The 57,574-nt window shown below is 43.9% G+C and overlaps 2 protein-coding genes across 2 annotated transcripts; one reads left to right on the forward strand and one right to left on the reverse strand.

Annotated features, from left to right (window-relative positions):
• Positions 1-17,501: 17,501 nt before the first annotated feature.
• LOC119651027 (hamartin) lies at positions 17,502-33,211 on the reverse strand. Its single transcript, XM_038054339.1, has 7 exons — positions 32,800-33,211; positions 21,258-21,511; positions 20,756-21,190; positions 18,712-20,692; positions 18,493-18,650; positions 18,302-18,428; positions 17,502-18,233 (listed from the first exon to the last, which is right to left on the reverse strand). The coding sequence occupies exons 1-7, from the start codon at positions 32,891-32,893 to the stop codon at positions 17,833-17,835; spliced, it is 3,450 nt and encodes a 1,149-aa protein (XP_037910267.1). The 5' UTR covers positions 32,894-33,211; the 3' UTR covers positions 17,502-17,832.
• Positions 33,212-43,698: 10,487 nt separating this feature from the next.
• On the forward strand, positions 43,699-49,819 carry LOC119651760 (dynein assembly factor with WDR repeat domains 1). Its single transcript, XM_038055498.1, has 6 exons — positions 43,699-43,876; positions 43,930-44,005; positions 44,058-44,384; positions 48,416-48,733; positions 48,788-49,088; positions 49,199-49,819. The coding sequence occupies exons 1-6, from the start codon at positions 43,837-43,839 to the stop codon at positions 49,394-49,396; spliced, it is 1,260 nt and encodes a 419-aa protein (XP_037911426.1). The 5' UTR covers positions 43,699-43,836; the 3' UTR covers positions 49,397-49,819.
• The last annotated feature ends 7,755 nt before the right edge of the window (positions 49,820-57,574 follow it).

Below are 57,574 nucleotides of genomic sequence, written 5' to 3' on the forward strand. Positions count from 1 at the left end.
AGGAGGACCGCGGCATACTTGCAGGCTGCTCATAGCCAGGGTGGTGAGTTCTATCTTGTTCTATGCAGTCCCAGTTTGGAGAAAAGGGCTGCATGTTTTAGGCAATGCAGATTAACTGAGTTCGGTCTAAACAAGAATAACCTTAAGGATGTGTTCTGTCTTCAGGACCGTCTCAGATGATGCAACGTTCGTCATCTCGAGAATGATGCCGATTGTAACAAAATGCGAAAGGGAGAGATCCGTAAGCAGATGGCAGCAGCGATAGGACCAGTCAGAAAAAGATACCTAAGGGTGGTTCACGGGGTAGGGGGAGTCAGATGTGGTTGTAGTGGGTTAAAATCTCACACTCTGGCGTGCCCAAGCCAGGGTTTTCTGAAGAGACAGACAGTAAACCGATTTCAATAAGGTTTTGTTTTACATAAGACCTTAAAAAAAGACGAGGCAGACATCGAACAAATTCTAATAAGATTTTACACAAAACCTTAAAAATGGTGTAAGGACAAACTTGGACTCAAAGCTAAATAAAGCAATTGACCGCCTGCGTGAGGGTTCAAAGTAATCCCTTGGACCCAGAATTTTTCAAGGGCTCCCGGTATAGAGATATTTTTTTTAAATTAGCTTAATTGTGATATTTCGAGATTGCCAGCAAAATGTTCACCAGGGCCCGGATTTCCCCTTTACGACCTTGTGTAATGTAAAGTTTTTTTCGAATTTGGTTAATATTTTTTGTTAATAGGTGTGTGACAGACAAATGGATGAGCTAGTAAACAAATACACAGATAGTAAATCGAAAATTTTTTTAGGGTTGAGGGTGAATATTATATACACTTTCCTCCCATCTATTAAAGTGATAGCCCCCATACGGGCTATATTTTCAATGAATCAATGATAAATTTAGGACAGATTCATAAGTAGCAGAATCTACGCACAAATATGTATACTATACATATAAATACACATTGCGGATTCTTCATACATAGTCAGATACATATAACATACCTCGAGCTCCTACTGACATATCTTGTATTACAGAAATGATATCAGTGGAAGACGACATGGAAAAATTTCTCTTAAATGGATGCATGTTATCCAACGCCAACGTAAAAATCTAAAACGCAACATGCCAAATAAGATTTATGTAACTAAATCTGCATAAGATAAAATGCGATGATTTGAGTTTGGAGTCGATACATCAGACCCAATTAAATAACTGAAGTAATATCCAAGCCATTGTAGGCCGCTTAACAAAATGTTTCTATTGAACTCGTGTTTATTCTATAAAGTGAAGTATATACAACACAAACCCTTGTTACATATAGTGAATGTTGTCCTCGAATCAAGGATCTTTCTCTTTGGCAAGAGGTAATCTAACGCCAGGGAAAGATATTCCTTGATCTTAAAGAATGGACACTAACTAGAGTAGATCACAAAGCCTACATCTAGGGTATAAATTAAAATTAGTCAATCCATGTCTCCAAACCCATGATAAACTTAATGAAAAATGCAAAAATTCTCGAAATTCCATGTTTACAATCGCTCGGCCATCATCCACTCAATTCAATGGGTTGCTTCGAATATGGTCGTGTTGCTAATTGCATTCGAGAACTACAGGTTTCCCTTTAAAGGTTTGCCTCCTCTCCATTTTATTTTTAGATCCTTGTGTTCTATATCAAACAAGCTCTTCGCTCCTCATTGCATTCTTTTTCTATCGTTTCCATACAAGCCATTAAATAAAAGTGCGAAGCATATAGTTCATCGATTCCTCCAATGCACAGGATCAGATGTAACGCTTCGTTACAAAGTTGGGCCAGGTATCCAAGGGAGTATATTTCTTTTAGATAGATATACGGATCACTGAAATGTGTTAGCCATATCGGAGTACAGAATCGCACCTGCACATCTGTGCCTTATGAATGCATTTTTAAGGACCCGAAACGAATACACATGCAAATCTTGAAAGCAAGTGTTGCGGTCAATTAACTTTGAACGTATGGTCAATTTTATAGTTGAACGAGTAAGTTCTGTCTTTGTCTCCAAAATTGGTGCACCACTATCATGAACGGTTATCAGGTTTCAGAGTCATCAACCTCGATCAAGTTACAAGCATGTAGGAGGCTATTATGAAAGGACAACGATTATCAAATACTTTCAGCATTAAACTGACACCGTCTCATTGTCTATGAAGGCTTTGCCTGGTAATTGCCTCTGGAACTTCTGAATCAACACTCATGTCATGACGTATACACATAGGGTTATTCTTGTACGTATCGTTTGGCATGTCGTCATGTTATCATCGTTTGGCATATCGAACAAAAAATAAACGAGACCCCGCACCGAACACAAACTGACCTACCAGCGCAGATCAGTAAAATTGACAAACTGGTACTCTACCCCCTCAAACATCGCGCCGTCCAGGGGGTGCGTCTGAGTTCACCATATCAGACATCGAGAAGGATACTGGCCTCAGTGGCGCAAGTGTTAAATGGTATTTGCGCTATCTAAAGAACGACCTGAAACCAGAAGAGTCCCTTAAGAAGGCTTAGGACTGACCTAAGCGTTTAGTATTAGAGCCAAGAAAGTGGGAAGCAGCAGAAATCAACCCGGAAGATACCCCCAAGAAAACTGAGTTTCAGTCCAAGGAAATCGAAATCTCTGACCGTTCGTTGCCAGAATGGAAGGCAATGCAACTGTCAGCATGTATTGTGGATGATATATCAGGGAGGTACACATAATGACGGTCTACCTTGCCAAACCCTCAGCGATTGAGACGGGAAAGCTTCTACTGAAAGGGCAAGAGCCAGCAGAGGAGAAGCTGGATGACATAGATTTCTAGGGCTCAAGACGGATAGTAAAATGCAAACAAGTTATATGTCGGTGGAGGGAGTCAATGGCCAGCACTAAAATGGCCGAGATAGATATCTATCATGTAAAAGTTGCATCTGCAGTAAATGCAAGGGCAATTGCCAATTGGTTCTGCAAGAGGAAGGCTCTACAACTTATCCTCCAAGAATCCTTAGCAATATGCTAGAAATATGTAATGTAGCGAACACGTCGCTATTCATGACCAGCACCGAGCAAGAGGTGGTAGAATGGAACGTGGTAAAATAAATCGCGGACTGACAGAAGTACAAAAATACACTGATGACGTATAGTAACACGATCAGGGAAGAACAACAAAACAGCTTCAGGGAATTCTGTGATGAGATCGAACACAAATGCATCCAGACTATACATAGCTATAGCCAAAGATAAGGAAAATACCCTCTGTCTGTGTGATGAAGGAAAATGGGACTTTTACCGAAAATGACGAGGACAAGGTACATCTGTTTCTCAAAACTTACTTCTCGGGATCCTACCTAATGCTGGAAGACGATAGCACCCTGCACTCAACTCTAGTAGAATTGGAAACAAGTCAGGAAACCCGGAAGCTGGACGTTTCAGGTATAAAAGGTTTTGTGTATTCCTCCCTTTCCTCCCTTTCCTTTCCTTTCGGAATCTAGGCACTATATATTGACAGCCTCCTTATTTTTTCAGATTTTTAGGTTGGGTAGTTTCTAAGAATTGGTTCGTGAAAGAAATGATCAATTTCGGCCAGGCCCCACTTTTCCAACAAATGTCAAAACTAATACCGGCATCGGAAAGTACTAACCGAGACCTTTCATCTGATACCCTACATGACTATATTTGTATATGGAGACCCCCCCCCCTCCTTAAGTTCGACATAGGGAGTGATCCGCGTTCACAGTTCCCACCAAATTTAATGTCAATCGTTAGAACCGTTTCCGAGAAAAATGCGTGTGACAGACGGATAGACAGACGAGCAGGCAGTAAACCGATTTGAATAAGGTTTTGCTTTACACAAAACCTTAAAAAGGTAAATTGGAAACTAACAAAACAGGTATACTCGGACATACCATAGAAACCAAAGAAATAGCACTGCCTGCGTTTTTGGAAATCGAAAGAGAATTTTGAAAACATACCGCATACAGAGATACGATATGGTCTGATCTGCAAGGGAGTAGGAGACACCTTGGCTTAGAAGGTAGACAACTAGAAGTGCAGACAATTACAAACTCTATTGTCATGAACGCTACTCTGAGTGGTAGTTTTTTGTAGGCTGTAAATTTGCAGACGGATCGTCGCGTGCCATTAAAGCGGACTTCAGCGTCCAGTGCTTTCGTTCTAACATCACATTGGACTGTGGGTGGAATGCGACCATCCTGTAAACCTTTCGATAATTGTGAGACAATACTTGTAACCGTGCGAGTTTTGCAAAGGGCGAATGATATCGAGATAAATGGTGTGAAATCGTTTGGTCGAGCGAGGGAATACGCCTACTTCTTTCCTTATATGTTTGGTGACTTTACACTTCCGTCACGCGACCCACTGTCAGTTCAGTATCCCAATGAAATTGATAAGACTGACAAGGCTGACTCTGACCAATATGCGACGCCCGATAAAAGCAGCAAAATCACTTTCAACACCATTCAACATGAACAACGGTCTAAGACAAGGGGATTCCCCATCATGCGTCCTCTTCAACCTGGCCCTCTTTAAGTTTACCCATTAGTTAGGTAAACTTAAACTTGCTGGCGATATCGACATCATGGGAAGAACCACCCGAGACGTACAAACTGCCTTCATTCAGATCGAGCACGTGGCTGCACATCAATGAAGGCAAGACGAAATACATGGTGGCAACGTGAGTACCAAAAACCAACTAACCAACATCATCAAATCGCACTGGTCAAACGAAAATAATAAACCATAGGACAACGTTGAGACCGTTGATAACTTCTTCCATCTAGGGTCGAACATCACAACCGATAACAGTTACGACGATGAAATCCGCGCACGGTTAGCAACCAACAGAGCCTATTTCCGCTTCCAAAAAATGATCCGCTCGAAAAATCGGACATTTGGGTTCTTAGCAAGAAAAACCGCGAACTCTTTGCCGCGTTCCAGAGAAGAATCTTGATGATGATGCTGCACTATCTGGTCCAAGAACTGATGTCCTTGTTCATGGAAGGCCAGAAGTACTAACCGGTTTGTTGTCCAGATGCTTGGGTACGCGAGATCGTATATAGCGTGAAATACTTCCTTGCGAAGAGCGGTCGGAATGAATGGCCTTGGTCCTCTTTTCAGGGTCATGCAGAATAGATGAGAATTTGGGTCGAAAATAGGAATCAGTTTGAATCCATACTTGGAATCTCCTTAGCCCCTGAAGTTCTGCATCTTCTTTCTGTGCCCCGACGATTGCTATAAAATCCACCGTAGTGGAAACTGTAGCCACGTTGTTCTTGCCAGACACGTGCTAAATATCAGAAGTGAACTGACCGATGAAGTTCAGTTACCGCAATTAGCGCGGGGATGCTTTGTCGGGCTTTTGCTGGAGAGTGAACGTGAGGAGCTTGTGATCGGTGGACACTGTGAACGGCTTACCCTCGAGGGAGAAACCGAAGTATTTAATGGTGGGGTAAGCGGAGAGCAACTCACGATCGTACGCGCTGTAGTTCCATTGAGCTGGGTTTAAATGCTCGGAGATGAAGCTCAAAGATTGACAGGTTTGATTCACCCGCTGGTGAAGAGCAGCGGCTCTGAGCAAGAAACGACGATGGAAGTTGAACATACCCAAAAACGTTTGCAAATCCTTCACAATTTTGGGGAGCGGGAAACTTGAAATCGCTTGTACCTTGTCTGGGTCTGGGTGGATTCTATCAGGGGAAATAGAGTGGCCTGCTTCCTTAGAAACTTGGATATATCAACGTTAAGAACAAGTCCGTTTTCAAGGGGACATTGAAAAGTGCAGTCGAGATGGCCTAAGGACTCAAACTCTGAGGTAGAAGCGACCAAAACATCATCCATGTAGACGAAACAGAAGTTTAAGTTTCGTAGGACAGAGTCTTCTACTCTATAAAAGGTTTACGTGAACTCAAAGATTCAGAAAAGTGGGCAAATACCCCTTTCCGTCTTTTCGTCGGCAACATCTTTGAAGACAACAAACAGTGTCATTAGAGCAAGGTGAAATCTTCTAACAAGTCGGGAAACCGGAAGCTGGACGCTTCAGGTACGAAAGGTTTTGTGTATTTCTTAGTACGTAGAACATAATATATCCATATATGATATTATGTGAGAGTATCCACTTTCGGGTGATATTGACATTCATAGTCTTCAATTTTCAAAGAAGCAACAAATTTGAGGTATTATAACTTTGTTAGTAATAGTGCGATTTCCACCAAAATTGGTAAGATCATGCTCTATATTATAGCCTATATCACTGCAAAATTTCATGGTACTAGGATGAACTTAAGGGGGGTTTCTAACCAATTACAAAAAATTGTAGTAATATACTATTATTAACTTTATTTAAACAGATATCGGCATGGAAGGTATTTCGGAGCCCAAGCACCATATAGTGGCAGCCTCCTGATTTTTTTCAGATTTTTCGGTTTGGTAGTTTCTGAGAATGGCCCCCTTAAAGAAGTGATCACTTTCAACCCCCCGCGCTCCCCACCCTTCCAACGAATGTCAAAACTAAGATCGGCTTTAAAAAGTACCTTTAATTTGATACCCCACATGACTGTATTTGATGAAAAAAAATTTTACACCCCGCTTTTGCATGTATGGGGACCCCCCCTTAAATTTGATGTAAAAGGATGTAATTCACTCTATGCGTGAGCGTTCACAGTTCTCACCTTTCTACCAAATTTGGTGTCAATCGCTGTAAGCGTCTCCGAGAAAAATGCGTGTGACGGACAGACAGACAGACAGTAAACCGATTTTAATAAGGTTTTGTGTTTACACAAAACCTTAAAAACCAGGGTGCCGATATCCGTCAGAAGGAAATGCCATGAGGACGCTCGGCGCAAACACAGACTCATGACTATGTACCTATAGCCATAAGTGTCTACTGGGGAGGAATTCGCGGCAGCCAACTTGAGGTTCTGGGGAATCAAATTGTTTGGTCGGGTTATGGCGAGAATCAGCACCTTCGCCCCGTGTCGATCAAAAAGCAACTGCTTAAGGGGTCATGAATCATAAGGCGACAGGGTGCTGCACATCGGGTAACCGCCGTGGCGCCCAGCGAAACTAGTTTGTTTTTTGTTGAAAAAGTGCGTGGAATTGTCTATTCAGTTGCTTTATCCGCAAATGCACGATGGTACCAGCAAATAGTCGAATCCTTTGAGTACGCCTGTTTGATCGCCCTTTCTGGAAGGCAGATCGCGACTGTCACCGGGATCCGAACGCTAAGTACCGCTCGCTACCCCTGCTTTAATATTGCGGCCGCCATGGAGCTTCGGAGTCCCGCCAATTGTTCCGCGGTTGGGTCCAGTGACACCTCTGCAACCCTGTCCCCTTCTCTGAGCCGAGTGATGAAACCTCCACATATGTACCAGGACAGTGTGCGAAGTAGTTTGAGGCACCTGGGAGAATACTTAATACTAGATGTCAGATTGAAACACTTGGAAGTAGGGAACATAATAAAGTTTCTGCCGATTAAAGGCTTGAACGATATACTATAGTTAATAGGTATACAATAGCCAGCAAAGAAGCACAATAATTCTCCTTGTGTGCACCTCTCCCTCGTTGGTCTCCCATGCTCAGTATACCACAGCCGAAGAATTAATCGACAATTTGAAGTCAAATTTTTTCTGCGTTACAAACACTCATCATCGCAATTTTTATGTTGTGCCTTATTACTACGCGTACATATACATATAAATAAGTCGGGATACCGGATGCTGGACGCTTTCGGTATAAAGGCTTTATATTCAACTTGTGTGAGAAATTTTTTAACCATGTTTTTTCATTTGTACGTAGCTAAAACTTCAATATATTCCTTGATATATCCAACTCCGCCGTTCCTATGAATTCACTTTCGTAATAATTGTAGCATTTCCCTCAAACTTCAGAAATGGTGTATTATATTTCTGACCACAATGGTACCAAATTTTGTACTTCTAGGATGAACTTAGGGGGTTTTAGGTAAATTTCTAAAATATGGCAATAAGCTATTATTATCTTTATTTGAGCAGATATCGGAATGGGGAGGGAGGCTAGATTTTATATGGGTGCACGATTGTGAACTTTACCAGATTTTTCTGTTGGATAGGTTCTGAGAACGGGACCTGTTACAGTTTTTGGGAAACACATTTCGAGCCATCACTCCCCTATGTTTCGTCTAATATTAGAAATAAAATCAGTTTCAAAAAGTACTAATTGAGCCGTTTCATTTGATACCACACATGACCATTCCCCTTTCTTATGAATGGTTACAGAAAATAGCACCACTTTCTATGTAAAGGGATTCACCATCATGATCAACGGCGCAACAACTGATATCCGGTCTAGGCCTGACTTAGTAAGAAACTCTAGACACCCCGGTTTTGCGCCGTAGTCCACCAATTCGATATCCCTTAAAGCTGTCTGACTTCCTGACCTACGCCATCACTCCACCTCAGGCAGGGTCTGCCTCGTCTTCTTTTTCTATATATTGCCCTTATAGAATTTCCGAGCTAGATCATCCTCATCCATACGAATTAGGTGACCCACCCGCCGTAACCTATTGAACCGGATTTCATCCACAAGCAGATGGTCGTGGTATCGCTCATAGATTTCGTAAGCTACGCAATCCTCCATCCTCATGTAGGGGGCCAAAAATTCTTCGGAGGATTCTTATCTCGAACGCGGCCATGAATTCGGAATTTTTTTTGTTAAAAACCCATGCCTCCGAGGATTAGATAAGGACTGGCAAGATCATAGTCTTGTACATTAAGAGCTTTGACCCTATGGTGAGTCGTTTCGAACGAAACAGTTTTTGTAAGCTGAAATAGGTTCTGTTGGCAGCCAACGACCGTGCGCGGATTTCATCGTCATAGCTGTTATCGGTTGTTCAATCCTAGATAGGAGAAATTTTCAACGGTCTCAAAGTTGTAATCTCCTATCTTTATTGTTTTCGTTTGACCAGCGCGATTCGATGCTGTTGGTTGATTGGTTTTTGGCGCTGACGTTGCCACCATGTACTTCGTCTTGCCTTCATTAATGAGGGGCGCTAGATATCGCGCGATATCTCTCATAGTCGTGTACAGTTTTACCCTGGCTATGCTATCATAGACAGCTTTAAAGTCGATGAAAAGATGGTAAAACTGATGACCATATTCCAACAGTCTTTCCATCGCGTACCACAGAGAGAAAATCTGATCTGTTGCCCATTTGCCTGGAGTAAAGCCTCTTTGATATGGGCCAATGATGTTCTGGGCGTATGGGGCTATCCGGCCTAGCAAGATAGAGGAAAATATCTTATAGATTGTATTCACCAACATGATACCTCTATAATTGCTGCACTGTGTGATATCCCCCTTATTATAAATGGTACAGATAATGCCCCGTTGCGAGTCGTCAGGCATTGATTCGCGGTCTCACACCTGAGAATCCGTTGATGAACCGCTTGATGTAGTTGGTCGCCTCCATATTTAACCGATTCGGCTGTAATTCCATCAGCTCCTGGCGACTGATGATTTTTAACCCGATGAATTGCACGGACTGTTTCTTCAATACTTGGTGGTGGCAGTATTTGTCCGTCGTCTTCAATTGGCGGGACCTCCAGCTAGCCGATGTTCTGGTTGTTCAGTAGTTCATCAAAGTACTCAACCCATCGCTCTAATATGCCCATTCTGTCGGAAATCAGATTTCCCTCTTTGTCTCGGCAGGATGAGCAGTTGTGTAAGGTTTCATCTTACTGACTTGTTGGCAAAACTTGCGCGCCTGGTGCGGTTGCTCCCTGTACTTTTTGATTTCACAAACCTGTTGGTTCTCCCAAACTTCCTTTTTCCGTCTGTGAAGTTGTTCCTCCGCTCGACGGAGTTCGTGATAAGTCTCTGCGCGTGCCCCGTTCTTTGAAAATGCAACATTACTCGGTATGCAGCATTCTTCCGTTCCGTTGCCAACTTACATTCATCGTCAAACCAGCCGTTCCGACTCTTTTTGCGGCTGGGGCCACGTATGTTTGTGGCCGTATTTATGATAACGTTCGTCAGGTGATTATGAAGATCATTTGTTGATGCTTCATCTCCAAGATCTCTGGTGACTGCGGTTATTGCGGCATCCATTTCCCTATTATAGGTATTGCGGAGGGCTGTTTTGTTGACGGCTTCAGTGTTAGCTCTCACCTGATTGTCAGAGGGGATTCTGGGTGGTGTTGTTATTCGAGCCCGGAGCACCATGCCAACGAAATAGTGATCCGAGTCTATATTGTCCCCCTATATATTCGGACATTCATCAAAGCTGAGATATGACGGCATTCAATCACCACACCATTTCGTGCGATACTGCTAATTGAATAATCCGTAGTCTATTATCATTGGTATCCTTATGTAGGCTATGGGAGCCGATGTATCGCCTGAATACGGGCTCCGTCCCTACTTGGCTGTTCAAATCTGATTTTGATATCATACCTGGGACAGGCTTCAAGTGTCATCTCAACTGCCTCCTTCCTTCCTTCCTTCTCCGACTCTACGGTCTCCTCTGTAGGGGCCTGAACGTTTATGAGGCTTATATTTCTAAACTTGCCTCGTAAACGCAGAGTGCATAGCCTTTCGCTGACTAAGAAACCTATTAAGTGTCCGGATAGCTCAGTGGTTAGAGCACTGGGTTGTTATACGGAAGGCCGCGGTTCAAATCTCGCTGGTGGCAGTAGGATTTGCATCGTGACTTGACGTCGGATACCAGTCGACTCAGCTGTGAATGAGTACCTGAGTCAAATCAGGGTAATAATCTCGGGCGAGCGCAATGCTGACCACATTGCCTCCTACAGTGCTCTGTAGTGTACCGTTACGGTCTTGAATGAAGTGCTCTAACACACTTCAAGGCCCTGATCCAATATGGATTGTTGCGCCAACGATTATTATTATTATTATAAGAAACCTATTCCAAGCACATGGTTTACTCGATGGCCAGTAAAATATATGATGTAGTGGCTCTTCTCCAGGAAACCGGTCCCTGTCCACCGCATATCTTGCAACACTCTTACTTTAACCTTATATTGAGACAGGGTGTCAGCATAGCGCACGTTCGATGAGAAAATGCGCAAGTAGTTATTCCGTTGTCGTTGGCGGGTTCGTCATTGTAAAGTCCATTCTGTCCGAGGGTCCTTCTGTGGCTTCGTAACATCGGTTTTCCATGTAGGGTTGTCAGCCCTACCCAACCCCCAACCTGGAGGATCAGGGGATGCAATTTATCTTTCTCCGTCTGCAGTTTTTCATCAAGAAAGATTTTACGCTCCATCATGGGTACCAAACCACGTGTCGGCCTGGGCCCAATTCTACCCTTTGACCACCGTAAAAGGATTCACAGACCTATAAATCGGAATCGATTCAAATAAGGTTTTGTTACTCACAAAGCTTTAAAACTTTGTTAACCTCCAACCTTTTTTTGCGGCAGTGGTAACATAGGGATCACTTCATAATTGGCAAGGACTTTAATTTAAGACACTGAACCCACACAATCATTAACCGGAATGGCAATGCGCTTTATAATAAGCTCAATGATTCTTGTTCACCACCTAGCCTTGAGGCGGTACTACCTGGAGCAACTAGTAGAGCATGTAGCCAGTCAATGCTTGACTTCTTCATGATGTCCAACAGAATCAAGCAAATCTTTCAAATAAAATGCTGCAAAACTCTCCCAGGCATGTCGGACAATTTCGTGGTTCTAATTAAACTTTCTATCTCTGAGCAACTCAGAAGGCGGCAGTTTACTGCACAGAGATCTTGGTCGAGGAGGTCAACAAAAGATATAGCTTCAAAATAGTAACGTATCTTAATTTAAGCAGAATAAGCTAGTATAAGAGCTAGACTAGAGTTAGACACTTTTGGATTATACGAAATCAAATGTGCGGGAAATGTATGGAGCAACAAATTTGTACGCAATCATTCCTTGGTGGTTATTAGGGAAAGTATTCACACAGCTTCAAATTGGTTGGTTATCTGAACTGTTCTGCTATTGTAGATGCATTGGAACTTCCAAAGATGAGCAGCACGTGTTGTTCAAATGATCGAGATTTAGGAAAAGATAGGTTTTTGGTCAGCGGAAAGCCGCACACGAGCTGGAGTTGAATGATTTTTCCCAAATAAGTCTTTTCACTTGTGGAACGTTGAGTACTCGCATAACTTAAGAGTAAGTTATGAGTCATTAGATCATACCGGGAGGAAATTCAATTAATTAATTTTGAATTCGCTTCTGATGTCTCATCCACCACCGGAATATACCAAGAAGTAGCCAAACTAGTCCTCAGCCGTGGCGTTAAGTTCCATTTCATTCATATTAATGTGGTAGCGCGTACGTAATAGAAAATCCATGCTGGACTCATTTGAAAGATGCGAATTGTTAATTCCTCTCCTCACTCCATTCGATATATGCATGCATATATGTATAAACGTATTTCCATATGTAGTTTTTCTAGAAGTGTTAGCCGAGCGGAGGAAATCCATGGCGGTCATGCAAGGGACGCTGGAAGTAATATCGCGAAAGCGCTCGAATTCAGAATTCTCAGATTGCTGCGGTGGTTTCCGCGTCGTCACTCAGCGAACATGCTAAGCATATCAATTCACCCCAATCGAAATACAGAAGTAAGCTGAACTGACTTTAATTGTAAATTCGACATAATTTTCAAAATGAACGTGTTTATTTGTGGTTTATTTGAAAGACCGCAAAACGGACGGATTACAGCAATTATTGGAGGTGGATCATATGAATGAGGTTCGTTTTATGGTTGGAAATTCAACCCTCGTTCGCTTACAACCATTTAAAATGCGTCATAAGGTGTAATAATTGTTAAGTAATACTCATAAAAATAATAACACGTGCTTCAAGTGTACATAATTGTCTACATACGATATGTATGCAGAGGTGTTTCTTCCATGCATCTTTTTTGAACAGGTATTTTCGTGACGTTGGCTACTGCGAGATGAAGATTCATTTTGGATATAATACATAATACATATGTATATAGAACCACCAGAATCAGCAGAAGCTCATTTAAAATTTAAGCACTAGCAACGCAGTAATATAATAAATTTTGTAACATTGGGAATTCCAGGAGTATTGGGAGGTGAGAATGGCTCAAACTTAAACCAGATTGTGTCAGCACAGGAGCCACGCGTCTTTGCAGCTTCAGCCATCTGAGTAAGCTCACGTTGACTTGATATCGCTGTAGGTCAGTTACGAAACACGCTTAGTTAACGAATGAATGAACAATCAGAAACGCCTCGAGGCATTCAATCACTTAATCAATTGTTGGCTGACATAAATGTTTATTGTTATTTATAGTTAAGTTGATTTCTATTTATAAAAAAAATCAATTTAATCCTTGCCCAGAGATTCAGTCCATTTGAATTGGAAGAGAGAATCAGTTACATGATCACTAAATAAATACCTTTCATTTAAAATAGAAAAGAATCCCTTAAATCATTAAAAATATCCAAGATGCCACCTCATAATAGGCAAAATATTGGAGGAGGATCAGGAACCCTCATGGCTCATGGGGCTGCTTTATTCAAAGTGCTTTTGCAGCTGCAATCATCTCATATTCAAGCGACTCCTGAACAGTGCTATTTCCAGTAGTCCCAGTTGCAAATCCCCAAAGGATATACTATAGGCTTATAAGTCTCTATTCTCTTAACGCCCAAACAAAATACCCGTGCCAATCAAAAACAAATTCATAAATTCTTTTTGAATCATTTATGTTTACTTATATGGTTCTTGAGGTGCTGAATCCAGTTATTCGACCCATTTTGAAGGTTTTGTGTAAAACAAAGCCTTTTTAAAATCGGTTTACTGCCTGGGTATCTTTTTTTTGACTGGGGGAAATCCATTGTGGATACGCATCTGTTCTCTCTAAATGAGCTGCTACCGCTTTGTGCGGCGTTAATTGCAGTAACTTCTCTTCTATGTCTCCGATGCGCTTCTGTTGCTTTTAGCTGTTGGCGTATCCGTTTCACCATTGCAACTACCGCGTCCCATTCTGTATTTGATACCATGTACCCTGCCAGATTTTCCACCGTTAAACGGGTATTTAATTCTGTTTCAAGCTTTCTCCTTAAGCGGTTATAACTTGGGCAGGCGAAGAAAACGTGTTCTGCATTTTCGGCTGCACCTTCATATGTAGGACAATCGGGTAATTTATCGAGTGCGAACCTATGGAAGTACTTCTTGTACCCACCGTGTCCACCGTGTCAATTTAACAATAGTCTGAGGATTATACCCATTCTTAATAGCGGTGTCAATAGGCTGTTTTTCGAAAATTGGAGAGTGGAAACTTCTTCGAATTGAGGAACAACCTGCTGCCCGAATCTATCAAAAGGGTCGATCGAGTGTTGAAGGAAGCTAGTGTGGTATTCCCGAATATTAGGCGACTCCGAATGCCTAATTCCGCGCTTCCAAGAATTAGATATCGACCGAAGATCCACAAGGAAGGGGATGAGATGCGAGAAATCATTGCGGACTCGAACTCACCGACGTACAACATAGCCAAGTGGTTGATTAATGAGTTTCCACGAATGTGACGCTCCATCAGTCTCTCCAAACCTTTCAGCAAGAATGAAGGCAAGCTGATCTGCCTGAAGTACTTTGCATTAAAATAGTCATCTTTCCCAGGTTTCGGTATGAAGACTACCTTAACCTTTTACCTAGTGGAAGGCACGTAGCCCAGAGCAAGGCATCCTCGAAAAATATTTCTTAGAGGTTGCTATAAGCGTTCCATACCCTCCTTTAGATGCCATCCATGTCAGGTGCTTTGAAATGTTCAAAGGACAGTATGGCAGCTCACACCTTTTCATGGGTAACAACCGCTTTCGCAGTGTTCCAGTTTCCCTTGCAGCACTTGCGTGTTGAAGGGGTTGCAAGAACCGTCAACTCTCCCCCGGCAACTTCTCCCATTCGTTCTTCGAGGTGGTGTACTTCCAAGAGGCTCTGTACTGAATCCAGTCTGGAGCTTGTGAAAGTACCGTCGGGTTTTCTAAGAAAGTCCAACTTGGGCAACTCATCACTTTTAAGGATTCTGCACGGCCTTGAAGTCTCTCTTTCGCCTTCCAGTTCCTCATAGTACGCTCTAAAGGAGTCTTGTTTCGAACACCTAACGAGCCACTTATATTCACGCTGTGAGTTCCTGAAATTTAACCAGTCTTCGTTCTTGTTACTTTTGCAAGCACGGTTCAGAAGTCGCCTGGTTGATTTCCTGAGTTCTTGCAGTTCTCGGTTCCACCAAGGGACCCTTTTATTACTTTGACCTCGGGAAATAGGACAAACCTCTTCATAGCACTCTAAAAGTACGCAGTTCAGAGTTTCCAATGAGGCTTCCAGCGCTAAAGGAGTCCTTAGTCGCCTAGGAAACTCTACTTTATTGGCAAGAAGTTCATTGAACTTTGTCCAATCCGTTTTGCTAGAGTTCCCTCTTTGTACAGCACACTGTTCGCCCGCAATAGTCAAATTGAATTCTAGATATCGGTGATCTGACAGTGAGACCTCGTCTAGCACCCGCTAGTGTGTAATCAACTCTTAACACTTTACTTCGCGACCGTAACTAAGTCCTGGGAACAGAACTGTCTCAGCATGGTTACCTCTAACCGTCCTGACATCAGGACACAAGCTCGCGATCTTATGGATCTTTCATCGTAGAAGATCATAGCCCCCTTTACTGATCCAATGCCACAGATTCTGTTCAATTGAACCCATGACTTTTGCACCAGAAAAATGTAGGGGAAGTCCTGCAGCTTTGTCAACCTCACTGCCAACAGATAGGAGGAGGCTTTGGCATGCTGCACGTTGATTTGACCAATGTTTATGTTTTTCGACATAAATTTAGTCTAATATGTTATAGAAAACAATTAGAAGCGTATGCCGGGATTTCCCCAATACCGTACCGCCAGAGACTCGATCCCCTGTATTTGATTTCTCTGAGAAAAGTCGCACTTGGAGGTATAGCAGTTCCCATGTCCCCATCCATGAAAAATCTCATCTCATTCCGCAGAGCATTTGTCTCTTTTCCTAGACTGACTGGTTTGCGGTGCCCGGTTTGCACAGATTCGGTCACTCCAACTGGCATCAAGTCAACTCCGTCCACGTTTCTGACTCCCCTTTCTTCCGCCTGTTCTTGGAAGTTGTAGGAGAAGTTACTAGTAGATAGGATTCACTCTGTAGTCCCTCCACCAGTGCGAACCCCCATGCGGGGGGTCCGCTCTTGTATGCACTATCCTCCTCGCGCAGCTATATTGTGGGAGATCGCACCGAAGATACTGCGATTTGCTCTATTCTGTGTGAATCGAAGAACTTCATTGTTCTTCGCTCTCAAAATGGAGATGATGCTCTACAGTTTCCTGACATGACTGAATTTCAGTCTATCTAGGAAAAAGTGGAGCACCACATTCAGACTCTTTTGGTCCAGTGCGAATACTAAGTTGAAACCCTGTACGTTTGTAAATTTGTCCCGGCATTCATCAACTTTACCCTTCAGTGTCCAAAGTCAATGCTCGAATTGTGTTCACCCAGCATGCGGATGATGTCTGCCTTCCTTTGAGGGCCTGGTAACCAACATCCGACATGTTCTGTCCTGCGTAGCTCAGTGTTCACAGTAATGGACTTGCACCGACCGCCGGAACTCAAAGCCGGGATCGCCCGCAGGAGCCACTTTAAAGCAGCCTTGTCAGTGCACTCCAAATGGAGACGCCCATCGCGAAAACCTTGATTGTTAAATCGTGGCTTCGCTCCAGGCTCCAGCATTTTTTTCCACAGGCATTCCCGGAGCATGGTAAATCGTCCCTCTGACATTTTGTCATCCTTGGAGAAAATTCCCATGGCAGCAGTCAGAACAGAGAGTGCAGCTTGCGCATACAGCCTCTTCCTTCCCACCTTCGTGTCCGTATTCCTATGGGAGGGGCCAGCTTCATTGAGATCTCTTTCGTTGATTTGATGATCTCCCGGCACACCGGTCCTAATCCCCGCGGGACGCGTGGATGTAAACCCTGGTGCGGAGCACAATAAAGCTTTGGACACAACAGATGTGTTGGTCGTACGCTTCTTGCGCAATAGAAGAGTCTGGTGCGCCGGAAATTCGGCTTCCTTGCGTCTTATTTCCCTGGACGTTACCGCTCCTAGTGGTACAGCCACGTCCATGTCCTCATTCCCAAAGTGCTTCATCTTCCTTCGCAGTGCCCTCTTCTGCCGCCGGCTTGGGGCCTTTCCAGGTTCACGGTGTCCGGCAACCACCAGCCACAGTTGGGTGAAAAGTAAAATCAACAAATACTTTGATTATTTGTAATAATATTATGTAATAAAATACAATTTAATTGTTTATTATATATGTCGCTGTTCGAATGACGACGACGGCAACGGCGGCGACGACAAAAATGTGACCAGACCAAATTTACTTTTGTTTTATGTACTCAAATGTCAGCATTCTTTATCACTTCGGCATTTTGTTGTTTCTGTTGCAAACATTTAACAACTCATTTTTTAAAAAATTTTATAATCATAAACAATAATTCGAGCAAAATTTCGTAAAAACATTTCTATGTACGATAACAACAAAAATAACACATTTTTATACTAGTACACTCCTTCCGAGTCGCCCCGACAAGTTCAGGCCCTTGTTCGCCGGCGCGAAAGGAAGAAATTGGGAGTTTTTGATTTCATTTCGTTTAGTGATGCCGATACATTAGTGGTGTGTGTGTGGTTGAGGTCCTCGCAACACGAATATCAAAAGCAAAAGAGAGATAACCGTCGAGGTCATGTGCTGTAAGATTCGTTTCATTGCAAAATATTGCATGAAATCGGCGACGGCTATAATGCGGATGATGACGACGATGACGTCGAGGATATATTCTGTAAACGCGTTGTCATTTCATTGAATGTGGTGGTTGTTGTGGTGCCCATTGTTATTGAGCTATGGCTACTCGTTTGGATGCTAGACGAGGTACGCCTCGTAGATGATATCGTAGTCGATGAGCTCGCCGACGCAAATGGTTGAGAGGATGTGCTTGCTTGTTGATGCGATATAATAACCGATGACGATGTAACGGGAATCGACCGGGAATTATGCTCAGTGGCAGTATTTGGTGGGCTCACAACCAATGCCTGAAGATTGCGAATCTCCGTGACGGATCTCAAACTAGTTGATAAGCCTTCGTTGGATGTTAAGGATACAGAAAGTGGTGAATTATGCTCCATAGAACTGATGAAATCTGTATTGGGAGTTAAAATGTCAAAATAAAATGTTTTAAAATTTTGGAATGCGCAATGCAATGCGTACCTGTCCTTTCTGATTCCGGTGTCGTCGTAGCCATACTCGTGGCAGTTTGATTCCGATACAACTCAGCAATGCGGTCTTCCATTTGAACTATAACCATCTTTTGAATTTCGTATTTCTTCTCCAATGCCTGCGAAAAACAGGACGATTCCGGTCGCAATTCAACACATGCAATTGATTTTAAGAAAAGTTACCTTAAATTTCTCATCATATTCCTCCTTGGCGGATTTCAATAATCGCTTTTGATCCGTAAAATTGATATCCTTGGCGGCATTATTCGCTTGGAGGGCAGAAATTTGATGGGTGGCTGCGTCGAACTGTGCAGACTTTGTTTCGAGGGCACTCCGGGTTTCTGAGAGAACATTAAAAAAAATATATATACAAAAAGAGCATAACTAATGTGCGCGCATTACCTCTAATTTCTTTGCTGTAACTTTCCTGCAGCTGAGACGCCTCCTCGTCGCGAGCTTTCAAGCTTTCCAAATCGTTCAATTTATCTCGGCATTTCACCTGAATTTCCCCAACCACCATCAACTCCGTCTGCAACTTGACTAATTCCTTTTTGTACTGTAAACCAAGTTCTGCTTGATATTGAACCTGTTGCATCTCATTGCGCATATCGAAAAGTTCTCCCTGCAGGGCTTCTATCTGTAGCATCATTCCTTTGCGCCCCGCCATCTCTTCATTTACGCGTCGCTGCAGATTCTCGATATTTAATCGCAATTGTTTACTAGTTTCTAACTCCGTGTGGTACTTGCTTTTCCACAAATTCACCTCACTCATGAGTTCTTCCTCCCGATGTTTGGCCCGTCTTCGATGCTTTTCTGCATACATGGTTAGTTTCTCCATTTCGTCCTGTTGTTTTTTCAACTGATCTCGTAGGCGGTCTTCGTCTTTTTCCAGCGAACGCAAGTCCCGGCTTTTACCTAGAAGTCTTCGATTGCGCTCGGCGTGCACTTCCCTTCGATACCGCTCGAAATTTAATAACAGATGAAGTAACCGTATTTGATCCCTCAGCACATCTTCCCTGTTCTTCGTGTCCGCTACATTCTTGCTAACACATTGGTCGAACATTTCATAGGGATCGAACGGCTTCTTCTGATTCATCTGCCGCAGCTTATTCTGTTCGATGACCAGCTCAAACAGTTTCTCTTCGTAATTCCACTGCGGAAGGGTTTGCGTACAAGAGTCCTTTCGACATGTTAGCAATCTTCCGTCAAATTTTCTGGCTAGCTTGGATTTTTGCTGTATCTGCTTGAAATGAGTAGCAGCGGAGACAGCATCATCGCCAGACGGACTACTCGACTCTCCGTTCGCTTGATAACTATACTGCGTCTGTCGCGTTACGACTTCCTGGAGATTTTTTATCACAGGCCACGAACGTGACCTACGCACTCTGCATGTACTCTTAATTAGTTTGCAACGGTCAGTGTGCTCATTGTCAGCAGGACTTGTACCATAGCTTAAGTAGCTGCTGTGATCATTAAGGCAACATATCTTCGGCCGATTCCGCAACGCTCGGCGTTCCTGTAAGGGCATTGTTGAGCAGGCTGCACTATTTAGACCGCCTATTGAACAAGGCGATTGTTCAGTCTCATCACCGCAATCTGCCGATATATCCTGTAGGGTGTCCGAATGGGTCACTGCAAAGTTTGTGTTTGTCAATTCTGACACTTCTTGGTCTTCCTGAGTGCTTTCAGTGATATTAGTAGGGGAGTCGAGTGGCTGGAGGTTAATCGACCTAACTGCTTGTGCATCGTATTGGAGCGCCCCAGTGGTCGTAGATGGACCCGACAGATCCACAGACTTCGAGCTCGACAGTCTTTTCTCTGATTCACTTCTGTCTCGACCTACTTGCAGCAGGCGGAAGTGCAAACCTTTTAGCTGATAAGTTTGCTGATTGAAATCGAATGGCTGCACGTCCTTGCTATCTATTTTGTGCAAAGGTGTTCCGGGTTCACTAGATACTGGTAATGCACGAATGGCTGTAGAATTTGCAGCGATCGTGCGTTTAACAGCATCTTTAAGTGGCGTAGTCTCGGGAGTAGCTTCTACAGCCGCTTCTGGTGGCGACGCACCCGTCGCACCAGATACATTACTCGGCATGTTGGGAACATTGTAATTAGGCGTCGGAGTATGAGTAATTGCGGCTGTGGGCGGGGGTGTGGAAAGGATTTCTGCGCTGGGACTCCATATTGGATTTTTCATTTTCTGAACCGCTAGTAAATTCGAACCGTCCACCAATGAACGGAATGTCCCGGACATATCGGTGATCGTACTGAATGCGGGAATTGGTCGGTTCCAGCTGCTGAATTGTAGTTGTGATATTTGTGCCTCATTGGCAGCTGCTTCTTTTCTCAGCATTACATTTTTACAGAAGTATACCACACTGTCCTGAAAGGATCCACGTGAAAACAGTTTATTAGTTGATTGTGCCTTCCAACGCTTCCTACTCACCTGATGATATTCCAGGGATAATTTTGCACATTCCACGACAATATCGTGCGGTTGCTTCTCTTTCCATCTCGTATTATTCGTTTCATCCTCGGGAGTGCTACAAACCAGCAGTGGATGCATCTTAACTGTTTCTAGGAGTGGTCTTATCGTACTTTGATATATGGCACTATCTTTTGATGCGAATCGACGTAAGTAACGAAGAAAACTGTTCGGATACATGCCATACAAATAATGAAATAACAAATAAATTCCAATCTGTATATGTATTATTTGGCTTTCGTGCATAGTGTTAGCATTCTGCGCGTTCCACGCCGCCAGATGGCCAAACCCATCCAATAAGTCGGGCAGAAAACTTGGTACAGATGACGGGATAATTGGAAGTAACGTAATAATGCATAACAAAGCACTCATAAGATGTATAATTTCCTTTTCGGTCTGTAACAGTCCATGAGGTTGGTTGAAATTAGCAAAGGGAAACTACGCGTAAATGGCATGATCTTACTTGTAATAACTTTAGTATTTCCTTAATTAACTTATGCTTTGCAATTTTATAAAGCCAAGTCGGAGGCTTGCGGATGATAAAGCCTAGCAGGTCGAGCGCTACCGGTCGGTGTTGACCACGCATCCAGTCCGCAATTCGATCCAGCACGCACATGTCGATAGGAGATTGAACTTTGACCAGGACATCGATAATTCGAACGGAATTCGTTCTTACGTAATAATCCATGACTCCTTGCAGAATACTTTGGTCTTTAGCTGGAAAACAAGAATTATTTATTTCTCTACTAAGTGAGATGATCGGTCGATATTGGATAAGCAAAAATGGAATAGAACGTATAAATGCGAAATCCTTCGAGTGGTGTGTTTCGTCATCTTTAGCCTTTGTCTCGTTTAAAAGCGGGGTAGGCTCGGCGTGATCGATTGCACCATTTTGTTTCTGTTAAAGTCAAAAGGATTTGGATGCAGTCGCGAGGCTTTCAAATCCCGATCCAACGCATCAAGCCATCGTTGTTTTGGCCTTCCTTTTGGTCGTTTACAATCGACTTCGATATTCAGACCGATGTTGGCAAGTGAATTGTTCTTAGCGCGAATTGAATGACCATAACATTGAAGACGCCTCTCTCACAAAGTTTCCACGACCGGTGCAACTCCATATTGATTGCGGATATTTTCATTTCGGATGTGATTAAAGCGCAACATCTTCGTCTTCATTACCGCGAGACGTCGTTCATTGTATTATAATCGGCTAACACCCAGAACAATGGAGGGCGACAGGATGGACGACATTGCAGTTAATTTTAGACTTGAGACGTAGAGATGGGCAACTCATGAGTCGACTCAATTGTGCTACTCAGTCCATTGACGTGAGTCGACTCAACCCAAAAGGGGCGACTTAGCAAGATGCGAGTCGACTCAATTGGTGAGGCGATATTGGATGGCTGGTGGATGCGGTGTACTGTGTGCATACATGTGAATGGAGGGTGTAAATTTTTTTTCAATTAGTCTCAATTAGTACTTTTCGAAACTGGTTCCATATTTGATATTGGGTAAAACATAGGGGAATGAGGGTTCAAAATGTGACCCCCAAAAAGTGTAACAGGTCTCGTTCTCAGAACCTATCCAACCGAAAAATCTGAAAAAAATCGCAGTAGTGCATCTCTACGAAATCTAGGCCTCAAAATACATCCGGTTCCGATATTTGCACAAATAAAGTTAATAATAGTATATTTCGACATTTTAGAAATTTACCCGGCAACCGCCCTTATCTTCATCCCAGAAGTACAAAATGGCATGCGTATAATGAAGAACATAATGCACAATTTGGCCAAGTTTGAAGAAAATCCAACTATTATTAACAAAGTTATAGGGGGTAAAACTTTACCATTTTTTGTGAGTTTCGTGCACTCTACAACCTGCATGACGTCATCATCACATATCAATTCATCAATACCATAACGAAATGAGTTCTTAGGAATGGGGTCGCAAAGAATTATTTTGTTTTAGTTTTTTAGTCATTTGTATATGAATATCAATTACTCCAACCACACATGTCTGTATGTAGGTATATAGTAAAGGCCTACAAATAAGTTTTGTCGGTTTTTTTTTAAATTTGAAGCTTTATTATGAAAAATTGGTTATACATTCATTGTTCAAAGTATTGCCCATCGCTAGCCACAACTTTCTTCCATCTTTCAGGCAATTCATAGATACCATCGCGCCAAAAATTGGCCGGCTTGGCCGCTATCCACTCATCGAGCCATTTTTTGAGTTCGTCGTAATTGGAGAAGTACTGATCAGCCAGGCCATGCCGCATCGACCGGAACAAATAGTAGTCAGAAGGAGCAATGTCTGGAGAGTACGGCGAGTGGGGTAGGACTTCCCATTTCAACGTTTCTAGATATGTTTTAACGGGTTGTGCAACAAGTGGACGAGCATTGTCACGTTGCAAAATAACTTTATCATACCTTTGCTGGTATTGGGGCCGTTTTTTCTTGAATTCGCGGCCCAAACGCATCATTTGACGTCGGTAGAGTTTGCCCGTGACCATTTCGTTCGGTTTTAGCAGCTCATAGTATACCACACCCAGCTGGTCCCACTGTATACACAGCATGATCTTCTCACCATGAATATTCGCTTTGGCCGTCGATGATGAGGCATGGCCGGGGTATCCCCACGATGCCCGACGCTTGGGATTATCGTAATGGATCCACTTTTCATCGCCAGTAACTATTCGATGCAGAAAACCCTTCCTTTCTTGTCGTTGGAGCAGTTGTTCGCACGTGAAAAAACGGCGTTCATCGTCTCTTGGCTTCAGTTCATACGGAACCCAATTTCCGACCCTTCCGGATCATTTCCATTGGTTTTAAACGGTGGGAAATGGCTTGCTGAGTGACTCCAAGTGTTTCTCCAAGTTCTTCTTGCGTTTGCGATGGATCCCGATCGAGCAATGCCTCTAATTCTTCATCTTCAAAAATTGTTGGCCGTCCGGCGCGCTCTTCGTCTTCCAAGTCAAAATGTCCACTTTTAAACCGTCCAAACCACCTCCAACACGTTCGCTCAGATAGAGCATGGTCACCATAAACTTCCACCAATATGCGATGACTTTCGGTTGCTTTTTTCTTCATATTGAAATAATGAAGTAGAACTCCCCGCAAAAACACATTATTTGGTACAAAATTGGCCATTTTCGTTGATGAAAAAAGTATTGTTGTTTACACTTCAATTAAATAATTGATACTGACGTTTGTGTCTATTGACAGTAGCTTTCCGATGAATGTTTGGAAATGTGGATCAATGGAATAAAAAACAAGCCACGCCAAACCGACAGAACTTATTTGTAGGCCTTATATATGCGTGCTAATGAAATTTGCGGGTGGTGCCTAATTCAGATAGATATAAGAAGTAAATCGAAAATATGGGTACGATCAATTTATATACGCGCATGTATGTGTACAGTATTCGGAAATAGGCAGTTTGTTTGTTTAGGGTGAGCGTAATATCTATGGCTGTAATATGTACGTATGTCTCCTAGTTTGAAAAAATACGAAGGAATATGTTGGATTTGTTGCTATATACGGATCGAAAAATATGTGTTGAAATTTCTTACATAAGATGAACCTAAAACCTTTATACCCGAAGCGTGAGCTTCCGGTATTCCGACTTGTTTATTCGCGATTTGAGTGCAACTAACATTTTCGCTAGTTAATGAAAATTTTATCTCATAGCGCGTAGGTGTGCATTTCCTGAAATAAATATTGCGTTTTAGGCACTGGAAAAGATCTTGCTTAGAATTCATTTGAATTTTATAGTTTTTGAAGTATGGAATTGGATCGTTTGATAGTATATGGGTAAAATTGGGAAATATTACTCTGGAAATTGAGAAATACGTTTCTTGAATTCATTGTGTGAATTACAGTTAAGTGCTGGCTTGAGCTGCTCTCAGGGCATAGGTGAGGCAGCGTCTGAGGATATACCTCTGCCCAGGACGAAACCACAAGTCATAATTTTTGCAACTTGAGTTCCTGGCCTAAGAATGAGGAGTTCCAACCGAGGAAGTACATTGTTTTCCAACCATTATGTGAATGGCGGATTTAGGAATCCCTCAATTCTCAAACAGAATTCTAGTTTAGCCTCGGCTGGCTTAGGCTTGAATTTTACAAGGCGGTTTTTGTCTTCATACACATGTCGTGTTTTTGAATTAATATAAGGGAGCAAATTACAACTTGTAACCACTGCGGTCACGCTGCGCCTAGGGCAGAGGTCTGATGAGTTGCCTCTGCCCTTTACGCAACCATGACTTGCGGTTGAGCAGTGTGTTTATTGAGGCACGGATATGAATATGCTAATTTGTATATAACCCCAGCAAACCTAGACTATTGTAAAGGGTGTTTTTTTAGTTGTATGAGAACTCTTGATATCGATAACTATGATTTGACAGTTGAGAATGTGAAACTGTTGTGGCAGTAGTAATTACTTCCAGACACTTGTTTAGAATTAGAACTTTTAATTAACTGTAAGTGGACCACGTGGGAAACGCTGTCGGGAGACGTTAAAGGGGGCAAACGGCCGCATTTCAGCGGATGTTTCTAAACCCATATTTGGGGCAGATTTTTTAGCACATTATGGACTCCTTCCAGATCTTCAGCACGGTTGTCTTCGCGATTCAATAATTCTCCTTACCTGCCAAGGACAAATGACAGAATGTACAACGCCGTTCTCAACTTGTTGGCCTTTGTTCTTCGACTACGTCTAAAATTTTACGTAAGGATCTTAGCCGTAGTCTATAAAATACAGCTCGTGCAAGAATTGAAGCGAAATTACCATCATTTGGGACGCATTTTTGCTCATTGGACTCATTTGAAACTGACCGAAGATGAGCATTTTTATTGAAAAATTTTGTTCGGTGATGAAGCTCATTTCTGGTTAAATGGCTACGTCAATCAACAAAAATGCCGTATACATTCCAGGACTTTCCAAATTGCGTGCCTTCACATCAATGTTGACAGGTGATTCGGCGCTCATTTTTCAGCGGGATCCTTCTTGACTACTCTTCATTTCTCCAAACCCATTGTTCGGCTGTTTTTCGTGTTCCACGTTTTTTGTCATGGACGTGAAGGAGGAGCAACGTGTTTGCTTGAAATTGGGCAAATCGTTCACGGAATCTTTTCAAATGTTGCACCAAACCTTTGCTGATGAAGTGATGAGTCATTCATGATGTCAGAAGTGGTTTAAACGGTCCAAAGAAGGCAGAGCACTAACGGAAGATGACCGTCATTCAGGAAGGCCTTCAATCTCAATTGACGACTTTCATGTAGTCAAAGTGAATGCCCTTGTGCGTTCTAATCGTGGACTGACGATTCGATAGATGGCAGAGGAGTGTGACATCTTGTTTGGGTTATGTCAGGACATTTTGACCCAAAAATTGGAGATGAGAAGAGTTGTAACCAAGTTCATTCCACGACTGATGACAGGATCAAAAAGCGCATCGCCTGGAAATGACCAATGCCAATGGAAACTTCTTGAAACATGTAAGGAGTCTTGGGTTTATGGTTACGACGTGTAAACCAAGGTGCAGTCGTCCCAGTGGATGTCAAAAAATTCACCAAGACCAAAAAAATGTCGCCAGGTGAGATCAACCGTTAAAGTGATACTCACTGTTTTCTTCGATTCCAAGGTTATTATCATCATGAACTCCTTCCAAGTTGAGACAATCAATGGTTATCTATACCTCCAAACTCTGAGAACTTTACGCCAAAAGACTCGTCGGAAGAAGCCAGAATTTTGGGCAACAAGCACATGGTTTCCGGATAGCTGAGTGGTTAGAGCACAAGGCTGTCGTACGGAAGGTCGCGGCTCAAATCTCGCTAGCGGCAGTGGGATTTCTATCGTGATTTGACGTCGGATACCAGTCGAGTCAGCTGTGAATGAGTACCTGAGTTAAATCAGGGTAATAATCTCGGGCGAGCGCAATGATGACCACATTGTCTCCTGTAGGGTACTGTAATCCTATAGTGTACCGTTCCGATCTTAAATGGAGTGCTCTAACACACTTCAAGGCCCTGATCCAATATGGATTGTTGTGCCAACGATTATTATTATTATTAAGCGCGTGGTTTTCTCACCACGACAACACGTCTTGTCACACCTCGCTATTCGCGAGTTTTTTACCAAAAAACTCAATGAAAACCTTTCGCGATCCCCCCTATTCTCCTGACCTGGCTCCGTGTGACTTCTGGCTGTTCCCAAAAATCAAGTATCCAATGAAAGAACAGTGGTTTCAGACGATAGAGGAGATCATAGAACAAACGCTGGAACAGCATTCATGAAAGTTTTCCAGATGCATGAAACATCTATTCATCGACTTTAAAGCCGCCTATGATAGCATAGCCAGGGTAAAACTACACGGCCATGAGAGAATTCGATATCCCGTCGACATTGATAAGACTGACTAGGCTGACCCTGACCAATATGCGAGACCAGATAAAAGCAGCAGGATCACTCTGAAGACCATTCCACATCAACAACGGTCTACGACAAGGGGATGCCCTATCATCCGTCGTCTTTAACCTGGCCCTCGAGAAAGTGATCCGTGACGCTGATTTAAATGCAAGAGGTACGATCCTCTTTAAGACCACCCAACTACTGGCCTATGCTGACGATATCAACATCATGGGAAGAACGATCCGAGACGCCTTCATCCAGATCGAGTAGACAGCGCGAGATCTTGGATTGCACATCACTGAAGACAAGACAAAGTATATGGTGGCAACGTCAGTACTGAACCAACCGACCAACAACATCAAACCGCACTGGTCAAACGGGAAGAATAAAGATAGCAGACTACAACTTTGACACCGTTGATAATTTCTCCTATCTAGGGTCGAAAATCACAACCGATAACAGCTACGATGATGAAATTCGCGCACGGTTGTTGGGTGCCAACCGAGGCTATTTCAGTTTACAAAAACTGTTCCGCTCGAAACGTCTTACCATAGAGTCAAAGCTCTTACTGTACAAGACAATGATCTTGCCAGTTCTCATATATTCCTCGGAGACTTGGGTTCTTAGCAAGAACTCCGCCATGCTATTAACATAGGATGCTGGTCCCAAGCCCAAGTAAAGGAGGAGGGTTTGAGGCAACGTACTCTGTACTATCCTCAGTAAAACAAAAATAAAATGCTGAGATCAGGGAAAGAGATAAATAGAGTATAGTCGGAGTTATTCTACTATGCTAAATCCTACCTGATCTCTCTTGGTGACAGGCCCCGCGACAGGTCGACCAAGAAAATGCATAGAATGTCGTTACAAACATGATGATCGGATTAAGTCACAGGCCTCGGAGAAATGCTAGGGTGTCCACCTCAGTCGACGCGGCAGGGCGGGCCCCGGTCCTGTCGAGAAATGGGCAAGGGTTCTTGACGCAAGCAAGTTAGTCCGCACACAACGAACAAAACAAATACGTGTCTGCACGCTAAATGTTGGTACCCTAGCTGGAAAGACCGAGGAACTCGCAAGAGCCCTTCGGAAAAGGTGCATTGACATCTGCGCTCTGCAAGAAACTCGATGGTCTGGTGCCAAAAGCGGCGACATTGAACGCGAACGCGGTAAAAATGGCTACAAACTTCTCTATTTTGGTAACCCACACACTCAATATGGTGTTGGCATTGCCACCTCAGAGGGTTTCCGTGATGCCATTAAAGAAGTCGAACGATTGGCTGATGAAGCTCATCATAATATCAGCTGATCGCACTATTCACTTCTTCACCGCGTATGCACCACAGACAGGCCGACCAGATGCCGAGAAAGATGCCTTCTGGCAACTTCTCGATGAAAAGATTTGTCACGTGCCTGCTGACGATTACATAATCATTGCCGGCGATGTTAATGGTCATGTGGGTGAAAAGGCAGACGGTAACAGGTGCCATGGGGGAAAGGGGTTCGGAGCGCGCAATGAAGGTGGCGAGCGTATAATCGATTTTGCGGACACCCATGACCTTGTACTTATGAATACATGGTTCATCAAACGATTGTCTCATCTTCCCACATTTTATAGTGGGAACAATAAAACGCAAATCGACTATATTCTCATAAGACGTCAACATTTTACCACTGTCACTGATTGCAAAGTCGTTCCCTATGAGACCATCGCACCTCAGCATCGGCCGTTGATTGCTGTCCTGCGAATTAAGCCACCGATAAAACGGCGTGAGGAACGCACTGGCCCGCCGCGCATTAAATGGTGGCGGTTTGGTGAGGAGAAAGAAAGAAGAAACGGTCTCACTCATACGATTGCCAACCATTACGAATGTGGAAGAATCATGGAACCAAATGAAAGACGCGATCCACAAAGCGGCCTCTGCAACCCTCGGGGTAACCAAGCCGGGTAAGCGGTACAGCAACCGAGATACTTGGCTTTGGAATGATGATGTTGAAATGAAGGTCCGTGAAAAGAAACGCCTCTACCACAAATTTCTCGACGATAAAACGCCTTCTAATTGGCAAATTTATAAGAATGCCAACCGGGAAGCAAAGAAAGCGGTCGCTGTCACCCGAGCGAACCATTTCAAAAATCTTTACGATAAACTGGACACTCGGGATGGCGAGAGAGATCTGTATCGACTTGCTAAAAGCCGTGATGAACGCACACAGGATATCGAACACTTCTGTTGTGTTAATGACAAGGACGGTACTTTGCTTACCAACCGTCGAGCCGCAACGGATAGATGGCGAGAATATTTCGAGCAGATTTCAACTGAAGAATTTGCTCATCCTCCACTTCCACAATCATTGCCGACATTTGGAGCAGTTCCACCAGTCAGCGCAACTGAAGTCGAGGAGGCAATAAAACAAATGAAATCGGGGAAAGCAACAGGACCTGACGACATCGCATCTGAGCTCTGGAAAGCGAAGAGCTGGGACCCAACACTGTGGCTCAGTGAATTCTTTAACCGGGTTATTGAGGAAGGAAGAACACCATCTGACTGGCAAGAAAGTACCACTGTTCCAATATGGAAAAAGAAAGGTAGCCCAGCAGAATGTTCAAATTACCGTCCGATCCGGTTACTTTCCCATACCATGAAGATTTTTGAACGCATTCTTGACAACCGTATTCGCGAAATCGTTGAAATAACCGTGAATCAAGCCGGATTTGTCAAGAACTGCGGAACTACTGACGCAATACACGCTGCGTGGTTACTCATGGAGAAACACCGTGAGAAGCATCGTCCTCTTTACATTGCCTTTCTGGATCTAGAGAAAGCGTTTGACCGTGTACCACACGAACTCATCTGGTATGCTTTACGACAACACTTCGTGCCAGAAGAACTCGTGCGCTGGGTTCAATTGCTCTACCACGATCCGAAAAGTAAAGTTCGAAGTATGGCGGGTGTATCAAAACCGCTTCGTGTCTCTGTTGGAGTTCATCAAGGAAGTGCCCTTTCACCACTCCTCTTTGTCCTTGTTATGGACACCGTCACACGGGATATCCAACGTCCAGCGCCCTACACACTGCTTTATGCAGATGATGTTTTCCTAGCATCTGATAGCAAAAATGATCTCGAGCAACTTGTTCAAAAATGGAATGATCGCCTCATGCAACACGGTCTCAAATTGAATTTAAACAAAACTGAATTTTTGACGACCGATCCCCATGAAACAGGCACAATCACTGTCAGCGGCAGTGATCTGCCCAGAACTGAGCGATTTAAATACCTCGGGTCAACGCTATCAGCCAATGGAGAGCTGCATTATGAAATTGCTTCACGCATTAACGCAACCTGGATGAAGTGGCGTTCCACAACTGGTGTCCTTTGTGATCGACGTATCAACGAACGTCTCAAATCTAAAATTTACCGCAATGTCGTCCGTCCAGTCGCTCTCTATGGTTCTGAGTGTTGGCCGACCATAAAAGACAATGAACGACGTCTCGCGGTAATGGAGACGAAGATGCTACGTTGGACTAGTGGCGTCACACGTTTAGATCACATCCGAAATGAGGATATCCGCGATCGTTATGGGGTTGCACCGATCGTGGAAAAGTTGCGAGAGAGGCGTCTTCGATGGTATGGTCACGCAATTCGTGCAAACGAGAATTCACTTGCAAAGATTGGTCTGAACATCGAAGTCGATGGTAAACGACCAAAAGGCCGACCTAAGCAACGGTGGCTTGATACGCTGGATGGGGATTTCAAAGCCTCGAGATTGCACCCAGATCAGGCATTCGATAGAGCCAAATGGCGAAACCGATCACGACGAGCCGACCCCGCTTGTGAACGGGACAAAGGCTGAAGAAAAAGAAAAGACTTGGGTTCTTAGCAAGAAAAATTGCGAACTCTTGGCCACGTTCGAAAGAAGAATCCTCTGAAGAATTTTTGGCCCCCTACATGACGATGGACGATTCCGTAGGCTATATAACGACATCTATGAGCGATACCATGATCGCCTGGTTGTGGATAAAATCCGGCTGAATAGATTAAGGTGGGCGGGTCACTTAATCCGAATGGATGATGATAGTCAAGCAGCGATCAAGGCACTTAGGTCCACCCAGGCTAACTCTAAACTGGTGTGTGAATGCCTTGAGAGACTGAATACGCTCGGCTTGTCCAACAAGATGTGGATACTCTGGGTACCAAGCCATGTTGGGTTGGAAGGCAACGAGGCAGCGGACGAACTAGCCAAAAAGGGAGCAGGGAAGCCTTTACATCGGCCAGAATGAAGAGGAACGGTTGAGGGAACTATACTGGGCGGGCCTATCATTAATGGAGCAGTCCAGGGCACTTATTGGGAGATATGAACCCTTTCGCACAAAGGATTGCATCAAACTTGGAAAGCTAGGTGCCTGCAGGTTTGGTGTGGAGTGTGTTGAAACCTCTATACATGTCCTGGGACAGTGTCCGGCACTTGCGCAAAATAGGTCGAGGCATCTGGGAAAACGAACTGGTGAACCTCGGCGCAAGACCGGCATGTTTTGAGTTCCTTATTAAGGCAGGCCCAGACCGGATACCGGTTGTTGCGCCGTTGATGATTATCTGGGAGAACACTTAATATCAGATGCAAAGTTGAAAGATCTGGATGTAGGGAATGTAGGTTCCTGACGGTTATGAGCCTGCTTGAAATACTATGATTAATAGGTACACTATAATCAGCAAAAGGGGCACATTGCGTTAGTAGTTCCCCAGTTTTTGACAAATCCAGTTTGGTTCGCGGTTATTTCAACGATTTCGCAAATGTGGTTGTCAAGATTGGGTTCAAAAAGATTCATGGTATGGAAAAGTAACCGGATCGGTTTCGTTGATTCTTTTTGCATTATATCCGACAGAATGCACGTAACGTTCCTGTAAAAAAAAAACAAAAAAAAGACATACAACTCCTTTTACCCCCTCTTGGAGCACTTATGCATTTCGTACGTCGGTGTCCGGATTTCATTTTTGGTCACTGTAAGTGCCACTACCTTTGATCCGCCTTTCAAATTAGTAGCACATCCTCATCCCTTTCGAGGAGGAAAACTTCTAGGGTACCATCCCAACAAGATCTCGCAGCAGTTCGCGAACAAGATCTTCCATGCATGAACGCGAAAACCCAGTCAAATTGCAAAAAAGAACAAACCACAAACCGTCTCGCAGGCACAGCACAATATGCCGCGGCCGATTTGCAGTTTCAATGGCTTAGTTCTGTTGACAACTGGTCAGAATGTATGGATTGCTTCGGTCGGCGAACTGAGAAGCGCTTCCCGCGTCAAACAAATTGGATCAATCCCCAAAACTGCGATTTCGAGCGGTCGCACTCCGCCTGCAACCCGCTCGGAACAGGCGAACAGCTGTCAACCTGAAAACAAAGTCGACGTTCGACATGACAGCCCCGGTGGGGTGCGACCACTTTCGAGCCGCGGCCGGAGCTGGACCGCGACCAACAGGGTGGCCCGCCGGCTCCCGCACGGGGCACGCTGGGCGCCACCCGGCAGCGGATGCTTCCATCCCAACCGATCCCCCGTCCAACTGATCTGTAACGAACGAGACATCACCAAACTGTCAAGTCAATTGAATTACTTTGATTGATAAACTCCGCAAGGGTCTTCTTCGCCGCCTCCGACTCCTGCGGATTATTCGATTCGAGATCTTCGAAGAGCTTCTGCACGTCCATGCTGGCCGCTGATCGCTCCTGCCGCCGCAAACACTGCTGTTGTTCCTCGGGCCTGTGCTGCTCTCGCTGTCGCTTCTGCCGCCTTCGCCGAAATTATCACTAGCAATTTTCTACGCACTTTCTTCGATTTTATTATTTTCATATTTCCAAACGTTCAATAGCTACACGGGCATCAGCTTATGTTGCTTGCGACACATTGCAATTAAACTAAGAGTTAATTAAACCAAACGAAAGTCAGGAAAGAACCGAGTTGGAAATGGCTTTTGTCCATTTCTCGTTTTTTGTCCGTCTCCGACGTCTTGTGTACTTCTCGAATTCTGCCTAGAATCCCACTGGGCATTGCCAGCTCGGAGAGTGCTCGCAGTCTAGTACTAATTTTTATCTCAAGTTTCCTACTCGCCACGAACATCTAATTTCCATTTGATAATCAAAACAAAATATTACGTGGCTCCTTTTACATTTAAAATAATACAACTGGACAGCGCGGTTTTGAAAAGCAAACAACATTGACAACAGTTTCGACAAAAAGTTCGCAAGTCTATAGCCAAACTAACATTTTCAAAAGGTTACCAATTTTAAACCATTTATTTGCGAAGTCCATCGTCAACTCATATCGAATCATTCACTATTACAAAAATTACAAAACACCAAGCAATCACCAAACTTTCCTCAACGCGGACAGTCTACATTGCCTTTATCCACCCGCGACAGTACTAGATCGGAGCATTTCTCGTACCCCCGACCTCAGCTGATTCGACTTAACAGCTGGAACTAAAATCCCAACTCCTATGTTTGTCTCACTCACATGGCCCGACTTGACTAAAACTTGCACTGTCAAAATTTCAGATAGTATAAACGGAGCCACTCACATCATATTCAATTTCCCGAAACCACTGTTAACCGGAAATTCAGTCCACACCAGATGTTATTGCTATTCCGAAAATATGGGGATCTAAATTTAGGTAGCCCTCTAGATGCTGGGAAAATGGCCGTAAAGTGGGGGAATCTTCTGAAAAACTTTAAACGCTCATGTCTCCGTTAATACTGAGAATTTCGAGAAAAACTTCGCCATGCTATTAACATAGTATGCTGGTCCAAGCCCAGGTAAAGGAGAAGGGTTTGAGGCAACGTACTCTGTACTATCCTCAGTAAAACAAAAATAAAATGCTGAGATCAGGGAAAGAGATAAATAGAGTATAGTCGGAGTTATTCTACTATGCTAAATCCTACCTGATCTCTCTTGGTGACAGGCCCCGCGACAGGTCGACCAAGAAAATGCATAGAATGTCGTTACAAACATGATGATCGGATTAAGTCACAGGCCTCGGAGAAATGCTAGGGCGTCCACCTCAGTCGACGCGGCAGGGCGGGCCGCGGTCCTATCGAGAAATGGGCAAGGGTTCTTGACGCAAGCAAGTTAGTCCGCACACAACGAACAAAACAAATACGTGTCTGCACACTAAATGTTGATGCCCCAACTGGAAAGACCGAGGAACTCGCAAGAGCCCTTCGGAAAAGGCGCATTGATATCTGCGCTCTGCAAGAAACCCGATGGTCTGATATCAAAAGCTGCGACATTGCACGTGAACGCGGTAAAAATGGCTACAAACTTCTCTATTTTGGTAACCCACATACTCAATATGGTGTTGGCATTGCCACCTCAGAGGGTTTCCGTGATGCCATTAAAGAAGTCGAACGATTGGCTGATGAAGCTCATCATAATATCAGCTGATCGCACTATTCACTTCTTCACCGCATGCGCACCACAGACAAGTCGACTTGATGCCGAAAAAGATGCCTTTTGGCAACTTCTCGATAAAAAGACTTGTCACGTGCCTTCTGATGACTATATCATCATTGCCGGCGACGCTAATGGTCATGTGGACGAAAACGTAACAAATACCATGGGGGAAAGGCGTTTTGGAACGCGCAGTCAGGGTGGCGAGCGTATAATCGACTTTGCGGACACCCATGACCTTGTACTTATGCATACATGGCTCATTAAATGATTGCCTCATCTTCCTAGATTTTACAGTGGGAATGGTATAACATAAATTGACTATATTCTCATAAGGCACCGATATTTTACCACCGTCACTGATTGCAAAGTCGTTCTCTATGAAACTATCGCACGTTAACATTGGCCGTTTATTGTCATCCCGCGAATTAACCCACGGATAAAACAGCGTGAGGAACGCACTGACCAGTCGCGCATGAAATGGTGGCGATTTCGTGAGAAGAAAGAAGAAATGATCTCACTTACGCGATTACCAACCATTACAAATGTGGAAGAATCGTGGAACCAAATGAAAGACACGATCCAGAAAGAGACCTCTGCAACCCTCGGGCCAGGTAAGCGGTACATCGAGATACTTAGCTTTGGAATGACGATGTTGAAATGAAGGTCCGTCAAAAGAAACGCCTCTACCATAAATTTCTCGACGATAAAACAGGCAAATTTATAAGAATTCCAACCGGGAAGCAAAGAAAGCGGTCGCTGTCACCCGAGCGGACCATTACAAAAATCTTTACGATAAACTGGACACTCGGGATGGCGAGAGAGATCTGTTTCGACTTGCTGAAAGCCGTAACGAACGTACACAGGATATCGGACACTTCTGTTGCGTTAATGACAAGAATGGTACTTTGCTTACCAACCGTCGAGTCGCAACGGATAGGTGGCGAGAATACTTCGAGCAGATTTCAACTGAAGAATTTGCTCATCCTCCACTTCCACAATCATTGCCGACATTTGGAGCACTTCCACCTGTCAGCGCAACTGGTGCTCAGAGGTGGCGGCGAGGAAGATAGGGCGGCAACCCTATCGGCCAAACCAAAACCAAGTGCCCGAGGAGAACCTCCATAGTGGTGGCACCGGGAGACGCTGTATTCACTTTGTCGGCTGTGATGCAGTAGGCGAATGCTCCAAAGGCCTAATTAGGGCGATCAGACCCGAGTCTGCACGGGGACTCATCTGAAGTGGCAAATTGGTCACGAAACCTTACCCGGGATATACTGGTACCATGGGAACCGAGAAAGCCCCTGGACTCACATACTTCGAGTGAACTCCTATTGTATGTGAGGACAGCTCGGTTATTTGCGGTTGGCCCCCCTAGTGGGAGTTTCATGGGGGTTTTTGGTCATGCTCAAGCGAGAAGAGGGGCCTCGGCGTGGCGTTGCGTTTCAACACGGGTGCCGTACTCCATAGTTCGGTAGAGATTTAGGTAATTCTTGCATTCACCAGTATGAATGCTAAGCCATGCACTTAGTATAGACTGGTACCATTGTTGCTTGTCTCAGCGGGGCTCTGATTGTGGTCACAAATTCAATCTGTGTCTGAAGAGGACCGTAGGATTAAGTCTCCACGACAGGTACCTACGTTAAACACCAATGGGCTTAACTATCAGTGCAACTGAAGTCGAGGAGGCAATAAAACGAATGAAATCGGGGAAAGCCACAGGACCTGACGACATCGCATCTGACCTCTGGAAAGCGAAGAGCTGGGACCCAACACTGTGCCTCAGTGAATTCTTTAATCAGGTTATTCAAGAAGTTAGAGCATTGGTGATTGGAAAAAAGTACAACTGTTCCAATATGGAAAAAGAAAGGTAGTTACCATCCGATCCGATTACTTTCAAATACCATCAAGATTTTAAAACGCATTCTTGACAACCGTATTCGCGAAATCGTTGATCGGATTTGTCAAAAACTGCGGAACTACTGACGCAATACACGCTGCGCGGTTACTCATGGAGAAACACCATGAGAAGCATTGCTCTCTTTACATTGCATTTCTGGATCTAGAAAAAGCGTTTGACAGTGTGCCACACGAACTCATCTGGTATGCTTTACGACAACACTTAGTACCAGAAGAACTCGTGCGCTGGATTCAATTGCTCTACCACGATCCGGAAAGTAAAGTTCGAAGTATGGCAGGTGTATCAAAACCGCTTCGTGTCTCTGTTGGTCTTCATCAAGGAAGTGCCCTCTCACCACTCCTCTTTGTTCTTGTTATGGACACCGTCACATGGGATATCCAACGTCCTGCACCCCACACACTGCTTTATGCAGATGATATTTTCCTAGTATCTGATAGCAAAAATGATCTCGAATAACTTGTCCAAAAAAGGAATGATCGCCTCATGAAACACTGTCTCAGATTGAATCTAAACAAAACTGAATTCATGACGACTGATCCCCATGATACAGGCACAATCACTGTCAGCGGCAGTGATCTGCCCAGAACTGAGCGATTCAAATACCTCGGGTCAACGCTATCAGCCAATGGAGAACTGCGTTGTGAAATTGCTTCACGCTTTAACGCAACCTGGATGAAGTGGCGTTCCACAACTGGTGTTCTTTGTGATCGACGTATCAACGAACAACTCAAATCGAAAATTTACCGTAATGTTGTCCGTCCTGTCGCTCTCTATGGTTCTGAGTGTTGGCAGACCATAAAAGACAATGAACGGCGTCTTGCGGTAATGGAGACGAAGATGCTACGTTGGACTAGTGGCGTCACACGTTTAGATCACATCCGAAATGAGGATATCCGCGATCGTTATGGGGTTGCACCGATCGTGGAAAAGTTGCGAGAGAGGCGTCTTCGATGGTACGGTCACGCAATTTGTGCTAACGAGAATTCACTTGCCAAGATTGGTCTGAACATCGAAGTCGATGGTAAACGGCCAAAAGGCAGGCTGAAACAACGGTGGCTTGATACGCTGGATGGGGATTTAAAAGCCTCGAGATTGCACCCAGATCAGGCATTCGATAGTGCCAAATGGCGAAACCGATCACGACGAGCTGACCCAGCTTGTGAACGGGGAAAAGGCTGAAGAAAAGAAAATTGAGAATTTCGAGAAAAGGAGCTTAATTCGTGATCACTTGGATAGAGGAGATTTGGACTTTCAAATGGTATATAGGTTGGGGGGTCTAGGAGCTGTGAAAATGCCCGTAAAGTGGGAGAATCTTCTGAAAAACTTTAAACGCTCATATCTCCGTTAATATTGAGAATTTTGAGAAAGGTAGCGAAATTCCTGGCCAATCGTTCAGAAGACACTTTGAAAACGGTTGGGTGTTTTGGAAACGGGGAAACGGCCAGATAAGTGGAAAGATGTTTTGAAGACTTTTAAACCCCGATGTCTTTGTGGTAGCTGAATTAGTGAAGTGAGTTGCACTTGCAACATTTAGATATTCTAGTTTATCACTGAAAGTCATGATCAAAGTGTGAAAGGGGTTCAAGTTGTATGCTCTTAAATAATCGTTGGCATAACAATCCATATTTGGTCAGGGCTTTGAAGTGCGTTAGAGCACTTCATTCAAGACCGTAACCGTACACTACCGAACACTGTAGGAGGCAATGTGGTCAGCATTACGCTCGCCCGAGATTATTACCCTCATTTGACTCAGGTACTCATTCACAGCTGACTGAATTGGTATCCGATATCCAGTCACGATAACAGATTTGAAACGCGACATTCCATTACGACCGCCTTGCTCTTTACTTTCTTTTAAGGTAGTGTCTAGGACAGGGTCAACATGATTCGCATCCTACAAATCAATATGCACCGGAGTGCAACCGCTCACGAGTTGCTAGCGCAGTTCACTGTGGAGATCAAAGCTGATTTAATACTCATCAGTGAGCAGTACCAAAGCAAGGGCCCAGTTTCATGGCACCCAGACATATCAAGTACCGCTGCCATCTGGGTTCGGGACGGCACCCTGCTTAGGGTTCTTGCCCAAGGCCGAGTGGACGGCTTTGTCTGGACTCGGTGTTCAGGGATAACGTTTTTTAGTGTCTATCTTACTCCGAATGAGACGATGCCGAACTTTCGTCGGAGGCTTGGTGCTTTAGAGGACGCTATCTTAAGCATGGATGGGCGGATCCTGGTCGGGGGTGACTTCAATGCTAGAGCGCTTGAATGGTGACTTCAATGCTAGAGGGCTTGAATGGGGCCTCATACAGATTCCAGAGGGAAACGAATTCTGGAAATGGCGGCGAGAACAGGACTGGTAGTTTTAAACACCGGATCCACCCCAACGTTCCGGCTGCGAACCTTCGCGCCGGAATCACTGGTGTGGCTGGTGGACGGGTGGCGAGTTCTGGAAGACTTCTGGGCAAGTGACCACCAATACATTGCTTTCGAAGCGGTGGACACAAACTCTCGGTGTGCGCCACCCCGGCGATCTTTCTGTGCATGGAACGTCGCGAAAGTGAACACCGGGAAGTTTGTCGAAACTCTGGGAACAGATGGGACCACGCTGGAGGGTACTCCTGGGGGCCGTGGCGCCGTAGCCGACACTGTCGTAAATTCAGTTATGAACCTGATAACGACGGTTTGCGGAGCCTCCATGCCCAGGAAGTTATCGAGGCGCCGCAAACCTTCCATGTATTGGTGAACAGTGGAAATCGCAGAGCTCCGGAAGGAGTGTCACAGGCTCCGCCGCTGAACACAACATCTAGGTGACCGGGAGGAGGCATGTACCATAATGATGGAGTACAAATCAGCCAAAAGAAGACTCCGCAGCGCAATAAACAAGAGCAAAGGTCGCTGCTGGCAAGATCTGGTCGACGAGGTGAATGGGGATCCGTGGGGACAAACTGGTAACCCGAAAAATCGGAAACCCTGTTCACTTAAGACCGAACAGATGGACCACGTTTTAAGGTCACTCTTCCCTGCGCACCCCGTATGGTAGGATGACGTCGGCGTGGAGAACGCAGAGGACTGTCCACTTTTCTAAATGAAAGAGTTGGAACAGGCAGTTCTCTCTATGAAAAACAAGAAGGCGCCAGGACCCGATGGTATTCCAGCAGAAGTATACAAACCGGTATTCCAACACGGCCAGACCTACCGCTCGGCGCATTCAACGCTTGCCTGAAAGAGGGCATTTTCCCTGCTCGTTGGAAGATTGCGAGGCTTGCGCTGATCCATAAAGGGAAAGGTGACCCCGAATTGCCGCCTCCATACCGCCCACTATGTATGCTTGACACTGCTGGGAAGGTGCTCGAAAAGCTCATCAGAAGTAGACTCGCTGAAGCGATACGCGCTGCCGGAGATTTATCTCCCCGGCAGTTTGGTTTTAGGGCAGGGAGATCGACAATTGATGCTGTCATGCAGGTCGTGGACGCCGTTAGACGAGCAGAGGCACATAGCCGCCGAACTCGACGGGTGGTGCTCCTCGTAACACTTGACGTCAGAAACGCCTTTAATTCCGTAAGATGGAAAGACATTCTAGGCACACTAGACAATGCTTTCAACGTGCCGGACTATCTTACTTATATTGAGGGATCTGAGGAACCGCTCCCTGCTCTATGAAACACTAGAGGGTCAAAGGTGGATGGAGGTCACGTCGGGGGTAGCACAGGGGTCCATCCTAGGGCCGGACCTCTGGAACGCTACCTACGACAGTCTACTTAAACTTGATATGCCAGAAGAGTCGCGCCTGGTCGGCTGTGCAGATGATGTCGCAGCGCATGTTTTTGAACGCACTGTCGAACAGGCGCAAAGCAGACTAGGCATATTGATGCGATGGGTAAGCGGATGGATGACTACTCATGGTTTCAACCTCGTACTGGAAAAAACCGAAGTAGTCATCCTGACTAAAAAGAGAATTCCGACCCTGCGTCCCATATCGTTCGGCGAGTCGATAATCGAGTCAAAATCAGCCGTAAAGTACAGGGTGCGGCAGCATAACTTCCTTTTTTAAAATGCACGCCACTCAGTTAGTTGATGTCATAGCGGAGCGCTAATGGTCTCGTTCAAGAGGGGATACTGTAAAGTTTTGTTCCGACACGGTTCAGTCGCCATCATGCGTTGGAATAGTGAGGAACGTGCCTTTGCCGTTGAGGTTTACTTTTCAAGCGGATGTTCGGTTATTGCAACACATCGTGCATTTCGGAATCGTTTTAATTTAGCCCCGTTGGCTCCCGTCCCAAACCGCAAATCAATTGTTACATGGGTTACTACATTCAGACAAACTGCAAGTGCGACAAAAGGAAGAACTGGAGCCCCTCGGTCCGTTAGATCACCTGAGAACATTGAAGCAGTGAAAGCGTCAATGTTGTGATCGCCACGGCGTTCTGCGCGCAAACAGGCATCTACCCTTGGACTATCCGATCGTTCTGTGAGAAGAATTCTTCGTGATGATCTTCATTTTCATCCCTATAAGATGGCGATAGTGCAGGAACTTTCAGAGCGTGACTTCAATTCTCGGATGAACGCGTGTGAGCTTCTTCTTGATGTCGTTCCCGAGGGTCCTATTGTTTTTTTAGCGATGAAGCCCATTTTCACTTGTGTGGGTCGGTTAACAAACAAAACATGCGCTACTGGGCTGACACCAACCCTCGAGAATTGCATCAAAAGCCATTGCATTCACCCAAAGTCACAGTGTGGTGTGCAATTTCCTCAGCTGGAATTATTGGTCCCTGGTTTTTTGAGGAAAATGAGGTTACAGTGACAGTGAATTCGGACCGGTATGTAAACATGCTACAGAATTTTTTTTTCCCACGGCTAGAAAATTTGGATTTGGGGGACACTTGGTTCCAACAAAACGGTGCAACAGCACACACTTCAAGAGCATCGATGGCTGTTTTGAGGGAACACTTTCCAGAGCGCCTTATCTCAATTAGAGGCGATTTGGAATGGCCGGCACGCTCTCCCGATCTGTCCCCTTGTGATTTATTTCTATGGGGTTTTTTGAAATCCCGTGTTTATGTGAACCGTCCAAGAATCCTACAAGATTTGAAGACCACCATCCAAGAAGAAATTGCCAACATAACACCTGCTATGCTAACAAGAGTCATGACAAACGCCAGAAATCGGTTTACGCAATGTATGGAGAATGGGGGACGTCACCTAACAGATTTGATCTTCAAAACAATGTAAATAAAAACTTTAGACATGTACCTACATTATAAAAAATAAATAAATATTTTCCGATGCATAATAATAATAATAATCGTTGGCGCAACAATCCATGTTGGATCAGGGCCTTGAAGTGTGTTAGAGCACTTCATTCAAGACCGTAACGGTACACTAGGAGGCAATGTGTTCAGCATTGCGCTCGCCCGAGATTATTACCCTGATTTGACTCAGGTACTCATTCACAGCTGAGTCGACTGGTATCCGACGTCAAATCGCGATACAAATTCCACTGCCACCAGTGAGATTTGAACCGCGACCTTCCGTACGATAGCCTTGCGCTCTAACCACTCAGCTATCCGATGCATACAATAGTTTTTATTGAGTTTTGAAAAAAGGAAGTTATGCTGCCGCACCCTGTACCTCGGGTTGACTCTTGACTTAAAGATGAACTTTTCTGAGCAAATCAAAGCAGCAGCGAACAAGGCTGCAGCTGGAGTTGCGGCGTCAAGTAGGCTAATGGCAAACATTGGGGGTCCTACGTCCAGCAAGCGACGTCTCCTGATGAGTTCAACGCAGTCTGTCCTGTTCTGCGGCGCAGAGGCATGGGCTGGCGCTCTTAACAGTGGTAGGTATATCGTAAACGCCTCGCGCAAGTACAGAGACGGGGAGCTTTGCGGGTAGCGTCTGCGTACCGCACTGTCTTCGAACCGGCCGTGATGGTGATCTTCGTTGCCCTTCTTGCTAAGGAGCGTCAAGCCATATACAAACGCAAGGGAGATGAGCCAAGGAAGGTGGTTGCTCGCGAAGAACAGCAACGCGCTCTAGACGAGTGGCAGCTCTCTTGGCAAAATGAAACTAGAGGCAGATGGACTGCGCGGCTCATCGGCAACTTAGGTGCGTGGCTGAATCGGAACCATGGTGAAACTGACTATTTCCTTAGTCAATTTTTAAGTTGGCATGGAAGTTTTCAGTTTTACCTGCACAAGATTGGGAAGGAGTTGTGGACGACGCCCACCACATTTTTTTTTTCTTGTGGAAGGTGGGGTGGGGTTCGTCAGCAGCTCTATTTAAACACAGGGGATCTCTCTCCAGACAACATTGTGGAAGAGATGCTGAGGACTGCTGACAGGTGGAACCGTGTTGCCCACTACGTTCGGGTCCTTCTTGTTGCTAAGAAGATAAAACTCGACCGGTGGAGGAGCTGGACAGCAGAGGGTTCCTTGAACTGACAGTTCCCTTCCTCCTCTCCCCTCCCATTCGTGAAAGGAATTCCCTGATTTGAAGGCTCCGCAAGGCTGGAGAGTTCGGGGACTAACCCGAAGTAATGTGACAAACGGTTCCAAGCTAGCTCTCTGACGATGGGGAGGTGTTCGGGCTCTTCTTGTCGCCCCTCTTGTTGGTGAAAGGGATTTGAAGGTTCCCAAAGCCGGGAAAAAGGGAGGGCTAGCCCGAAGTAATTTGTCAATCGGTTTCAGACTAGTTCTCTGATGACTGGGAGGTGTTTAGTTGGTAGTCCGACGAAATACCGAATCGGGAGTCCAACACTGTGTGCGTAAATGCATTCCTTGTGGAATAATGTGGAAAGGGACAATCTTGATAAGTTCAATTACATTTTGAAATTGCTTCTTCGAGGAGACGAGCAAGTGGTGACCTTGATGGTTTAATGACACCCAGTGATAAGGTAGGTGTGAATCCTTCTAAAATATTTTGGATGTTATGTGCTTTGATAGTTGAATATTATAATTCAACTTTATTGGTTGCCCTGGCAACGAATCTAACTAAAGCTTTCATTTGAGGACATTTTAGACGAGAACTCTGTAAATCCCTTTACTAGATTTCGTTATTATTCACTATGTAGCATGTGTGGATAAGCCCAAAAATATTCAGAAATAAACTATCAATTAAACAAATGTTTACTGCAAATCAAGATATCTGGAATTTAGAAAAGTCAAAAATATTTCTTGTGATTTATTCTACACGTAGGAGTTTCCCTTTTACTGATTATCGACCAAACAAAGCGGGTATCATCACATACAATACTCAAAGGAATTCAAAGGACTCCGGCTGTACATAATTATGATTCTAAAGAAATTCTGCCTGAGATACTACCCACCAGGTAAGAAGTTTTTATTGTGAAGCTGCAAGCAAACGTCAGTTCCTGTTTTTCAGGGATAGCACTCAGCTTTCAAAATGACAACGGCGAGGAGGAGCTTAGACATATTGATTTGCTGGACATGAACAGAGAGTACCAGGAGTGGCATTTATTTTAACAAATTTCTACATTCCTTTCTCTGTAGAACGGACCTGAGTGCTCTAGCTACGCGTCTCATAACCACTGAGCCTTTGCTGAAAGACGAAATGCACTCCCAGTTGAAAGATGTCCTTGTGAAAATAAGGGACAAATTGAGGGAGCCTACTCGGAAGAAATATTATCTGTACAGGACCTTGTGTTCACACATTTTGCCGCTAACCAATGTTAGTTTTGATAGAAACGGGGAGAGATGTTTAACTGGAAGCTATGATAGAACCTGCCATGTAGTAAACACGAAAACTGGAGAGGAGGAGCATGTACTTCGAGGTCATAATAATGTTGTGTTTTCCGTTGGATTTAACCAGCCTCTTTGGTAAGTTATTAATATATCGAACAGGCTGCTATCTACTTCTAGATGCCTTAGTATAGCGTCTGACATTAAGCTTCCTCCAAGGTACCTTAAACTATTAGGTTGTTGCGCATGACATGGTCGATTTGGTAGTAAAATTTGAAACGACTGTAAAGCTTACAAAAATTTATGTATGCCAGTTTCGGGTCCAATTTTTGGATGTTGATAAACTCGTCGAAGGCAATTTTGATGGCCTCTTCATTCCTAAATTGTTTTTTCTGCCAAAAAATGATCCAAATTCTTAAAAAAATGGTAGTCGGTTGGCGGAGGATCCAGTGAATATGGTGGTTGAGGCAGAGTCTCATACTGCAATTCGTTCAATTTGTGAACCGTTGTTCTGGAAACATGAGGTCGTGCATTGTCGTGAAGCAGTATCACACCATCTCTGTTGACTAATCTCGGCCGTTAAATACTCAATTTCTAGTGCATTTCCTCGAGTTCGGCATAGTATTTGTGTGCATTTATCGTTTCTCCAGGTGCCAGAAAAGAATAGTGGATAACACCAGCTGTAGACCACCAAATAGTCTCCATTACCTTCTTCGGGTGGAGACTCGGTTTCGGCATATGTTTCGGTGGCTCATCAGCATCTACTCATTGTGCCGATCGGCGATGATTGTCGTATAATATCCACTTTTCGTCACATGTCACTATTCTGTTGCGGGAGAGTAAAGAACTGCAAATTTCTATTCGAAGCACCATGTTTTGCTCCGTAAGGGCATGCGGAACCCATTTGTCGAGCTTTTCTACCTTTCCAAGTTGTTGCAAGTGCCGAGAAGCTGTCGAATAGTGTACGCCCAGTTTCTCTACAATGTCTGTCACAGGATGACGTGTCTCGAATTCGACTAGCAAACGCAGCTCGTCGTTGTCAATCGATGGTCCTGGATGTCCACGTGGCTGATTTTGAATGTTTACGTCGCCTGACCGGAATTTTTCGAACCACCGCCGTGTGGTTCGTTCGCTTACTGTATCAGCTCCAAATGCGCTGTTAATATTCCTGGTCGTCTCCGCTGCTTTATGACGGAGTTTAAACTCATACAGAAAAAGTATACGTTCTTGGCTCTTTTCCATTCTTTTTTTCCTTTTTATTCACTGTTATCACAACGATGGTCAAAACTGAGATGACTCTTAGATTAAATGTAGGAGTATTTAAACTTCATTATCCGATACCAATAGCGCCAACTGGTGGTGATTTGATACAGCAAAATCGCAACTAACTTTACTTGATTGCCAAATCGGCCATTTCATCTGCAACAACCTAATACTTTGCACAATTGCTGGTCACTGTCGCAGAATATATATGGAGATTTCATTACTCCCCCCACAAAATTGCTGACAATGTCTCTCCAAGTGGTAATTTAGCTTGCAATGACCCATGTCAATTCCCACTATTATCCAGGTTCTTTCTAGTGAGGTCTAAGCAATCCGGCAAGTGCTTGGACTCATGTTTCCCATGAGCAGCCTGAGCTATTCCATTCCAGAGAAGTCGACGGAGTATAGTTCCCCCCTACCGTTTCTCCCAATTCGTTTGTACCATAGCTACAAAACCCTTGCCGATTCCACAAAAAGACCAGTTTTTTCTGCCTTCATGCTCTTAGCATGTCTTTTAATGTTAATGCTTCTCAGCGCCCTTATGAGGGATCCTAATATGATTCCTTGGCCGTCTTGAAATATTGCTGGGATGGGGGTATCCACTTCCGTTGATTTCAGTGGTTTTTCCATGTTACCCTAGCTTTCGAGCACAAATCTTCTCCTTTTCGGCAATTTTCTTATTTCTTCCTTCCGTATGCTATTGGGGTTGTCAAACAGAATGTTATTGTCCTCCTCCGTGGGATAGCATCCCAGAAAGATAGTTTTGAGAAACAAATGTGACCTGTCCTCCTCCTTCTCAGTAAATAATAATAATCGTTGGCTGGTTCTTCGACACCTTCCAATTCCTGCCTAGTCCATAGATAACTGTGTTCCCCAGAATTATGTCTAGTGATGCTGGATTTTCAGGTAGCTTGTTGACAAGCGATGGAAAAACTGTTGGAATATGGACAACAGTTGCACCATCTATTCATCGACTTTAAAGCCGCCTATGATAGCATAGCCAGGGTAAAACTGTACACGTACATGAGAGAATTCGGTATCCCGACGAAATTAATAAGACTGACTAGGCTGACCCTGACCAATGTGCGAGGCCAGGTAAAAGCAGCAGGATCACTCTCAAGATCATTCGACATTAACAACGGTCTACGACAAGGAGATGCTCTATCATGTGTCCTTTTTAACCTGGCCCTCGAGAAAGTGATCCGTGATGCTGATGTAAATGCAAGAGGTACGATCCTCTTTAAGTCCACCCAACTACTGGCCTATGCTGACGATATCGACATCATGGGAAGAACCACCCGAGACGTACAAACTGCCTTCATCCAGATCGAGCAGGCGGCGCAAGATCTTGGGCTGCACATCGATGAAGGCAAGACAAAATATATGGTGGCAACATCAGCACCGAAGACGAATCAACCAACAACATCGAACCGCACTGGTCAAACACGAAGAAGAATAAGGATAGGAGAATACAACTTTGAGACCGTTGACAATTTCTCCTATTTAGGGTCGAAAATCACAACCGATAACAACTACGATGATGAAATCCACGCACGGTTGTTGTCAGCCAACAGAGCCTATTTCAGTTTACAAAAACTGTTCCGCTCGAAACGTCTTACCATAGGGTCAAAGCTCTTACTGTTCAAGACAATGATCTTGCCAGTCCTCATGTATTCCTCGGAAACTTGGGTTCTAAGCAAGAAGAATTGCGAACTCTTGGCTGCGTTCTAGAGAAGAATTCTCCGAAGAATTTTTGGCCCCCTACATGAGGATGGACGATTCTGTAGCCTACACAATGACGAAATCTATGAGCGATATCATGACCGTCCGGTTGTGGATAAAATCCGGCTCAATAGGTTAAGGTGGGCGGGTCACTTAATCCATATGGATGAGAATGATCCCACCCGGAAAGTCTATAAAGGCAATATCTATGGTAGAAAAAGAAGACGAGGCAGACCCTGCCTAAGATGGAGCAATGGCGTAGGCCAGGACGCCAGACAGCTTTTAGGGATATCGAATTGATGGACCTCAGCGCAAAACCGGGATGTCTGTTATTAAGGCAGGCTTAGAGCGGATATCGGTTATTGCGTCGTTGATGATGATGATGATGATCCACCATCGCTGTCAAGGGGGAGTAACTTCTCTTACTCTTCAATTACAGCAATTATATCGTCGTGGTAACCGACTACCGGCAAATTAACTACACCGTTGTACTTAATGATTCATATCAATGAACCCAGTACAGAGTCCTGTAGATGGATCCGTCATTAGTGTCATACCAGGCCCGCCTTTTCGCTAAATAGCTCTTAACAATAGCAGCGAGATAGGTTGGAATTTCAGTCGTCGCCAGGGATTTCCGTGTCGGGCACCAATTGACGGAATTTAGTGTATTTCGCGCTCAAGATCAGTACCACCCACTTTTCATCACTATTCTTCAGCCAAGCCAGCGACCAATTTGATGAGATCAAGAGTTAATCTGGGTCTATGGAGCCTATACTATCAATCTATTTTAGATTATCCGTTCACACATTATCTCCATAGTGTCCATGAAGATCTATAGGAGGGCGGATCACCTGGAGGTTTACCGGCCTTCAGCCAACAGACGCCATTGTTTAAGAGGGTGCACTCATTTAAGAAACCAATCATTTCGATTCGATAGCCAAATATCATAGCGGGGCAGTTAGTGTCTATCTGAAGCGCTGTTGAAATTTTCCTTCCTAGCCCAGAAATTTCCATACGTTCTACTTCTTCCAGAGATAACAGGGGATACTTTGAGGATATTCTTAAAATCGAAGTGGGAACTCATTTTGGCAATGTTCAAATAATTATTCCTAAGTTTAAACAAATAATAATCCTTTATCTTGGAACTATACCATGAATATCTATCTTCCTGTGTCATGTTACAGTGATCGAATCATAACTAGTTCATTCGACAAAAGCGTAAAAATTTGGCATGTCGCCAATGGGGCTTGCTGCAATACATATTTTGGTCACAGTGCGGAAGTAATTGCCGCAGAATTCAATCCTCACAACTTCGACACTATCGCCACAGCATCCATGGATAAGACATCCAAAATTTTCCATGTGGAGACAGCACAAGAGATAGCTTCTTTGAATGACCACCAAGCAGAAGTAATATCTTCCAGATTCAGTAAGGAAGGCAATTTGCTACTAACCGGTTCATTCGACAAAACTGCCATTATATGGGACACAAGGACTCATGAGTAAGTTTTCAAGGCTAACTTAGGTCTTAATTTGTTGAATGACTCTCTTTTTAGATCCATTGGTGTCCTTCGAGGTCATACCTCGGAGCTCAGCAATTCAATATGGAATTTTTCTTGTGCGATGGTGGCCACAAGCTCCTTAGACTCTACAGTTCGTGTTTGGGATCTGCGGGATCTAGAACGGCCACTTCACGATATCAAAGCACATCGAAATGAAGTTTTGGACATAGCATTCGACTATCCTGGAAGAAGGTTAGCTACAGCAAGTAGCGATTATACCGCGAAAGTTTGGGATGTTTGCGGTGAACTTGAAATGCTGGCTACGATGACCGGTCATACGGATGAGATTTCTAAGGTACTCCCGCATAACTTTAATGAATTAGTATCAAAGGTCGCATGATGCCTTCCATGTCCTTGGCAGAGATGAAACCGATATTAGCGTTCATGCATTTCTCATATTTCCAGGTTTGCTTCAGTCCACCTGGAGGACTTTTGTTAACTGCTTCAGCAGATGGAACTGCGCGAATATGGCTTTCAGACTCTGGAATTTGTTCTCAAGTGCTGAGTGGTCATGAACAGGAATTGTTCTCCTGCGCTTTCAGCTATACAGGCGACGTCATTATAACTGCTTCCAAGGATAATACGTGCAAAATTTGGAGATGATACGATTGGTACACCGTGAATTTGACGAGTGATAGTGAATAAATGTTAAATTTTTGGAAGCGGGTATTGTTTTCTATGAACAATGTTTTATAATGATCACTAGGTAAATTTCGATGGTAAAACTTTGGAAAAATATATCACATATAAATGTAAATGGAATTGTTTATTTGACCTATAGAAAGTCCTCAGAGAAACAACCAGGTTCCAGGAACCATTGAGATACGACACTTTTTTTTAGGAACTGGGGAGTCCTAAGTTCGCATCCACTTAATGCCGGACCGGACCAAATGGAGAGCAACTTGCTTGCTTGCTTCAAAGAAACTTTTGCAAAATTCTTTCATAATAAAATCAATCAATCACATTCGTATTCAATGAAGAGCATAAACGTAACATAAACACATCAAATTAATAAATAGTATTAATAATTTTTCTTTTTTTAGTGGCCGGTTGTGAAAGTAAATAATTTAGGTACCAGTCGTTGGTCTTATCATACTCAAAAGTACTTCTGATCTGCATCTCGTCAAAAGATAAAGCACATAGACGTTCCTTAATTTGATTTTGATAATAATTGCAGCACAGAATTCACGATTTTGGGATTTAGTTTTATCTTTGCAGCCCATTTCTTTAGTGTCGGCTCTGCTGGCAGTGCTACTTTTCTCTTCTATAGAAGCCCATATGCCCAGGGTCCAGTGGAGTAAAGATAAATCCAAAAGAAATATGATTATTACTCCAACGCATGTTTTTATTCGGATTTCTCATTTCCGAGTTCCTAATCCTAATGTTAACTTACTCTGTTTGAACCTTGGCGTCTTTTCGAGTCAATCTCTTCTTGCCACTAATACAATTATCGTAAATATTTATTTGAGAAGTGCTAAGCCTACTATCAACTTAGTGGTGGATTGCATTAAGTGCACAGCAACTTGCTATGCAACTTTTTATGCGCGGACCCCTCGTTCATGCAAGCACCCAATAACAGGAAAAAGGCTAGACGGTTTCATCCAAGAGGGAGGCACGATGAATAAATATAGGCAGAAACCAATACCTAGCTACTGCTTTTCAGTCGCGCTGCTCACAAGATGAAGGCACGGTAGCGTCTGATGAATTATGCCTCCATCTTGGATGAAAACGTCTAGCCTTTTTCTATTTTTTAAATTTCATCTTCAAATTGAATAATATCTTACGTCTCAAAAGATGATACAGCATTTTGTACCACGTTTTTTTATCGCCTAAGCTTTACTCTTTTGGCTGCTGGCGTAAATACTGACTCGGAGCAGCGTTATCCTTTAACCGCCTTTTGCTTTCCACAGTTTCCAAAAATAAGTCTTGGAGTTTACAATCGTCGTGCACAAAATGTTTTGAACACACACGAGCGTTTTTGAAGTCGATCTTCCTTCACTTTCCACAAAGGTTTCTCCACTATTCGCAAATTGTTTCATTCTTCGGAAAACGAAAGAATCTCAAAGTGCTTCTTCTCCTCTCTTGATAACTATCACCACCATTTATCGCACACCTAACCGTTTTCAATTTTTCACAAAAATTTGTCTTATATACGATTGAATTTTAACACTTCTCAATAAAATATTCGCAACGATTTTCAAACCGAAATGGACTACTTGTTAATCACGTCACCAAATTCAAATATGGCTGCCATGGTGTTCGGATAATACTACCTCGTCCAGTCCGTTTAAACTGTTTCTTCCTCTGATTAGATAAATGAAACATTTATAGGTTCTAAAAAAAAACGGATAGGGGAGCGGTCTATTTACATGAGCATATAGTGGACGTTAAGGTCGATCCAAATGCTACGTTCTGTACAACATTTTGTCTACGCAGTCTTAAAACGTTGCATATGAGCGAGCGTCCAGATGGTGCAGATCTGTGTCGAATTTTGGGTAGTTTCGGTGGCATCGATGATTGAAGAAGAACTCCTCTGGTCAATTTTTGCATGTTGTCTTGCAAAGAGGAAGAAGAGGAGAAGAAAGAAATGAGACGTTTGAAAAATACCCGGCGCTCAAAGTGATCAAAGAAATGGCTTCTCACTTCAAATTGCTGCGCGAATTACGAGATGACCCTAATGCGCAACTACTTGAGAATGGACTTAGAGACATACACTCATTTATTGGAATTAATGAAGCTGCATATAATAAAAGAAAATACTTGTATGAGAAAAGCAATATCACCACAAGAAATGCTGATGGCAACTCTATGATTCCTAGCCAGTTGGCAGAAGCTATAAAAACCTAGAATTCTCAACGCTTGTATATGGTGGTCAAAGAGTAGTATACGTCCCAGGGTGAAACGTGGATTGGTACCCACAATGGAGCATAAAACCTGGGAAACGCGTGCTGAACCAACACCAACAGCTCTACTACAAAACCCTACCTCCACCTCCACGTGGTGATCGCTGAGAGCTCTTTCTTAACGAAAAACTGCAGACAGAGAAGGATGAAGACCAGTCTCCCGCCCCTAAAAACGGGACAAATTGTATCAACTGGTCCTCCAGGTTGGGGGTTGGGTAGGGCTGACAACTCTACACCGAAACCCGAAGTTACGAAGCCACAACTGGAGCCTCGGACTGGACTAATAATACAACGGCGAACCCAGCAACGACAACGGAATAACGATTTGCGTATTTTCTCATGGAACGTGCGCTCCCTGTACAGAGATGGAGCTGCCAAGCAGATAGCCGATACCCTGTCCCAATGTTGGGCTGATCTAACAGCGTTGCAGGAAATACGTTGGACAGAGACCGGTTTACTGGAGAAGAGTCGCTACACCATATATTATAGTGACCAGCCAGTAAACCATGTGCTCGGAGTAGAGCCAAAAAATGAAACCTGCTGTTATCGGCTTTGAAAACATAAGTGAATGGGTATGCACTCTGCGCTTGCGAGGCAAATTTGGAAATATAAGCCTTATTAACGTTCACACCGCTACAAAAGAGACTGCAGAGTCGGAGAAGGATACCTTCTATGAGGCAGTAGAACGAACCCTCGAAGCCTGTCCCAGATATCATATCAAAATCATACTTGAGGAAATTTTTTTGAGAATTGCGGGGTCTTAAATTCGCATCAACTTGATGCCGGACCGAATCAAATGGGGAGCAACTTACTTTCTCTTTTTTTGGTCCACGGAGCTCGTATTCAGGCAATACGTTGGCTCCCATAGCTTACATCAAAATACTAATGATAACGGACTGCGGATTATTCAATTAGTAGTGTCATACGAAATGGTTGTTGGAAGTACCTGGTTTGCGCGATAAGCGGTCCACAAACAAACGTGGGCCTCTCCAGACGAGACCACTTTCAACCAAATTGACCACGTGTTGATCGAACGCCGCCACCTCTCAGTCTTGATGAATGTCAGAACATATAGGGGTGCCAATATAGACTGGAATCACTACCTCGTTGGCATGGTGCTTCGAGCTCGAATAACAACACCACCCAGAATCCCCCCCTGACAATCAGGTGAAAGTTAAAACTGAGGTTAAACCCTCCGCAACACCTATGAGGGGGAAATGGATGCAGCAATAACCACAGTCCACAGAGATCCTGGAGATGAAGCGTCAACAAATGATCTTCACAATCACCTGAAGAACGTTATCATAAATACGGCCACAAACATACTTGGTCCCAGACACAAAAAGAAAGGAAGGAAGAATGCCGCATACCGAGTAAAGTTGCATTCTCAAAGGACGCGGGCACGCGCGGAGACTTATCACGAACAATTATAGAGGTAGCACGTTGCTGAGTACCATCTATAAGATATTTTCCGCTATCTTGCTAGCCCCATACGCCCAGAACATCGTTCGCCCATAACAACGAACCTTCACTCCAGGCAAATTAGCAACAGATCAGATTTTCTCCCTGCGGCCAGCGATGGAAAAACTGTTGGAATATGAACATCAGTTGCACCATCTTTTCTTCGACTTTAAAGCAGCCTATGATAACATAGCCAAGGTGAAACTGTACACGGCCATGAGAGAATTCGGTATCCCGACGAAACTGATAAGACTGACTAGGCTGACCCTGATCAATGTGCGAGGTCACATGAAAGCAGCAGGATCACTCTCAAGACCATTCGACATCAACAACGGTTTAAGACAAGTGATCCGTGACGCTGAGGTAAATGCAAGAAGTACGATCCTCTTTAAGTCCACCCAACTACTGATCTATGCTGACGATATCAACAAAAAGATCGAGCAGGCGGCGCGAGACCTTGGGCTCCACATTAATTAAGGCAAGACAAAACATATGGTGGCAACGTCAACACCAAAAATCAACCAACCAACGACATCAAATCGCACTGGTCAAACGGGAAGAATAAAGATAGGAGACTACAAATTTGAGACCGTTGACAATTTCTCCTATCTAGGGTCGAAAATCATAACCGATAACAGCTATGACGATGGAAACCGCGCACGGTTGTTGGCAGCCAACAGAGTTCTACTCGAAATGTCTCACCATAAGGTCAAAGCTCTTACTGTACAAGACTATGATCTTGCCAGTCCTCATGTATTCCTCGGAAACTTGAGTTCTTAGCAAAAAAAAAGACTGCGAACTTTTGGCCCTGTTCGAGAAAAGAATCTTCCAAAGAATTTTTGGCGGCCAACATGAGGATGGACGATTCCGTAGCCTACATAACGACGAAATCTATGAGCCATACCATGGCCGTCAGGTTGTGGATAAAATCCGGCTCAAAAGGTTACGGTGGGCGGGTCACTTAATCCGTATGGATGAAAAATTATACAAAATATGAATTAACTTTTGAGGATATAAAAACTGAAAATACATCTGTGAGAGGCATTGCAGACAAATTGGGCGTACAATATTTGATAATTTCCCGACACTTGCAACATCTTGGAAAGATGAAGAAGTTTGCCAAACTTAATAAACTTGCTCAGCAAAACATAGTGCTGAACATTTTAAAGTTCCATGCGCACCCTATACCGATTGAATGCAGCTAGCTGATACAGATCATCTAGTTAGCAGTATCGCGCGAAATGGTTGTTGAATATTCCTGGCTTGCGCGGAAAGTGGTCCACAAACATGCGTTAGCCTCTCCAGACTGGACCCTTTTTCAACGACGTGTTGATTGAACGCCGCCACCTCTCAGTCTTGATGGATGTCAGGGCAAATAAGGGAACCAATATAGACTCAGATCATTATCTCGTTGGCATAGTGCTTCGGGGCTAGAATTACAACACCGCCTGGAATTCCCTCTGCCAATCAAGTGAGAATGAATACTGAAGGCGTTCACAACCAAGTCCTCCATGATACCTACAAGAGACGGCGCCTTGTTAAACTTCTTTTTGTGAATTTTGAAGTTTTTTAAGGCTTCTTTAATGAATAAAAAAAAACTACTGAATGAATCGTAGTTATTCTAGTGTGCGGACCGTAGAAATATGTTCTGAATAAGTCGTGAAAATTTCAAAGAATTTCGTCGACTAGATTCTGGGCTATGGTGGCAGCAGATTTTTAATACGCAGTTTCGAGAAAAACGCATTTAAAACGTAGAATGTGATTTTTAGCCATAAAACCTTAACTAATCATTAATCTGCTATACCTAATTCATAAACATTAGGTTTCTTCAAGAAACACATGTACAGCTTTAGCTTCAATTCTTGTCCTTTTAGCGAAGCCATTCGAATGTAATTAACACTATAATTTCCGAACGACTCCGAATATCAAAACATCACTTTACCCATATATTCTGCACTATATCGAGATACAATTGATACCAAAAAAAAATTCTAATCCGCGGATCCGACACACGGGATGACTCCCTTAACAGAGGTTTTTGAAATGAAGCGTCAACAAATGATCTTCACAACCACCTGAAGAGCGTAATTATTGGTATGGCCACAAACATGCTTGGTATCAGTTATAACAAGTCGGAAAACCGGAAGCTTGACGCTTCAGGTATAAAAGGTTTTGTGTTTCCCTATTTGACGAGCATAACGTAGTTCTCCATTGGCTGATAGCATTGACCCCAGATATTTAAATCGCTCAGTTCTGGGCAGCTTACTGCTATTGTCAGAACTGAGCCATTTAAATATCTCCTGTGGCAGTTTACTGCCATTGCCAGAACTCAACGATTTAAATAACTCGAGTCAATGCTATCAGTCAATGCAGAACCGCGTAATGAAATTGCTTCACACATTAACGCAACCTGAATGAAGTTGCATTCCACAACTGGTGTTCTTTATGATCGACGTATCATCGCACGTCCCAAATCTAAAATTTACTGCAATGTCGTCCGTCTGCTGCTCTCTAGTTCTGAGTGTTGGCCAACTATAAAAGACAATGAACGGCGCCTTGCGGTAATGGGGACGAAGATGTTGCATTGCACTGGCGCCGTGATACATTTTGATCACGTTTGAAATGGGAATATTCAAGATTGATATGAGTTTGCACCGATCGTGGAAAAACTGCGAAAGAGGCCTTTTCGATGGTGTGGCCACATAATTCACGTTAACGATAATTCACTTACCAATATTGGTTTGAACATCGAAGTCAATGGTAAGCAACCAAAAAGCCGGCCGAAATAACGGTGGCTTGATACGCTGGATGGGGAATTAAAGGCCTCGCGATTACATCCTGATCAGGCATTTGATAAAATAAAATGACGAAACCGATCACGATGAGCCGACCCCGTTTGTGGACGGGACAAAGGCTGAAGAAAAAGAAAAAGATGTGAGGAGCGACGAGTGCACGACAGCTCCGTGTCATATAGCTAAAAATTCCATTGCCCTCTATTTTTTTAGAAAGCGATTTAAATAAATGTCAATTATTCCCGTTAATTATGACGTCAGCATCTGATTTGCATGGTTTTGGAAGCAGTAAATTCGCGCGAAATTGCTAAGTTTGAACTGCTATAATTTTGGCGTTAGTAGCCAGATTTTCATGAAGTTTAGCACGTATATGCGAAATATTGTCCTCTATGCTGGTACAATTTGGAAGTCTTAGGGGGGGGGGGGGGGGGGGGGTTTCAGTAAATTTCTAAAAGTTAGTAATATACTATTAGTAAGTTTATTTGAGCAGATATCGGAATGGAACATATTTTGAGGCCTAGATTTCAGCGCAGCACCCTGATTTTTTTTTTCGGATTTTCAGGTTGGGTTGTTTCCGAAAATGAGTCCTGTCTCACTTTAAGTGCGTACATTTTGACTCCTTACTCACGCACTTTGCAATTCACGCCAAAACTAATGTCAGTTTCGGAAAGTACAAATGGAGGCCTTTCATTTGATACCCTACACGACTATATCCGGTGAAACAAATTTTTGAATCCCCCCTTTGCATGTATGGGGAGCCCCCCTTTAAACTCCACCTAAATTTCTGCCACTCGCTGTATGCTTGGGATTCCATAGTTCCATCTATCCACCAAATTTCATTCGCATTGGTTTAGCAGTTTTGTAGAAAAGTGCATATGACAGACAGGCAGACAGACATTGAATCGCTTGTTTTGTTTTACACAAAACCTTAAAAAAGATAAAACGGCTGATGAATGAAGCTAGTAACGGCACGGAAGAATGCTTACCGAGCATCGAAAGTCCCCACTCAAAGAACGAGGCCATGCACAGAATTATCACAAAAAGAAAAATTAAGCTTGGGAGAACCCGCGACTCTGTGAACTCGAAAAGTACAACGGGCAACCGCGTCGCGCAAGTTTTACCAACAAGATATTCTCCGCTATTTTGCTATACCGGACAGTTCCATACGCCCAGATCGTCATCAGCCCATACCAAAGGAGCTTGACTCCAGGCAAATCAGCAATAGATCAGATTTGCTCTCTGCGGCAAGCGATGGAAAAATCGCTGGAATCAGTTCCGCCATCTTTTCATCGATTTCAAGGCCGCCTATGTTAGAATAGTCAGAGTAAAACTGTACCCGGCCATGGGGAATTCGACTAAATAAGGATAAGGATGGCTGACCCTGACCAATGTGCGAGGCCAGATAAAAGCAGCAAGATCACTCTCGAGACCATTCAACATCAACAACGGTGTAAGACAAGGTGGTACCCTATCATGACGGTGAAATCTGCACACGATTAATGGTTCCGCTAGAAAGGTCTCACCTTGAGGTCAAGGTTCTTACTGCATAAGACAATGATCTTGCTAGGCCTCATGTATTCCTCGGAGAACTGGGTTCTTAGCAAGAAAAATTGCGAGCTGTTGGC

This window comes from Hermetia illucens, chromosome 3 (genome assembly GCF_905115235.1).
Source record: "Hermetia illucens chromosome 3, iHerIll2.2.curated.20191125, whole genome shotgun sequence".
NCBI lineage: Eukaryota > Metazoa > Arthropoda > Insecta > Diptera > Stratiomyidae > Hermetia > Hermetia illucens.

Excerpts from the sequence above, each read along its gene's own strand:
- LOC119651760 (XM_038055498.1), top strand. The coding sequence starts at position 43,837 with ATGATTCTAAAGAAATTCTGCCTGAGATACTACCCACCAG. Across the intron at positions 44,006-44,057 it reads TTGCTGGACATGAACAGAGA|AACGGACCTGAGTGCTCTAG; the intron begins GTACCAGGAGTG and ends CTTTCTCTGTAG. Across the intron at positions 48,734-48,787 it reads TGGGACACAAGGACTCATGA|ATCCATTGGTGTCCTTCGAG; the intron begins GTAAGTTTTCAA and ends CTCTCTTTTTAG.
- LOC119651027 (XM_038054339.1), bottom strand. The coding sequence starts at position 32,893 with ATGGACGTGCAGAAGCTCTTCGAAGATCTCGAATCGAATAATCCGCAG. Across the intron at positions 21,191-21,257 it reads AAATACTAAAGTTATTACAA|ACCGAAAAGGAAATTATACA; the intron begins GTAAGATCATGC and ends GGACTGTTACAG. Across the intron at positions 18,651-18,711 it reads TTACAGCAAAGAAATTAGAG|AAACCCGGAGTGCCCTCGAA; the intron begins GTAATGCGCGCA and ends ATGTTCTCTCAG.